The following is a 55677-nucleotide window of genomic DNA, read 5'->3' as shown; positions in this document are numbered from 1 at the left end:
TGATAAAATTTATGAATGGAATATTGATGGTTTTTCTGAACAAGAAATTATTAACAAAATGGGACATATGTCCATGGTTGGTATTGCTTATCAAAATAATCATGATTTTGATCAACCTGAAATTGTTGACTTGCTTGCTACTGGTTTTTCTGGTACTCTTCGTGGATGGTGGGATTCATATCTCACAGAAGATTCCAGGGACTCTATTAAACATGCTGTTAAAAAGAATGATGAAGGTTTGCCTATTTTTGATGATCTTATTGGTCGAGGTATTCCTGATGGTGTTAATACCTTGATTTATACTATTACCAAACATTTTGTTGGTGCTCCATCTAATGTTTCATCTCGAATTTCTGATTTGCTGAATAATTTGAGATGTCCTACTATGTCTGATTATAGATGGTATCAAGATGTTTTCCTTTCCAGAGTAATGCAGCGGAAAGACTGTTACAAACCTTATTGGAAAGAAAAGTTTATTGACGGTCTGCCCCCTATCTTTGCTCATAAGGTAAAACAAGAATTAATTGGTAAAAATGATTCTATTGATTATGATAATTTAACCTATGGTGATATATATATATATATATATATATATGAGATGAGTTCAAGTTACACCTAGTATAACTCTACAAGAGTTACACTTTTTTTAAGCCATAGATTTCCAAAAAATCTAACGGTCAAAAAGAAAACACAATTTTTTCATCTCATCATTAAATGCTTACCTAATTAATAACATCCTTATTAACTCTCTCCTAATTAATTACTTCTTTGTCTCTCTTTTTCTCTCTCTTTATTTCACTGTAATTCATTTTTCCTCTATCACTTTCCCCGTCCATTTCATAAAATGTTCAAGCAAAAATGTTAACACCAGGGCAAGTTAAGAACTATCACAAACTATGGCTTTGGAGGGGCACCAACACTCTCTGAACCAGTAATCTCCATTAGATCTATTTGCCCATTAAAACTAATCCAATTTACAAACTGAAACTCAGGAACTACAACACAATTACAATTAATTTTCTATTACTTTTCTAATTCAAAATTTGTTTTCAACTTTTCTCTTCCATTTTTTTCTTCTTTGAGTTTCAAGAGTTATGGGCGTCAAATATTACCTAGCGGAAAAAAGAAAAAAGAAGCTCTGGATGAAACTACATTGAGATAATAAAAAATAAAAAATAAAAAGTAGGGTGGCAGAGATAATAGATCCAATCTAAAAGTGGCGCAAGAGCATAGAGAGGAGGAACAAAGGCTTAGAAAGAAAAAGGAAAACAAAGAAAGATATGGTAGACGTGTACAAGGAAAGAGAGAGTAGTAGCAGGGCCGGCTGAAGCTATAGGCCACTTAGGCAACCGCCTAAGGCCCCACTTATATCAGGGGCCCCCAAATAATAATAATAATATATTATATAATATTATTTTTTCATCTAAGAAAAAAAAAAATTTACAACCGGCCTTCTCCTTCAAAGTTTGTTTCTCACAAAGGCCCATTTCTCGCCCAAAAAAAAAAAAAAAAAAAAAAAGATCTATATAGGCCATCACCAAATCTCATTACCGTTTCTCACATAGGCCTGTTTATCACAAAGAAGAAAGCTGAAGTGACAATGTGACGAAAGCTAATCCCATCAGATCAGACTCAGATCAGACCATCACCAAATCTTTAGCTTGCATAAGCAAAGATTACAAACGGCCAGAAAAAAAAATTACAAAAGCAGAAAGAAGAGGCAAATAAGAGAAGAAAGAAAAAAGAAAGAAGAAAAAAAAAAAAAACTCATTCTCTAACTCTCTTTATAGATTGATTCTAAAAAAAAAAAACACTCGGCTTACTCATCAACTGTCTGTGTTGGCAATAGACTTGTGTGTTCACTGAAGGTTCGTTTTTTGTTTTCTCTTCCTTTCTCTTTCGTCTTCTTCATCACTTCATAGTCTTCATGTTTGCTGCAATGCTGCTGGGTATCTTGGTTTTTTTTTTCATGGGTGTCTGGGTTTTTTTTTTTTTTTTTTTTCTCTTTGAAGAGGGTTTCTCGGTTTTTTCCATGGGTGACTGGATTTTTTTTTTCTTTTGAAGAGGGTTTCTCAGTTTTCTTTTCATGGGTGTCTGGGTTTTTTTTTTCTTTTGAAGAGGATTTGCTCACGGGTCTGGGTTTTTTTTTTTCTTTTGAAGAGGCGTGACTTGAGTGAGTGTTTGGGTTTTTTTCTTTCCTTTTGCTGAAGAGGTTTTTTTTCTTTTGAAGAGGCGTGACTTGAGGTTGAGTGTTTGGGTTTTTTCTTTTTTCTTTTGGCTGAAGAGTGAAGGCTGAACCTGATCTCCTCTTTAGATTCTTTTAGATTTCTCTAGAAGAGGCGTGACTTTTTCTTTTTGGTTGAAGCAGGGCCGGCTGAAGCATCTAGGCTTTTTCTTTTTCTTTTTGCTGAAGGCTGAAGCTTAGACTACTAGATTCTTTTAGATTTCTCTAGAACCTTTTGGCTTTTGAATGGTCAATAGAGCTATAAAGAGAAAATGCTTAAAGTTTAATAGTCTTTCATGTTTTGAATGGTCAATACTCTTAGTGTCTTACACGTTTTCTGTGTGTGTGTGTGTTTTTTATTTATTTATTTATTTATTTAAGAAATCAGATTTAGATGGTCAATAGACCCATAAAGAGGAAAAGAGTTAAATTCTAATAGTCTTACACATTTTGAATGGTCTAAATGTTCAATAGTCTTACATGTTATAATTTACCTTGTACTAATATTAATTTTAATTTTTTTTGTGCAGGTTTAAAGTGTAAAGTGATCATATTAAGTAAAACTGCAATTGTGCTTTTGATAAAACAGGTTTTATTGTTTTATACATTAAATTTATATTATTCTAGTTAAATTGTAATTTTTTTTATATTTATAGATTGTGTTTCATTTATTCATAAATATTTTTTAATTACAAATGTCTACTAGAAAATATTTATCTGGATATTGAAGGAAGTTCTACTGGTGGGTAGCATTAGGAAGTCGAGCGGGGAGCTTGTAGTCCTTTTGTACGAACTTCAATTCTTTCATAGTGAATTCAGGTTAGCCTTGAGGATCGGTGGGTCAAATCCTCCCCAGGTTTTTACCGTGTGGTTTCCTGGGTGATCATATCTTGTGTTATTTATTTTCCGCTGCATTATTATTCTTGATATGATTGTTAGATTGTTTTAACCTAGAATTGCTTAATTTGACTAAGTAACAACTTGGCTAATTAATCTAGGCTACGCAATTTGTGTGTTTAAGGGGTCTAAAACCTTTCAGAATTTATATAAGAACCCATGTTCACTATTTATCTTATATCTCAACATACATAATATCTATTTTCAAAACTCATGATACTTATTCACCTTACAAGCATATGATGATTATCTATAAGAAAAACACATGAGAATATCACATTATTCCACTATAGTGGTTGTTACCATATTTTATTTGAAACTCATGGATATTGCCTCTATTTAAAACTTGTGGTAAATATTATTCTCAAGAAATACTGGAGGTCATTATTTAAAAGTCCCAAAGAAAATATCATTTACAAAATAATTCATGGCAAAAGTTATAAGAAACTATTCAAATTATTATTTAAAGCCTATGGAAATTAATACCCAAAACCTATCATAAATATTTATTAAAGCTCATGAATACATTTCATTTTTACTAACAACTAAAACTCATGTGGAATAAAAATACATGACAATATATAGTAGATTTGTCCATTTTGTAGGGCTCACAATGAGATAGGATAAGGATAGGCCCAAGTGGAGAGAACCACCAAGTCATAGGTCCACCAAAGTACTTAGCCCTCATGGGCAAGCCCAAAATGAAGTCTCAGTCAAAACAGCCCATGTGTGCAAACTAAGCCAGCTAAAGAACTCCATTCAGTTCAGCCTTCTGCTGGAGGTCACCTTAAGAAGCAACTTAGCTCCCAAACTAGATTAGGAGCTAGTCACCTGTCCCAGTAGCTTCTTTACCACTGCCAATCATGATCTGAACAACACTAGAGGCTGGGCTGACACCTAAAAATTAATGGGCAATAAATACCCTTCTTCTCCAAGTTTTAACCAAGACCTCCAAGCTCATGAAATCCTCAACTAAATAGTTTATTTTATTAATAAAAATGTATGTAATTGATTCATGAACCAAACCCATAAATCCTAAAGGGGAAAATTTGGAAACATGTGGTTTGGACGACATAAAAGGATCTCCAGTACAACCCTCTGAACTGGGCTTAAACTTTGATACTTGGCTTGGGGTGTTGAATCCTACTTCCTAAGGTCCAAATCTCAGTCGTAGCACTAGGATTCCTCCTTGATACCTGCCTTAATTCTATTGGTTAAACTCAGCTTCAGAAATCTTGACATTTAATGCAAGATTACCTCAATTACTTACCATGTGTCATATTACCCAAAGAAGCAAAGTAGCCCCAAAAGCAAATCTCCCATTTATGGCCAAATCCTAGGATAATTAAGTCTGCTATTCTACCCCTGATCAATCCTACGTATTTGGACTTTTGTTAATTAATACCTCCCTAAACACCACTATAAAAGCGTAAGCACACTAGCCCAAAAAACAGACCAACTCTGAAATTTATGATTTTCTTGTCACTTTGCTTGTAGTTTAGTACTTTAGTTCTCCCCAAGCGCATAAATCATTCCCTTTAGCCCACACTCACTTAGCCTTAGACATTCCTTTTCTTTTTCTGCATATTCTAAGCCAATAAATGCTTCCTAATCAGTCATAAACAACCCTTTACCCATTAAAGACTTAGTTTCAGCATTAACTCCATCATACCACCACAAGCTTAAAAACTCACTCACTCAAAATAGCCTACACTATCCCATTCATACCCCACATATATATTTCATAAGAATCTTAGTTCAACATCTGCTGCACTGAGCTGGAATCTCTTTCTCTCCCTTCATTCCATCCTTTTTTTTTTCTCTCTTACTTGTAATTATGAAGCCTTTAATCATTGTTTATTGTTATTATGATAAAAGCCATAATATCTTGAATACTATGGAAGTGTTCCCTCATGTTGACTTGATAATAATAAAGAAACTATATGATTTTTTATCATCTAAACACGTTTATTAACTAATCAAACATTACCGCTGGAGGTTAGACATATTCATTGCTGGAGGTCTGACATATTCACTGCTGGACCATTTTTCCTCTTGTGTACTTGTTATAATGGGCCTACTTCTATATTAACCAACTATGGGGAAAATGCATAATTTTTACTATGCAAATACATTTATCAATTTTTCTGGCATCTACCTTTGGACGTTTCTCTTGTTTACTGCTAGACTATTATTTAAGCACTTATTGTGGCGGACCATCCTTTGTGCTAGCTTATCTTTGCAGAAGGTATTTTTGGGGCCTTATTATGATATTTGTTGGATGCAACTCGTACCTTGAACAAAATGGGTTTTTCACACTTCATCGATATCCTTTGGACCATATTCCAAGCCCAAAGTCGAGTCTCGGTCTTGACTTCCCAAATATCATGTGGGCAATGAATAAAAAATTGCCCCCAACAATGAGTAAGTTGGAATTTATTGATTAGCCTTTTGATTTGGAAGAGTATTTTAATTTTTGGAAGAATTATGATAAGGAAAAATTATGGCTTGCGTTTAATAAATTGAATAGTGAAGTAGAGGAATGGTGGGAAGACATTTAAATAAATAGAAATCGTCAAGGCAAGCATCTAATTCGCTCTCAGCAATGAATGAAAAATTTCTTAGCTGATTTATGGTTTCTGCGTAATTATTATGATATACTAGATTATACAAGTGTTAATTATAAATTTGTATATTCATATGAAAGAGAATATGTTCAAAACATGAAAGGCCAACCACAAAACCAAAATTATCACATCCAAGTTCATGCGTCAAGAAAAGAAAAGGGTTTGAGGGTTGACAAGATGCAGCCAATTTCTAAAGAAAATATAGAAGTTTATGAGGAAGTTCATGAAGATTTCATTATAGAAAAAGATCATGAAATTGAGATTGTGGAGGAGATTAAAGACGATCCTATTATAGAGAAAGATCTTGAAGTTGAGATGGTAGAGACCATCAAGTTGATTTCTCCACTCAAGTTTCTTTTATATTGGTGGAGACATCAAACCAAAGTTTATTGATTTTGTTGGGATTGAAAGATTTGATTCAATCATCAACTCTTATTCAATGAATTTTGTCAATTGCATAAAGATTGAAGAAAAAGAATTTCAAATTACTCAATTGGTGACTTTCAAGTTTGGCAAGAAAACAGAGAATATTAAGTGTTCAAAGTATTTATTCTCTTGGTGTAGAAGATTTCATATCTCAACTACTAACTTGGGGACGAGTTGTTTTCAAGTTGAGAGATTTGATGTAGGACAAAATCTACAATTTAATTTTTATAATTTCATTAATTTTGGTATTTTTATGTAATTATCATTATTTTAGGTTTAGGTTATTATTTCCTTTTTTTTTAGGTGTTTTTAATACTTTTAAAGTCAAATTTGGTTCCTATTATGGTTAGGTATTAATTAAGATTCGTTCTAGAATCTATTTTCTCGTCTATCATGTTTTGTAAAGCATTTAAATAGGCCTCCTGGTCTGTAAAAATTTTGGAACAATTCAGATTGAGAGGACTGATTTTTTTTTTTTTTTAAAGGGGGCAATGAGCCTATCATTTGACTTAATTCTAGATAAAAATAGTAACCTAACTACCTAAGTTATTGGTCCAGAGAGGAAAAATTAAGTTGTCTTTAATCTCCATGCAATAATTGGTAAAGGAATTGGAAAATAATTAAATACAATTTAACAAGGCTGATTGTTCAGCATGTAGCAACAAAAATGTTACTCCACCAAGGAGTTCGGAAAACAAAATATATGACTCAACTTTTAGATCAGAAAATAAATGGCATATTCAAGGTTAACCTTGCCACAGTCGTTGTGGAAGGCGCAGTTAGGGGGTACAGAGAGGAGGTCGCTAATTTCAATAATCAGCTCTATATATTTTCGTCTGTGCCTACAGAAGAATGAGTTTGGATTACTCCACGATTCAGTCATCATCGTCAGAGTCATCAAATGTAATCTTTTTGGCCTTTGGAGCATCTAGAGAAATTTCCTTGAAGTGAGCCCCATAAAGCTTGGACTCCTGCATTGCAACACGAAGTATTAAACTACTCTGATGGAAAAGACGCTTGAAATATCTTGCATGCACATGCACATGCACATGCACATGCACAGGCCAGGGCGTGTTGACATAGAACCAAAGAAAAAAATAGTGCGAACACTTAAGACTAGGGAGAAAAATCCAGCAACTATTTGAACATGAATGTGAACTGTGAACATGTTAGTACGAACACCTATTAATGGGGATAAAAATTATTAAAATGGGGAAGAATGAACACCTTCTTCTTTACATGAGTGCCAAATTTTAAAAGGGCCTCAGGCACAATTTGCCCAGCTTCTCTGAGGACATTTACCAGCTCGCCAGCAAGCCCCTGAAATAGTACCATTAACACTGGAGAAAATGAAAAAGAAAAAAATTGGCAAAACACATCCTTGGTCAGATGACCAAGATATTGAATAACACACACACACACAAATTACCTTGTTCTGCTGCATGAAGAATGTATGAGCAACACCCTTTTTACCAGCCCGTCCAGTCCGCCCAATTCTGTGGACATAGTCCTCTGTGGTCAGAGGAAAACTATAGTTGATCACCACTTCAACATCTGGAATATCCAATCCTCGAGCAGCTACGTCAGTAGCTATCTGTGTGTGTATGGTCACATGTAAATAGGACTTATAGGTTACTGGAAATTGTCCATGATCATTATAGATCAAGTCATGTAGAAATGAGGCCCTTTCAATCAATTCTCTCGTGTGCTCGAGTGTGTAAAAAAACTCAAAAATTGAGCAATAAGATAACTTACCATCAAAGGGCAGCTTCCTTTCTTGAATAATGACAATGCCTTTGTACGTTCATGTTGTGCTTTGTCACCATGTATTGAAACAACATTCCAACCCCTAGAAATTGCATGTTAACATCATCAGTGGCTTTCCATTTTAAGAGCCATAGCCAGAGTAGTCTGGCTTGGCTAAGGAGTCCAAATCAATGGATAGGGGCAGGAATACCTTTCTAACAGCATATTTTCAACACGTTTTGTTTCATATTTGTACAAGACAAAAACCAATACTCTATTCCTGGCAGAAGTACAAATGTGTTAGCAAGAAATGGCACAACAATGTGTTAAAAGAAATTATATAGTAATTCAACTATTTTCAAGGTTTTCCTGTGTGACACAGAGATACAGAATACATTCATCTAAGTCATTGATAGAATCCTCCAGGCTTCAGTTGTCTCGAGCACGAATTTACAAGCTTAACAGATGATTAAAAATAAAAGGGATTTCTTTTTTGCTTTGTGGGGGGGGGAGGGGGGGGGGGGTGTTTGTTGGAATGAATAGCAACAAATACCTCTGGGATTGGTGGTATTTTTCCAGCAGAGTGACTAAACGCTGATCACGTGAACGATCATCCAAAACCTAAAGAAAGATTGTCCGTATTTAATAGATACAATCATATTTCTATGCTAAGATATAACAACTGATTGTTACACAGGTCATTTATATAGTATTGAGAACTTCTATACCTCTACTATCTGCATTACATCATGGTTGGCAGCTAAATCCTCTGAACCTACAACAACCTGAAACAATGTTTATCGTTCTTTCAGAGATAGTGATTAGGAAACTGATCAAAGGAGGTAATGAACAAAGACCCATACCTTAACTGGATTAGGGTCCATGAACTCCTGAGCTAATTGATGAACTAAGGGAGGCCACGTGGCACTGAACATTACCATTTGGCGAGCTGTGCAAAATTAATAATTTTATATTTCTTATCAAGAAAGGCTGAAAAGTAATTCATCCAGGCTTAGGGGAGAGTCAAACAAAAGATGAAGAAAATTAAATCCAAAAACTTCAATTAGAGGATAATAAAATCTATAACAAGAAGGGCAAAACATAGACTTCTTCATATTACATTTATCATAGATACCCACTGGATGGAGGGGTGGAACTGACATATTCTTTTTTTGATAAGTATGGAACTGACATATTCTACCAAAACCCAATATTACTGAGTTAGATGTTTAAGTAAAAGACATGGTTAAAAACAGGAATCCTCAACCAAACTGATCTATTTACATGATTGTTTTATGTAAGTGGCATATTTCATTATTATAGATGGGTCGGATGGAGGGATGCAACTGACATATTCTACCAAAAACCCAATATAAATGAGAGTAAGATGTTTACCTGAAAGACATGGTTAAAAACAGGGCTACTCAACCAAACTCATCTATTGTTTGTTTCATGTCAATGGCAGTTCATGTAATTGAAGGTGTAAATATAAAAGGTTTTTTTAGGCAATAGAATTTAAACTCAATTAATATATATATATATATATATATTAGAATGATGACATGGAAACTTTTGGGATTTCAAAAGTTTATGCGGTAACATGAAAGGAGACAACAAAAAGTTATAAATTATATATTGATGATATGGTTCATGTTGTAAGTCATTTATATATTTATATACTTATATATGTTTTGATAAGTAAAAAAAATATATATATAAATCAGGAAAATGAGTCACCCAAGTATAAAAGAAGTATACTTGGGTAAACAATCAGTTTATATATATATATATATATATTGATTGTTAAGTTACACACATTTAGTGGATCTTGAACCCACGACCTTAGCCTCCATCCCACTATTATGGGAAGAGAAAGTAACAGCAGAGCTATAAACTACTTAAGTAGTTTATATATTACTATGGAATATTTTGGCTTTACTAACAGACAGCAGAGTCATTAGTTAGAGAGAAGGAAAAATCATCCATATAGCTTGAAGGTTAAAAATCAACTCAAACCCATTAAACAATGTCACCATCAATCCAGAAGATATCAGCAACACAACGGAAAATCCAATGGACAAAGAGCTCCATTCACACCGCTATATCCAAAGCATCAGATAGACTCAAATCATAATAGACCCAGTATCTGAACTGGGCTGCCTAGGGTCAGCTGTTGGTCCATTATTTCCACAGTTAAAAGCCCCATCAATATATTTTGAATAATTTGATAGTTACACAAGGAGAGGGAAGAATTTGAACCCTTGATGTCTCTATTGGAAACACCAAAAGGCAATAGTTGAGCTACAAGGCTCTTGGCTAAAAGCCCTATTAATATGACAATCCAAGCTCTGCCGCATTCCATAAATCTTATTCTAAGCATTGGTTATTGGCAGTTAATCAATAGCCCACTGAATCTCTCCAAAATTTGAAAATTAAATTCAGATCATGTCCCACCACTAAATGTGTTCCCTCATAAAACCTGTCTTTCTTCAAGATTCCTCCCCGTGACTTTAAATCCCTCTTTTTTGTTCAACAAAATCCTATCTTTTTCTAACCATACCTTACAGATTCTTAAGTACATATAAAATTCCAACCCCTAAGATCACTACTTTGCAAACCCTAAAGCCCAAAGCATAAGCAATTGCAGGCAAGGTTCCAAGTGTGTCCCACATCAGGAACTCAGGCGAACAATGACCCTTTATAATTTCCCATCAATTTACTACGTATGGGAAATTTGGAGGGAGACAATACATGGGGGAGGAAGAGGAGAAGGAATGAGTATCCCTTCAATTGGATGTTCTAATAAATATTAGGATTGGAGAGGGGAATAGATATGTTTGGTTGCATAGTCGGAATGAGAAGAAATAATAAATGTATAATAGATGATGTCAATTGACAATAGGAAGAAATAAAAGATAAGTTTTTTAGATAGAGTTAATTTTCATAAATTAAGAGTAAAGTGGAAGTAAAGATCAATTCAATTAACCTTATATCCTCTCCTTTCAAACTCCCTCAATTTTAGAAAATTAAAAACAGGGCTTTGAAGGGGTACCAATATCCTGACTTTGACTCTTTAATTCTTTGACACAATACATCAAACTTATAATGCATTACCAGACCTTGCACTGCCTTTCCAAATGACTCATGGATTACCAATATCAGGCATCAACACTCTCATTTGAACACTACAAACCATTAGCTGTAGTTACTGCATCAAGAGACTAGGAAGGCAGAAACTAGACTAGGAAATTCAAGTGGGAGCTATTGGAGGAAGATAACATATATCCATTATCCAATGCTCAGCACATCAACTATCAAAGATATTTTTTTATAGGAATGAACAAAACAGAGAGTAGATGAGCATTCAAGAATAAAGAGAACATATAAATAAACAAATAATTTCAACACAACATAAGAAGCATAACAAACAAAGAAACCATTGTTAATATTCTGCATACCAGAACAGGTCTGACCCAGAATAGAGCGAACTTCTTGCTCAAATCCCATATCCAGCATTCGATCGGCTTCATCAAGAACCTACAGAAAATTAATGTCCATTTTCATTTAGAGCACAAACTACATAGTGGGTCTTCTCAAAAAGCTATACTCAACAGGCAATTAATTGATAGTTGCAACTTGCAAGTGCAACAATGACATAGACGCACTAGTGATATCGATGTTCTTGGGGAGGGAGGGGGAGAGAGTGCTAAAAAGTATAAAAAATTACACCTACTAACTTTGGAGTTCTCTTAGTGTCTCTATTTGGTTTGTAACTTTTGAACTGAAACAATGCTAACCTACGAGTTTTACCCTAATGCAAATATGAACCATCTGTCCATTTTTAAGTATTAATGGAGGGTAAGAGTCATATCGCTATCACACGTATCCAAATGAAGATTACACAAAGAGCCCACCCAAAATGATGGGTTCTGGAAGGAAATGGCAGTGCTAGTGTGGGGGGATGCTAAAGTCGGTCATTTGTTTGAGAGGAAACATATAATGCACTAGAGGCAATACTTTAAAAAGTTCTCTCTCAAAAAATGGATATTGTGGACCTTATCTGCAAGATGTTCACTTTTAAACAACTAGGGTACAGGAGGACTCTCTTTTAGTCTAATTGGAGGGGGAAAAGTTGTTGTTTGCTCTCTGAGAGAGAGAAGGACCCTGTCCCATAAGATTTTCTATTTTTGCCAATCCGTTGCAGTCGTCATTTTAAAATGACTTCTCTTCTGCTAAAATGAATTTATAGGTTCAGTAAGAAAAGGAACAGCTACTGGAGATACATGATTATTTATGGCTGAGTTTTGGAGTCTCAAGCATACAGCCATTGAGAAAGCAATTCAACAAATGGATACTCATTTGGAAAGTGATGCACATTAAGATGACCACTTAGGAAGGACTGCTTAAGAATGGCTGAATAAGATTTTTAAGATACCATTATTGTCATGTGCACTTTACTGTCAGTGTGAGGCTGTCAGCTGACCTTCCCACATAGCTCTAAATCAAATTAACATTACCATAAAAGCTTGTCACTTTTTCATCCCTAACATCTGCCCTAGCCTCAATGATATTAATTTAAATAGCTCCATGAAGCAACATATAGATAATAGACAGGGATGCATCTTCAAGTTCAAGGAAATATCGGTTTTTTCTTTTGTCCAAGTTGGGTGTTGCAGGGGAAAGCTTTACTACCAGTCTACCATGGTCATCAGGAAGTCCCATGCCAACCAATGTTGCCATTTCAATGAAGTTCACTGAAAAAATACTAGCGGACAATATGTTTTGAGGAATTGGATTTCCGAAGAGACAGATGTGGGAAGAAGAAGTGCTATTTGAAATGGATCTTGTTGGCTCAAATTAGTTTATTAGACATGGTAAGTAACCAAGATTTGATTGTTAAACACAATAAGAAAAATTTTGATAAGTCAAGTTTTACAAAGAAAAAACTTACCACAAATGACACATCCTTAAGGCAGCACACTCCCATTTCAATCAGATCCTTTAAACGACCAGGTGTTCCAATGACAATATCCTGAGTGTACAGAAGAAATATGCCAGTGATCCAACCATAAGAAAATGTAGCACACCATATTGTCTTTCTAAATAAATGTATAAAGTAAACAATCAAAACATTGTTAGCGTGTGTCTATGTGCAACTAACAGGTCAGAGTAATTAATGCGTGACTTTTACAATTGGCATATAAATACAACCAGACTTAGGAACAGATTATCTTACAACACCAGACTTCAAAGAAGCTATCTGAGGTCCTTTTGAGGTTCCTCCATATAGACAAACTGATTCCACACTACAAGATTTCCCAGCATCACACAGAACATCTGAAATCTACAAACAAAAAATGAAGCCAATTATTGGTTGCGTTTTTAGACAACAAAACCTTCACAAAGTCAAATGAAAATATAGAAAAGATATTGCCGGAGAGAAGATAAGAAGATGAAAACCATAACAGAATCAGCAGTCATAATAGTAGATAGACATAAAAAGTGGAAATGCTATCATCACATAATCCACAAGTTTCTCCAATTGCCCTGTTTTATTCAAGCAAATATGTGCTGGCATTAGTTCATGTTTATGGTTCTAGAGTTCTTGTTTTTAGTGCATACCATCAGCTCTCTCTCTGAAAATACAAGTGCTTTGTTATTCATGTTGGTTTCTTACAACCAATGATGAGAACATTTTCTTCCTCTTCTTTTCCCCCAGAATCTTCATTCAGATAAGTAAATGTGCGTTCCTTATTATTCAAATTGTTATTTTTCCTGCTGTAATAATAATAATAAAATTATTGTATTTATTATTTTGGATAAATAATAAAACTCCTTGACATTCCCAGAGTACCAGATTAATTCACTCCTCACTTTCTTACCAAAAAAAGGAAAAAGTGCTATATATCAAAGAGTTCTGAAGGAAATCTAAAGTGGCTTGATAACAAATTGTCACCTGTTATTCAAGTTTTTTTTTTTTTTTTTTTTTAGTGGCTTGATAACAAATTGTCACCTGTTATTCAAGTTTTTTTTTTTTTTTTTTTTCATGCATTTTAGTGATGATAATATTTATTTTAGAAGCAAATCATTTTAATAAGGGAAAATAACAAAATACAGAATGGACTAAATAGGTTAGCAATTACCCAATAACCTCATTCAGGCAATGTTCTATTTTTTCAAACATGTTACTTAAAATTTTAGTATAGGGATTGGAAAATGATCCCATTCCCAAAGTATTTTAGACCCAAGCATCACCACATGGAATTCTTAATTAATATGCCAATAACATGGTCTTCCAAAGCTGATTCACACTCAATCATGACAAGGAACTATGCCATCTCAGAAATAGTTACATCAACGAAAATATTCAACACATAATAAAGAATTCACATCACTCAATACAAATTGTCATTGACAACATACTTGTTGAGCTAGCTCCCTAGTTGGTGAAAGCACAAGGCAAAGCGGATTACGCCCCGTCGACATCTTTCCTTTTCCTTTGTTCAACACATGCATAATTGCCGGCACCCCAAATGCCAGTGTCTTACCTAACACACACACACCAAAAAAGAAATCCACAAAATGAATATATTCAACAAACCCTCTGTATAACTACTACTACTACTATTCATCCTCTGAAACTGAAAGTGAAAGTAAAGAAAAGTAAGGTAGGGTACCTGAGCCGGTGGCGGCAATGCCGATAAAGTCACGAGCGTCCAATAAGAAAGGCCAGGCACGGGACTGAATGGAAGAGGGGCTCTGGAAGTTGTTGCAGCACTCCAAAACCTCTTGGGGCAGACCCGACTCCGCGAAGGACTTCAAAGGAGCATACTTACCCAATTTCACATTTTGCCCACTCACCACAACCAGACCATCTTTCACAGCTTCATCCTCTTCTTTTCCTTGGTGGGTTTTGCTTTCCTTCTCATCCTCTTTCGGTTTCTTCTTCTCTTTGGGCTCGATTTCTTCGTGCTTTCGCTTGGGATTATTAGCTTCAGGTTCTTCGGCTTTGTCCTTGTTCCTTGGCTTATTCTTATTCTTCTTCTTCTTCTTTATCTTATTTTCTGGGTTTTGTGGGGGTTCTGAATCGCCAGGAAGAACGCCGGTGGTGGTGGAGTCCTCGAGTTTCCGACCCATCTTTGACTTTGTAGCTGAACGGCAGAGCAAAAGCCAAAGCCAAAGGTTTTTAGTTTTTACTACTAGGGGTTAGGGTTTTGGACTCTATAGACTACTTTCTTTGGTTGTAGTTACTAGTTAGGGAGGGAGGAGCGAGAGACAAACAAAATCCAATGATAAATTAGTTTATTTGGGAAAAAGTTTTTCTACGCAACTTTTTTTAGAGTATTTGATATTAATTTTGAAAATTTAATAGATCGATTTCATATTCTTTGTGCTTGCAAAACTTAAAGAGTTAAAAAATCAATAATTATGTTCACAATAAAATATTTAAATTTCATGTTTTTATAATTTAAAATTAAGCATAAAAAATAATTTTATTAATTAAATAGTAAATAACATCTAACTTGAACGAAATTTGATATACATGTTAAAAACATGTAATTTAACAGTTAGATTTTCAAAATTTATATTCAATAAAAAAAAATTTACATATATAAGAAGTTTTATCAATTAATTTCTTGTTTGGATATAGGAAAGAAAGGAAATAATAATAATATATATTTCTTCTATTTGATTTAGAAAGGAAATGGAAAGGAGAATCACAAAATCCTCAAGAGTTCCTATTCTACCAAATAGAGTTCCTTAAATCATAAATATTCTTTTATGATACAAGTGTTTAAGATTATGTTATGTCAACATTGTATTGACAAAATTGCATTTGGTTGGGTGATGGACAAGTGAGAAGATAGAAGATTTTAGTTTTCTCGTGGTGTTGGGTTGGATAGGTGGAAAAATGAGGAGATTGAAAACTTTTTTATTTGATTAAGAATAAAAATAATATAATAGGTTATATAAATTTACTCTCATACTTTTATTTGATAAAAAAAAGTAACACAAAAAATGTCTAAAAGGTGGGGTAGGCTTACAGATATAACAATTAATAATAATAAATGATTATTTAATTGAAATAGAAGGCAGAATATATATATGATTTTTTTGATGAGTTAATGCAAATGCTCTGAGACTTTTAACGTGAAGGAATTTTGCAAAGAAAAACGATTCGTACAGTACAGAAATTGCAACCAACCCCCATTAATTAATTAATACTATCAATATCAATATTGGGGTTCGTACAGTACAGAAATTGCAAATTGGACAGACAGAGGAACTGAGGAATGTTTCTTTCTTTTTTTTGGAAAATAATATGTATCAAGTAAATATTCATCAAAAAACATATATACAAGTATAACAACACTTGAAGATGATTTCTTATTATTTTCTAGACTAGAAGAATGATTCATCTTCTAAGAGTCCAAGTTTACCGTTTCGTTTGCGTAAGAAATTTATCAAAATATTGGGAACGAAAAGCAGCAAGCAAATGACGAAGCAGCAGCAAGCTCTGAGGAATGTGTTGGACAAATTTCCCCATTCAAATATACATATAATCCTCCAATGCCTCAGTTCGACTACTACTACTACTGCTAGTACATGCCATGCACGACAGGCTCATGCCCACATCCTCAAAACTGGCCTATCCAACCATGCTAATCTCACCACCAAGCTCCTCTCTCTCTACGCCAACAACCATTGCTTCCATGAGGCCAGCCTCATCCTTGACTCCGTCTCCGACCCCAACGTCTTTACCTTCTCTACTCTCATCCATGCCTATTCAAAACTCAGTCGCTTTGCTGATGCGCTCCGACTTTTTTCTCGTATGATATCCCATGCCCGCCTTCTGCCTGATGCTCATGTTTTCCCTAGTGTCTTCAAGGCTTGTGCTGGACTACGGGCCTTCAAACTCGGCCAACAGGTTCATAGCTTTGCATCCGTATCTGGGTTTGCTTTCGATTCTCTTGTCCAATCCTCTTTGCTTCATCTCTATCTCAAATGTGACCGTCTTAGAGATGCCCACAATTTGTTTGATAAAATTGCCCAACGGGATGTTGTTACATGGAGTGCTTTGATTGCTAGTTATTCAAGACGTGGATGTATACATGAGGTGGAACAGCTCTTTTATGAGATGAGGTCTATGGGCGTGGAACCCAACTTAGTGTCTTGGAATGGTATGATTGCCGGTTTTAACCATAGTGGGTCATATAATGAGGCGGTTTTCATGTTCCAAAAAATGCATTTTGAAGGCTTCCACCCTGACGGGTCTAGTATTTCTAGTGTTCTGCCAGCTATAGGAAACCTAGAGGATTTAGTTTTGGGGATCCAAATTCATGATTATGTGATCAAGCAGGGTTTCAATTCGGACAAGTGTGTGGTCACCGCACTTATTGATATGTATGGCAAGTGTGCCTGCACCTTAGAAATGTCGCAAGTTTTTCATGAAATAAATGAAATGGACGTAGGTGCTTGCAATGCATTCATTACAGGTCTCTCGCGAAATGGTCAAGTTAACGATGCACTGGAGGTATTCCGGCAATTCAAAGGCCAAGGGATGGAATTGAATGTTATTTCTTGGACATCAATGATCGGCAGTTGTTCTCAAAATGGGAAAGACATGGAAGCTTTAGAACTTTTCAGAGAGATGCAAGTTGTGGGAGTGAAGCCAAACTCCGTGACAATTCCTTGCTTGCTTCCAGCTTGTGGCAATATTGCAGCACTAATGCATGGGAAGGCAGCCCATTGCTTCTCTCTTAGAAGGGGATTCTCTAATGATGTGTATGTAGGTAGTGCATTAATTGACATGTATGCAAACTGTGGAAAAATCCAATTGTCTCGGCTTTGTTTTGAGAAAATGCCCACAAAAAATTTGGTGTGCTGGAATGCAATTATGGGTGGATATGCAATGCACGGAAAGGCTAAGGAAACTATGGAAACATTTAACTTGATGCAGACTAATGGACAGAAGCCTGATTTTATCAGCTTCACTTGTGTATTATCTGCATGCAGCCAGAATGGCCTTACTGAAGAAGGGTGGTATTACTTTAATAGCATCTCACAAGAGCATGATATGGAAGCTAGGATGGAGCATTATGCTTGCATGGTAACACTTCTTGGTCGGGTAGGAAAACTTGAAGAGGCTTATTCTATGATTAAGACTATGCCTTTTGAACCTGACGCTTGTGTTTGGGGAGCTTTGCTTAGTTCTTGTAGAGTTCACAGTAATGTGACTTTAGGTGAGATTGCTGCGAGAGAACTCTTTAAGTTAGAACCAAGTAATCCAGGGAATTACATACTTCTATCAAACATTTATGCTTCCGAGGGCAAGTGGATTGAAGTGGATAAAGTGAGGAATATGATGAAGAGTTTAGGTTTGCGGAAGAATCCTGGCTGCAGTTGGATTGAGTTAAAGAACAAGGTACACATGCTACTTGCAGGAGACAAGTCACATCCTCAAATAGACCAAATTATTGAAAAGTTGGATAAATTGAGCATGGAGATGAAAAAATTAGGTTACTCTCCTAATACTGACTTTGTTCTCCAAGATGTGGAGGAACAGGACAAGGAGCAGATTTTATGTGGACACAGTGAGAAGTTAGCAGTAGTTTTTGGGCTTTTGAACACTAGTCTGGGTTCTCCTCTTCGGGTCATTAAGAATCTCAGAATATGTGGTGACTGCCATGCTGTTATAAAATTTATCTCCAACTTTGAAGGGAGGGAGATTTCTGTAAGGGACACAAATCGGTTTCATCATTTCAAAGATGGAGTTTGTTCTTGTGGGGATTATTGGTAGATTGATGAAACGGTTAATTGGGGAAAGCCATCTTTACTATTCAAAATAATATTAATATGTATCATATTCAAAACATTGTCATTCTATTGCTTCAGTCCACAAATTTGTATTGACACTAAATTAGTGTCAAAATAGCATTTCTCCTCTGCTGTACACCATTCATTCATTCTTTCATTCATGTTCTTGAACTCTATTTTCCATTCTATTCTAGTTTAACCTTGCAAAAATCAGAATGTAACATGAGTAAATAAGGGAGCATAGGACAATGTAAAGAAACAATTTTAGCATCAGATAAAAGAATGCAACATTTAATAGCTGTCTGAATTTTAACTTTCTGCAACACCATTCTAAGAATATATGACACAAGGCCATTCCTTATTACTTCCTCTCTTTTTTTTGTTGGTAAATAGCTATAATGGGGGTGAGGGAATTTGAACTCTAGATGTCTCTATTGAAACACCGCGAGATGGCAACCGATTGAGCTACAACTTAAATACTCTTTTGGTGCTTTTGGAGGGAATAATTCTGCTTTCAAATGCACTCATTTCCAACTTCAATGTATAGATCCTATTCAACTAACAAAACTACATTAAAGTAAAATAAGTGTGCACTTCATGAACATATATACATGTTCTTATTGTAATAGACTAATAGTAAGCGGGTTCATTGGGTTTATCTAGGGATATTGGCTTATATAGAAAGTGTGGACTAACATCTTGCTGGTCACTTGATTTGGTTGAATTTCAAGTTGGTGAGATTGCAAAAATATTTTTTTTAATATGCTGATTTTCCTAGGCAAGTTTTTAAGTGAAAACAAACAAATACATTCTTTATTTTTAATATATTTTTTCCTTGGCTGTTTTCTTAGCATGTATCATGAGTAAGGAGTTGGTTGATATGATTATCATAATATGTTCTAGCTAGATGCTTATATCGCAAGTTCGCATACGGTTCCTTAGCTGTTTTCTTAGCATGTATCGTTAGTAAGAAGTCCTAGTACTAGAATTTTAAAAAGTTCTAACATTAGGTGGAATAGGATTTTTTTTTTTTTTTGGCAATTATGTTTTATTTTTTTTTTTTTTTTTTTTGCCAATTATGTTTTCAAAAAAGGATTCAGTCTTTTTCCTTAGACTTTCCAGTTTGTTTGCAGAAAGCATGCACGTCTATGTATGGCCAATTCTATTACAACAATTGGAACACCGATCTTGACATGAAAATCTTTGGTCAGATGCTTAAGTCCACGGTCAATAAGAACATCGCCATCACATGAAGAACAAGTATTGTATGTGTAAAAAGGTTTTGAAGCCAAAAGTCTACAGATGATGAAAGCCATATTTTATGAGCGCCTGAGATGACAAAGAGACGCTGGCCATTGTGTTTCTCTAGTTAGATTGAAAGAACCCTAGTGGAGAAGTGGAATAATTAGCAAATTCTTTTGATGTATACATTTTCTAACAGAAGAAAGTTATTTTGCTAAGATACATATCTTTTTCTCTATCACACAGTTAAAAGTATTTTTTATTTTATATAGTTTAATGTTTAAAAAGGAGATATTTGTTTATACACGTGGAAAACTTTAGCAAGTTGTGATTCTACATAACCGGGTCTCTCTTTTTATTGTTTTTAGAGTCAACCTAGATTCTTCTACTTCTTTTTTTTCACATACCCGGAAATAGAATTGGATGCCAAAGTTATTTTTGATTCTTTAAATTCTAAAAATTCTAAATCAATTGGTAACAATCTATTATTATTTGGAAATATAATTAATAAACTAATTGAATCAAGAAAAGCCACGTTCTCTTTCTCACATACTCTCTTTCCTCACCACTTCCTTTCTCTCCCTAAACTCAAACCACTTTACCTACTAGAATATTGATCTTTGAATTTTATTCACAATCACAATGAAACAAACAATGAATACACTAAGCCATGTTGACAAGCAGCAACCCCAGAATCACATCTCACTTGCTCCCCCTGAAGTACATGTAGATTTTCTGCACAAACCAAAGAACAAACAGGAGACGAACTGTGTCATAGAAAGAGAAAAGGAAGAAGAGACTATAAAATTCAGCAATGTGCATAATAAGTACCCTGCATGCCTGTTCCCAAGAATACAATCTAAACATTGATAATTAAGTTGCATATATGCAGACAACCTTCAATGATTTCTTGAAGCACTCTTAAATGCTAATAATATTTTCTTCAGGGACTATAAAATGGTACTTGTTTCAGATAAAGTAGAGATCCGGGGAATATAACATGGTACTTATTCAGATAAGTAGAGTTTCAGGACTACTCAACCAATGAATTGTATAATCTTGGTACATTTCATAGTACAAAGTGTCCAATCTGACTATAGAAATCAAACCCAAGACCTCTTGAGATCCATAAGATCTTGGTTTTGAAACTTCTAGCAAGTATATTGAGGTCATCCCCAAGGGATTTTTTCCCTGTAATTACTGTGCGTGTGTGTGTGTGATACAAAGGGAATACATACACCTAAGAAAATGGTCAAGTGTTCAAAGAGTTATGGACAGCCTCTTTAGCAATTAATAAATAAAATCATTAATGATTTAAATATTACAACCTCATAATCAGTCTATTATTGGGAAAGGCATATGCATAAACTGGTGTGTCCAATCAGACAAATCAGTAAGAACATCCTTCACCTAGGAATATCCATACTTTCCATCACAGTCTCAATCAAATCTACCATCAATAACAAACCAAAACTTAGGAAACCCTTCTGCTTCATTTTCCTATTTTGACAAAGACATTGCAAGGAAGAACATCAGAAGCATTTCAGTGATGCTGCACCAATGCTGCTAGACATTAAACTCTCTCAACAACAACAACAACAAAATCACCATAATCCAGGTCCCAAGGAATGATTTTCATCACAACAATGTTTATTTTCATATTTAAGGTTCAATTGAGCAATGTCTCCAATTAAACCTCTCTCCAAGGCCACAATTATGCCAACTTCCAACAGCAACTTACAATATTCAACAAGCCTTAAAAGGAACTCTCTTCAAAATGTCAAAGTCCACAGAAGAAATTCTTATCATGAAGCATCTCTCATTCTGAAGTGTTTCTATTCTATCACAATTTTTATCTATTCATATCAACTAAATCCATACTACAAATGAAATATCATAAGCAGGATAAAAAATAAAAATAAAAAAAAATAAATAAAAAGGGGGCAGAGGGGGATCAACATATACCCTTAATGCATGTCTATTGCAATTCAGAGTTACATGAATCAACAATTTAAATCAGTTGATTTACATTCACATATGTAAGGCACCACGTTTTCTACTTTTATTGATGCTGTCCACAACAAGTACAGCAGCAAAGGTGGTAAAGAAACTAAAATAGAGCAAAGTGCAAACAGAAAAAAGAAAAGAGAACAACATATGCCACGACAAGTGAAGAAATTAATTAGGATTGTATCTGAACCCAGAGAGAGAAAGGGTATACACAACACTCTCACAGAAGGAAGGGATGAGATATATAAATTCTTAATTAAATAAATTAGGGGCCACCACAATCACTTTTATTACTTTAAAAAGAGAATGCATATAATCTGAATCTGACCTGAAGTACCCATAAGCTTAGAAGTGACTCCAAGCAAAACAAGCCAAAGCCAACTAAGTAGAATATCTGCAGTGAAAATAAACGTTAGAGAAACCAAATGCTCAGTCAAATAACATACAAGAGAGAACAAGTTAATGTTCTGCTGTTAATCACATCTTATGTCCAAATGAAGTGAATGTAAGCACGGACCTCTGACTATGTTCCTAATAGCATTTTTGGTCTTCATTGTTCAAGGCCATAAGAGGGCAAATTTGCTTTTCAGAGAGAAGGCATCAAAAAGCAAGCATTATAGAAGCCTATAACTCTAACCATATTTTTTACTGGTAAGGTACACAAGCACTAATCGGGTCTTGAATCAGACACCTTACCCTCCATCCCATAATTGTGCAAAGAGTAAGTGTCATTTGAGTTAGAGCTCATGGGCCTCTTACCATGTGTTGTAACTAAAAGTACCAGAGGCCGTTTCAGTTTGTTAGAGAAATGAGATATTTCGATAACGTTTAGTATAGTCATACCTTTCCCTCCTATTTTTGTTTTATGCCATCCTTATGATTAATTTCATTTTGAGCCTTCCACATTTCCATGTGCCAAATATAATTTACTTTAAATTTTAATTAATTTTGTTTCTTTATTCAAGAGATACGTAGTATATATTTTTATTGGACTTATTTGGTTAAAGTTTGACATATTCAATGGAACACGGGCTTAAAATTTTAAACACTCTTAATAAATTATTTGGGTTTAACTTATTCAAATTTTACAGTTTCAACTTTGATCTCTCTCTCTCTCTCAATTTTAATATCTCTTCCTCTCGGATCTACAGTTTCATTCTTCAAACAAAAATGAAATTTCAGTTTAGTATGCATTTATAATATAATTCATTGTTTTAACATTTTGATTCCCTTTCAAGATCTTTTCAAAGGGAATACAAAAAATACAATCATCTCCCTCACGTTTTCTAAAATTAACCATGCCATAGGATTCTGTCCATAAATAAATAAATTGAAAATCCATATCATTTTTTGACAAAAGATTAGCATCATGCTTTATGGTACAAGGAACCCATAACCCACTAGACAGAGTTGAGTTGGCATAGAAGAATTCATGCAGTCAATCCCATTCTATTGGGAATAGGACTGAGTTGAGTTGAGTATTTTTACTTATTTTTAAGTTGAGCTGGATATTGGCATTATGGTTCATTTTGAGGGGGAGGGGAAAGAATGTGGTACATATAGGGGACATAGAGAACAAATTTGAGTGTCTCAAAATTACAGAAAAAGTTTACAGGACTCTCATAATAGCAATACTTTCAACACATATGGGGAATCTAAATAATATTTAGAAATAAGGGCAAGGCCATGTACTTTCGATAAAATCTAAGGCAGGCTGAAGTATTGTATCCTTTTTCAAACTACATAACACTTAAATATGGAACTCGACAAAAGAGAAAACTTCTACTCCTACCATCATATTTCTGAACAAGAGAAAAATGAATACACAAACATTTCATTGACCATTGTCCTACTAAACCATAAGAACATCTTCATGACTGAAATTTTAGTGGCAAAAAGTAAAAGCCAAAATGACATGAATACGTTAAAAAACTTACCCCAATCAATGCATGGTCAGAGAAGACATCAATTGCTGCAAGGATTCCCCTGAATCACAAAAACAAGAATGAAAAAATTATATTAGTAGGTTCTGATGCATAGGCCAGAAACAACTGAAACGTGATCATAACAATTGTTGCAAGACCCTATGCTCATCAACAAGCCTAAATTGATTTAGAAAGATACTATGGAAGTTACAAAAAAGTTGAACATTGTACTCTACATGCTACAATTTCTTAATGATTGACATTAGTTCACTGCTTTATATAAATCAATAATCTGTGAAAGAACCTTCAACAAAATAATCCAATTCCTTACACAGAAAGATGATCAAGGCCCTTAAAATCCCATAGCAGAATCCAGTTCCCATACTATTTACCTTACCTAATGGTCAGTGTAAAGGATCTTATTCTCAGCAAGAACAAGTTATTTAATGATTTACATTTTTTTTTTTCTGAGAGATTATTGACTACAAATTCACATATGTCTACCGGTCACTAAACATGTGTGAGACAACAACTAAAGTGCTTGAACTATTTTCTTTTTTACTCAATGCTCTTTCAAAACATACAACATAACAAATATATTTGTAAGCTTTAGTAATGGCAATCAACCACTTCAAACTTTAATTCTAATAGCTCAAGATACTAGTACTTACGTCAATGACTTCCCATGAAAGACGATTGGGGGTGCAATAGCAGCAAAAATACAAAAACCGATATGAAGCTGCATTGTGCCAGATTAATCAATAGACAGAAAAATAAGCCACCTATTCATGAGAAGCATAGCTAAGACAGAATTATATATCACATACCAGATAGAACAAGAAAAACCAGCTGAAATTCAAGGCACTGTCTGTCCTGTAATTGGAAACAAAGCAATTTTCAACACCCATCAGCACACATAATATGACATTTTTTTATGCTATCACTACAGAAACTCTTTCAAATACAAAAATAAATGAATATCTTTCCTCTAATAGGTTAATGTAAGAGCTTTCTCTCACCAGTTAAACAATAAATGTAACATTGATGCCACCCAAACAAGCAGGTGCCACTAGCTATACAACATACATGCATGTACAAAGGCACACGTGCACAAAAACACTGAAGCCTTGTTTGGATTCCTTTTTTTCATCGCTCAATTTCTGTCACTCATTACTCATCACTCACTACTCATCACTTAAAATACCCTCCCTGTTTGGCACCATCACTCAATATTTTTCACACTATTTGTGGGCTCCATACCTGTCAATTGGTGCTGTTTTTTTTTTTTTTTTTTTTTTTTTTTTTTTTCAGTACCCAAACTCACCGAACCCAGAAATAAATAAATAAATAATAAATAATAAATAAAATAAAAACCCAAACTCACCGAACCCAGTGGAAGAAGAAGAGAAGAAAAAAAGGAAACCCAGAAACCCAAACCTAGTGAAAGAAGAAGGAAAAAAAAAAAAAACCCAGAAACCGCACGCAGTGAAGGAAGAAGAAGCCACCTAGTGTGAAAGGAAAAAGAAAAAAAAAAAGAAGATGAAGAAACGCACGCACCGAACCCAGCAAAGAAAAAAAAGAGAGAGAGAGAGATGGTTAAAAGTTGCGGCTGAGTTGACAGTGGGTCCCTCCATGTAATATTATTTACGGAAATGCCATTGAAAACAGAGTTATAGAAACTGAAAACAGCTAAAATGTGTTTTCAGTTTCCATAACTCATCACTCAAAAATCAAAGAATTGAGTGATGGAAACAAGGACTGAAAACTAAGCCAAACAAAAAAAAAAAATTGTGGGACCCACACGATTTGGATGATGAAAACAGAAAACTGAGTGATATCACTCAAAACTCATCCCATCCAAACAACACCTGAGATGCACACAGGAACACACCCAAAAAAGAATAAAGGGGGAGGAGTTGGGGGGCTAAGGTCACTGAAATCCTTCTCTTTCTCTTCAACTTAAGATAGCCTACAAGAAAACCTTCTCTTTCTCTACATTACGAAATACTAACCTCATAGCACGATAGAGAGGCCGATACCACAGCACATACGAAAGTGGGCATCCAAGTAGAGCATAGATTGTTGCAAGGAAAAAAATTTTGACACCTGCACAAAGTGGAGCTTATGAGAAGATCCAAATTACATTGAAACCAATGCCTATTATATCTTGAATGCAGAAACAACATTGAAAAAGAGAAGCTCACCCCCGCCTTTGATCCAGCATGCAATCACGGCGATTAAATTAAAAACAAGACAAAGAACTATACCTGCACAAACAGTACTACAAGAGTATCAGATATTGCAGAAGGATTTTACAGTGAGACTTTTTAAATCAAGATTACAGCAAGCAAAACAAAACTGAAAACCTAACATGGATAATTCTCATCTAAAATAAAATTTAGACCTTTTTTTTCCTTCTTAAATTTCAGTAGCCAATTCTCCAAGGGACCAAGTGAAGACGCCTAAATTAAAGAAACTATACTCCACAAAGAGCTCCATATCATTATATTTATCGAGATTAAAAAAAAATCCTGAGCAGAACCAACTTACACAAGTAATATAATGTAAAATGTTTTACATATATGATCTCTCATACCTAACCAACTTGCAAAAGCCAAATATTGCAGCCTTTGTGCATGGACTGGTATTTCGTTGGCTATATCATGATGAATTATGGGGAAAAATGGAGGCCAATTTCGATTATCATTGGGAACACCAGCTGATATAAAATTTAAAAAAAAAAAAAAAAAAGAGTTTAGAAAACAGCAAAACAAGTTCACAAAAATACATTAAGTTGTAGGTTGTGACCTCATAGTTTACCTTGAGCAACAGCATCTTCTCTCCGCTTTATTTCCTGTGGAAGGCAGTTAAAGAGTACAATGAAAAACAGAATCAAAGGCAAAGAATATATTCTATTTAAGAGTAAGAATAACCAATACAATCATTTCCAGTAGGCATCACATATTGTAACTAATTCATTGTTATGTAAAGAAACAAAATCCCCATTTCTAGGAATTAACAGAAGTGGTTTTCAATGTAGAAAAATAAATAATAAAAATTCAATTCTAGACAAGTACTCAATCATGGAATTGCAATGCAAACCTTTTCCCTCCTTTTGAGATCTGCTTCCCAAGATGCAAGCTCTTTCTCTTTGGTCTTAGAATCCTACAAAAACCATACCATCAAGAACATAACTCAGCTCTCTCAAAAATATCAAAGAACAGAAAAGGAATAGAAAAGGAAATAGCAACTTCACTACATTCATTGTATCCAATGGTATATCCACTGTTGCATCATGTTTCTGCCCAAAGCCTAGGGTTTCAGACCCCAAAGGTGGAATGTGTGGCTTTGATCTGGGACCAGCAGCTCCATTCTTCAAAGGTTCCCAATCGTTAATCAATGACACAATGAATAAATGACAAATAAAGAAATGTTCAACATTCAAATATGCGTGTGCACGTGCTAGTATTGCATGGAGACGGTAGATCATCTTTACTTATATTTTATGGTTGCATATGATTTGCGGAACTTTGTTTTTTAGATCCTTTAAATCTCACTAATAAACATGATTGATCTTATGTTTGGCTGAACAAATTGTGCGGGTAAGCACACTTAAGATATTTGGAACATGATTCCATTATGTTTGAAGTTGACCATTTAGGGGGAATGCAATCGGCATACATTTAACAATGCAAAGAGTAGGGGGAATAAGTTGTTAGCAAATTTTGCTAGCTCCTTATTTGATTGGTCTTGCACATTGGGTTTTACAAATAGTGATACTATTGCAACGTTTTTTGAGTTGTTGTACATAATTCTCTCTCTGTAATGCTTTAGGCTCCTTCATGTCTATTATACATGAAGTAGTCTTTTTTAAATAAAATCATTCTTTCCTATAAAAAAAAGTTATAAAGTTTTATTTAAATATAAATTTTTAAATAATAATAATAATAAGCAGCTCAAGCAATACAATGCATTGCATTCCATTGCAATCTCCAGATTCATGAAGGCAAAAAAGTACAACATGTCAAAATAACTACAAGATCACCACAATACTAATAATCATCAAATCCATCAAAAGATCATTGATATCCTATGATTTCAATCCAAACTTTAAACTTTCATGACAAGTAGAAACCTGTGGGATTGTATGAAGCTTTTGTTTGGCTCAGATATAGGGGAATTCAGGTTCAAAAAAGACTTACTTTATCAATAAATTGAAATTAGAACCTATCAGAACTCTGCCCACCCCCCTCAATTCCTATTACTGAAGCCCAAGTGGATTATGGTTCACATACACAAAATCAAAGCAATAGATTTTGCTCATTTTCTCTTTTTTGGGGGTGGGGAGGGGGAGTGTTATCACCTACGCTATTAATTTAGTTCTTGTACAAATCCTAGCGACCGTGTATTTTAACATGACTAATGGGACTAGCGGGGGTTCATTGGTTGATCCCCAAGCAAGTTGTTGACATTCTATTTGAGTGGCAGGTCTAATTTGATCGACGTAAAAGTTCCTGAGGTTGGAATATAGCGCCGATACCACAAATATGGCAGGAGAGCAACAATCAAAGTATAAAGTAGTGAAGCTCTCCCTTATGAATTGCAATGATGAAATCATCTTGTTTGAGCGGTCTTGCACCCGACCCTTGGCCCAAAAAGATTAACTTCTGGTCGTAATTTCATTTCACATGCAAGTCTTCACTCATTCTTGGTCACCAAAAAAGAACCTCTAGTAGTAATTTGTAATTCATGCAACTCCTTAGGGGAACTTTCCTTACACACAATGTGTCCTCTATTTTCTTATTAATTTGGTTTGGATGCCCTTGGGGAATTTATTAATAGACCATTTTAAGAAAATTTTAATATCACTTTTATGAGAAATATAAAAGTTTGTTACTTTTTTCTTTTTTCCATAATAAATTTCTAAAAATACTTCACAACATTTCCCTTATTAATTATAAAAAAAATTAAAAAATTAAAAAACTTAATAATTGCATTTGTCAATACTTTCCAAATTTTCATTATTATTTTTTTTTTTTTGGTGGAAAGGGAAAGGGAAATTTTTCATGAAAATTCTTGACTCATTATATTAGCGCAATTAAAAAAAGCCGTAAAAAATATTTTCCAAATTTTAAAGAATTCAAATTGAATAATGCTAGAGATACAAATTATTTTACAGCTGATGTGGTGAGTGATTATTGGTAAATAAAAAAGTAATATTAAAATTCTTGAAATTAAGCATTAAAAACAGTGAAAACCATGTCAGAAATTACAAACTTCTTTAAATGAGTTTCCTTTTCAGTCAAATTTTAAAAAAATTATTTTTCCAATTTAAAGTTAAACCGACAGTTTCAGTTTCAGTTTCAGATCCAGAAGTAACCCAAATGGAGTATTTAAATAAATACCAAATAAATCAAACAATACCGTGCTAAACTAATCTGAGTGATCAAACAACAAGGTCTAAAAATAGTATACAATTATTAAGAGATAAAAAAACAACGAGGGCAGATCTGAGAAAAAAGTGAAAAATATTTGAAAGTTAAGAGATATAAGAGAGAGAAAATAATTACCGCGAAAGGATTAACCACTTCTTCCTCGTCAAACGGATTCGGGTCGTGGTGCCGATTCATCTTCAGATCCCTAATTTTTGCAGAGAAATGCTCCGAAATTTCAGATTTTTTTGATTTTACACAGTCACTGAGAGAGAGAGACAGACAGACGGTGTGAGACTCGGTGTAGTGGGTGTGAAAAATAAAATTTTTTGCTTCTCTGCTACGCGGGATAAGTTTTAGAATTTTTTTTGCATTTGCCCTCCGAGTTTTCTATATTTACGTCCATTGCCCTTACTTTGCTTGTTTTCAAATTACAATTGCATGTTTCTCTCTGACGTGGCAAATTATTACTTGCTACACAAGGTTTTAGCATAGCATGAGATGAGTTTAAAATTCTTCATTTAAATTCAAAATATGATCTAAATTAAATTCATTACAATTACAGTTAGGTGATTGAATCTAATTTGAAAACACTTAATTTATTACACCTACAATATATAAGTATTTTACACGTCATAAGTTCCAAATTTCCAATTAGTTTATCTCGTAAAATTGATACCCTAAATTTGAAATAGTGTTGACTTAACTTTTATTGTAACTAACCTCTAAGCACAATGGAGAGAGATAGAGGGAGATAAAGGTTCCAACTTAATAATTATATCAATCACAATCTTCTTTATTTTCATGAATCTACTATTATGTCGTTTAAAAATAAATTTATTAAATTTTATGGTAATTAAATAATGTGACAATTTGTATATGGTTAAATGTTTAAAAATTCATTGTTAAAAAATAATGTAATAGTTCATATGTTTTCTTTCACGAATATGCCCCTTACCTGACTTTTGGTTGGTTCATAATTATCCATCAAATGGCAGATGAGTTTTTGAAAAAGGATTGCGTTGTGAATTTTTACCATATTTTATTTCTAATTGGGATCCGACTGTCCTTCCTTCCACTATGTGATCATGAATGTGGTTTAATGCTTAACTCACTAAGTTTTGTACTACTAGCTTCTCATAATTGCCAAAAATCTTGTAGTTGAATTGGCGTATCCCGATGCACAAAGTGCTTAGGGATCCAGGGAGAAAAAGATTCGAACTGCAGAATTAACAGCATGATGTAATTATCTCTAAAAAAAAAAAACTTCGCATAATTATGACTCCACAAGTAAATTCTATTCAAGATTCTGCTATTTCATATTGTTGAATGAATAGGAAAAAATGTAATAAATAAAACCTTAATGGAATTGAATTGAATATATAGGTGTGGAGACAATTTTTGCTTCAAAGGCCAAGGGCTAAACCATATTGTAACCTTAGGCAATTTTGTTATCTCACGATCCTTCCTCAGGCAACATAGAAAAGATTTACTTCCTCTTCATGCCATATAAGGGATGACCAATGGTGATAGACCAAATTAGTGGTACTCTATCACCACTAGTCATCCCTTATATGGCATGAAGAGTAAGCAAATCTTTTCTATGTGAGACAACAAAATTGCCTAAGGTTACAACATAGTCTAGCCATTGACCTTGGAAGCAAAAATTATCCCCACAATAAGCCTAAATAAAAATAGCCCGAAAAATGTCATTTTGGCTTCACGATTTGATTGAATAACTACAATGGAGGGGGAGATTCCAACTTATGAAATAAATAAAAATAAAAAGCTACTGCAGTGCAGTGATTGGTGAAAGCTAGCTTAAGGGCTAAGTTGCTTCAAGATCGCTGAGGCATAAGGAGATGGTGACAGACAGGGCTTTTATTTTTAGAGTTTTTCACACCCAGAACTTTTATGCTAAAACTTCGACCTGACAAATCATGAGTATAGCTAATTATAACATTATTTAGTGTCATCATCTTTTCTCTTTTTACAGTCTGTGGCGTAATTAAAATTGTGTTTATAGATTTTCTCTTTTTTTACTTGGTCTTATTTCATGGCCCTGCCCTATCATTAACCCCTGTTTTTTAAGAATAGAAGACTCATTAGCCTTTTTCTTGTTCCAACCACTAATTGTGAGTCTGTGACCTTTATTACAAATTCTCATACTTTCAAATGACGTAGTTGAGGTAAACTTACAAAATTTTAAAAATTGATAATTAATAATTAATAATATAAATTATAATTTATACTCATAAAGTTTGAGATAGTTTTAATATTATCTCTTAAATTTTCAAAGTTTTAATCCACACCTATAACATTAAATAGCTTTTGGATTAAAGTCTTTTTGTCTATGTCTTGTGCTGAAATAATTCGTTTAGTGTCACTTCAAGATGACATAGTTTCTTTATTCAAAATTACATCATTTGCACATTATGATGTTTCTAATGAAGAAATCAAAAGTTCAAATTTCCACTTCCCTATTATAACTATTGAATTTATAATTATAAGAAAATAAAAACAAAAGCCTACAACATTTGTGTTTTAAACTTTGTGAGATATTTTCTATAACAAATACACAAAATATGTAAGATGTTGAAGAGCTATAGCTATATCTGGTTGAGTAGTAACTAGTAAGGTTATGGAAGGAAGATCAGAAGATGTTGAATTTCCAAAGGACGACATGTCACCACCGGCCATCCCCATATTTGGTATCACCGAGGATTGACGAGATCAAGACATTTTTTTATAAAAGATGATGTCAACAAAAATCTCCATTTGTTTTCTATTTTTGTTTCCCATTTATGCTACATATTTGTAACTATTTTATTCCTTTAGTTTTACAAAAGTTGGGTTCATTTTCCTTCCCCTATGGCTATTATCATAAGGAAAAAATAAGTATTCAAAATTTGATATTTTGGATTCTATTTTTTTTTTCTTATATTTATGCTTCAACTTTTTAACTATAGTTAGAATTCTCTTAGCTTTGCAAAATACATATTTTTTGGATTTCCTTCTCTATTTTTTAAAGCCTTTCCTTTATAAAAAAAAAAAAAAAAACTTTTCAGCAATCAGCACACTAAAAAAATGGTTTTTTTTTTTTATATAAAAAAAAATTAATGATTATAATAGGGATGAGAGTGAGAGTGGCTATATAATAGAAGGAGAGGGTATGAAACAAGGCACGGAATGTAGGCAAAACTGATCAATAAATAATAAAAGAAGTGATAATCTTTTGCTGTGAATCCCTTGTCAACTCTAGTTCTTCAACCCATACTCTACAAATTAATTGTCTTTGGGTTTACATAGAGAAATTTGACCCTACAGTTTCTTTATTCAAAATTACATCATTTGCACATTATGATGTTTCTAATGAAGATATCAAAAGTTCAAATTTCCACATCTCTATTATAACTATTGAATTTATAATTATAAGAAAATAAAAATAAAAGCCTACAACATTTGTGTTTTAAACTTTGTGAGATATTTTCTATAAATTACAAATATACAAAATATGTAAGATGTTGAAGAGCTATAGCTATATCTGGTTGAGTAGTAACTAGTAAGGTTATGGAAGGAAGATCAGAAGATGTTGAATTTCCAAAGGACGACATGTCACCACCGGCCATCCCCGTATTTTGTATCACCGAGGATTGACGAGATCAAGACATTTTTTTATAAAAGATGATGTCAACAAAAATCTCCATTTGTTTTCTATTTTTGTTTCCCATTTATGCTACATATTTGTAACTATTTTATTCCTTTAGTTTTACAAAAGTTGGGTTCATTTTCCTTCCCCTATGGCTATTATCATAAGGAAAAAAATAAGTATTCAAAATTTGATATTTTGGATTCTATTTTTTTTTTCTTATATTTATGCTTCAACTTTTTAACTATAGTTAGAATTCTCTTAGCTTTGCAAAAGACATATTTTTTGGATTTCCTTCTCTATTTTTTAAAGCCTTTCCTTTATAAAAAAAAAAATTAATTTTTTTTTTCAGCAATCAGCACACTAAAAAAAATGGTTTTTTTTTTATATAAAAAAAATTAATGATTTTAGTTAATATAAACCTGTATATAAAGAAATCTTAAAGTGGAAACTTAATTACAGTATTACTTCAAAGTTAGGCTTAATAATAAGATTGGAAGAAAAAGATTTATCCATTATATAGTTTATATAATTTGGACTTTTATAAAATCAGTGAATATGCAATTTCGCCTTTTTCATGTATTGCTACTATGTAGTGCATGTCATAAAAATAAAATGTGATAAGAGCTATAAAAAAAAAAATTTAGGGATTGAATGGTTAATCATTTTCTCAAAAAATGAAAAGAAAAGAAAAGAATGAATAATTGAAAAAGGGTCCCGATAATTAGTGCTCTAAAGACATTTGTTGATAGACCATTGTAGGAAAATTTTTGAAACCACTTTTATAAAAAATATATAAAATTTATAAAGAAAAAGTAAGTCAATTTTTTTCTTTTTTCATAAAATATTTTTAAAAATAGTTCCTAAATCAATACTTTTAATTAAGATATCCATTAAGTTTTTCCATTAAAAAAAACCAAAAATTGGAGGGGATAACAACTAACGAGTACCATGAAGAGGAAGATTATCGTGTTGCGTGAAACCCACAAGAGCAGAGTATGAGAATGAGAGAAGACCTTTGCACCATTTGTTCATGGACTTGAATGATTTCCATTATTATCATATTAGTCATGTTAGAGAAAGCATATGGAAAAATCATACTTAATATACTGCCAGGGATGGACTCAGAATTTCAAACTGGGGCGGAGATAAGGAAAAAAAAAAAAAAAAAAGGTGTAAATACACATATATATAGTATTAAAAAACTATCAACTAAAACAAATACACAAAAATCATTATTTCTTAATATATTAAGATACAATCATCTACTAATAAAAACAAAAGACATGAAACACTAATGTTTATTAATACAATCATCTATGAAAAAGGAATTCGACACTCTTTTAAATCTTCAAAATCATCTATGATTGAATCCAAACTAAATGTCAAAGCTATATTCTTTTCAATGTATAAATTTAGTATTTTTCACTTCTTTTCAATTTATAAATTTATCTAATTTAGCATTATGAGTTAATAACAAGCGTAAGTGAATCACTGATATTTTCTTAAATTTGTGTGACAATTTACTATATTATATGATTTATTTTTGTCTTTTGTTTTTGTATCTCTACTTTTATTTATCTCTTTGTCTTGGTCTTGTCTCCATATTTCTGACACTCACCCAGTCCCACTACCAACACTATGAATTTATTATGGACTACCACCAAAAGCTTTTCCTAACTTTACCATTTTTTTTTCTATTACTTGTCCCTGTTATTGCCCAACTACAAGTCAACAAACAATCAAACACTACACCGATATATTCTCTCTCTCTCTCTTATGTATAGAATATAAGAGAGAGAGTCAAAAAGCCAAAAAGCCAAAAAAAAAAAAAAAAACACCACAGGCATATATTCAATTCACAATCACCAATATCAGTTCATCACTATCAGTAAAAACACAAACACCACAAGTCCACAAGCACAGGTTGTTAGATTCTNGTCACAAAGCCAAAAAGCCAAAAAAAAAAAAAAAAAAAAAACACCACAGGCATATATTCAATTCACAATCACCAATATCAGTTCATCACTATCAGTAAAAACACAAACACCACAAGTCCACAAGCACAGGTTGTTAGATTCTAAGATTCACAAACAATCAAACATTATATTAGGCTTTGAAGGATACATTAAATACTTGTGCTGGAGCAATGAAGCTGGGCTGGGCAGATCAAGCAACCGGTGGGAAGATAGGACTCATGTCAGCGTGGCAGCATTGGTGAGTGGCCGTTTGGGTCTGCAACAGCTGACAAGGACTAAAATGAGTTTGCGAGATGGGTCTTGTGTGATGGCAGCATGGGCAGCAAGATGGGTCTTGCTCGCGTGTGGTTTAGTGTCAAAATAGCATTTCTCCTCTGCTGTGCACCATTCATTCATTCTTTCATTTATGATCTTGCACTCTATTTTCCATTCTATTCTACTTTAACCTTGCAAAAATCAGAATGTAACATGAGTAAATAAGGGAGCATAGGACAATGTAAAGAAACAATTTTAGCATCAGATAAAAGACTGCAACATATAATAGCTGTCTGAATTTTAACTTTCTGCAACACCATTTAAGAAGAAATGACACAAGGCACATTCCTTTTTACTTTTTTTTTTGTTTGTAAATAGTTATAATGGGGGTGAGGGTATTTGAACTCTAGATATCTCTATTGAAATATCATGAGATGCCAACCAATTGAGGTACAACTTAAATACTTTTTTGGTGCTTTTGGAGGGAATAATTCTGCTTTCAAATGCACTCATTTCCAACTTCAATGTATAGATCCTATTCAACTAACAAAATTACATAAAAAGTAAAATAAGTGTGCACTTCATGGACATTTATACATGTTCTTATTGTAATAGTAAGCGGGTTCATTGGGTTTATCTAGGGATATTGGCTTATATAGAAAGTGTGGACTAACATCTTGCTGTCACTTGATTTGGTTGAATTTCAAGTTGGTGACACTGCAATTTTTTTTTTTTTTTTAATATGTTGATTTTCCTAGACAATTTTTTAGTGAAAACAAACAAATACATTCTTTATTTTTAATATATTTTTTCCTTAGTTGTTTTCTTAGCATGTATCATGAGTAAGGAGTTGGTTGATATGATAATCATAATATACATGAGATGCCAACCAATTGAGGTACAACTTAAATACTTTTTTGGTGCTTTTGGAGGGAATAATTCTGCTTTCAAATGCACTCATTTCCAACTTCAATGTATAGATCCTATTCAACTAACAAAATTACATAAAAAGTAAAATAAGTGTGCACTTCATGGACATTTATACATGTTCTTATTGTAATAGTAAGCGGGTTCATTGGGTTTATCTAGGGATATTGGCTTATATAGAAAGTGTGGACTAACATCTTGCTGTCACTTGATTTGGTTGAATTTCAAGTTGGTGACACTGCAATTTTTTTTTTTTTTTTTTAATATGTTGATTTTCCTAGACAATTTTTTAGTGAAAACAAACAAATACATTCTTTATTTTTAATATATTTTTTCCTTAGTTGTTTTCTTAGCATGTATCATGAGTAAGGAGTTGGTTGATATGATAATCATAATATGTTCTAGATGCTTATATCGCAAGTTCGCTTTCGGTTCCTTAGCTGCTTTCTTAGCTTGTATCATGAGTAAGAAGTCCTAGTACTAGAATTTTAAAATGTTCTAACATTAGGTGGAAGGGGATTTTTTTTTTTTTTTTTTGGCAATTATGTTTTCAAAAAAGGATTCAGTCTTTTTTCTTAAACTTTCCAGTTTGTTTGCAGAAAGCATGCATGTCTTTGTATGGCCAATTCTATTACAACAATTGGAACAACGATCTTGACATGAAAATCTTTGGTCGATGCTGAAGTCCACGGGCAATAAGAACATCGCCATCACATGAAGAGCAAGTATTGTCTGCGTAAAAAGGTTTTGAAGCCAACATGATGAAAGCCATATTTAGTGCTCGTTTGGCTGGCACATTTCTGAATCACGTTTGACATCTGCGTTTTTTCAGCCATTTTTTTATTTCTTTTTTTTACGCGTTTCCAGCTAAATTTTACTGTAGCAGTACTGTAGAGGTTACTATTTAATAAACAGTAACCGCAATAGTTGACTTTTCAGCACAAATTTCACTATTCATGAACCTACAAATTTCACTTTTCAGTAATTTTTTCATTTAAAAATTATTTGCTATAGTTTTTTTCAGTTTTCAATTTTCAATTTTCAGCTGTATCCAAACGGACCCTTAATGAGCGCCGAAGAAGACAAAGAGACATTGGCCATTGTGTCTCTTGTTAGATTGAAAGAACCCTAGTTGAGAAGAGGAATAGTTAGCAAATTCTTTTGATGTATACATTTTCTAACATAAGAAAGTTTTTTTGCTAAGATATATATCTTTCTCTCTATCACACAGTTGGAAGTATTTTTTGTGAAGAATATATTTGGGGCGGTTTTGACATGTACTTAGCCTCCGTACTTTGAAACTAAGGATTTTTTTTTTTTTTTGGTTGCGGCAAGGAAGAAGTAGTTTTCGGCCCATTTGGTCTTATCCAAGGGAAATTTAAAGGCTTGTCACTCTCAAAAAATAAAAATAAAAATAAAAATGAAAAAGTGCCTTGTCTCTATTTTGTGTGTGTGTATATATATATATATATATCACTGATTCACTGTCAAACATAATACATTCACAAGAGGATCAACTATCTTCAAGGGGATTATTCCTCAATGATTCTAACAATTATGATTACTAATTATATATATACATATATAATCGTTACTAACATCACTTCTATTTATATATATGCACACGCACACAACGGTGGAGCTAGGAAATTTATCCAGGGGGCCAACTAATTATAACAAAATTCTTGAAAAAATAAAATTCATCAAAACAAATACTTAGTTCCATATATTAACTTTAAAAAATCACACTTTAAAAGCTAAATATTTGAAATTTATAAACTAGTTATATAATTAATTTAAAATATATGTAAACTAAAGAATAATATATTATATATTAGGTGTTAGTATATGAATAGCGAATAAGTTGATTCTAAAAACTAAAGAATAATTCTTCTCAGAAATAAAAAAGAATAATACATAAAGTTATAAACAAACACATACAGCCATACATTTGTTTTAGCCAAAGTTTAGAGTCAGTTTAAACTTTAAAGTTACAAGACAACAGTAAAACTACTAAAAGAGCGCATGGTATCGCCAAAAAAAAATAAAAGAGAGAGAAAAAAAAGAAGAAGAAAGAGCAGAGAGAAAGGGGAAGAAACCGGTGGCTATTGACTTGGACTGGAGCATGAACTAAGCGGACCACGTTGGCGAGGCGACTCCATTGACGGCGTGGTGGCATGAGATTTTCACACAATAAACTAATCTGTTCTATTTTATCTGTACTTTTTCCACTGTTGATTTGGATTTTTTTTTTTTTTTTTTGAGAAACTATTGATTTGGATTTTATACTATTGGGGCTTTGCAAGTATTTAAAGAGGCCACACCCATAGCTGATTAATGGGCCAAGGCAATATTTTGTTTTTTGGGTTTTTCTTTTCCAATTTAATGTTTTGGGTTTTTTGTTCCATTCTTTTTACAAGTTTAAATATTTGAGGATCAAATATAAATGTTTAAGGACTAAACTCTACTCTATCTATTTGCTAATAACAAAAATTTCTAAATTTTTTATTTTGGAAGGTCAAATTCTAAAATTTGGGGGGCTGAGAATAAGTTGTAAGTGATTTTTGTTGGTTCTTGACAAATCTAATGGGTATTTCAAAAAGTCAGGGTGGGCCATGGCCGCCCTCACTCCCCTTGACTCTGCCAGTATGTATGTATATATATAACAAAAATCAAACAAATAAATAAATTGCAATTATAAATATGATACATTGAAAAACCAATAATATAAGGTTAATTCACGATAAAAAAAATGATGTTAATAGTGAGTTAGAATGAAAATCAATAACAACTTTTCATTTATACATATAAGTTTTATTGTGAAATTATAATAGCAGTATCAATACTGTTTTTTTTTTTTTGGGGAACATTCACAGCCCCCACTCACCCCAAAAAAAAAAAAAAAAAAAAACTCCTCTATGCTTTTGTACAATAGTTTTAGTAAATAAATAATCAGCAAAACGCTCAAAATGTAAGAAAGGCTACGTAATTACGACGTGGGCATGATTACATTTATATATAAAGAAGGAGAAGAAAAGAGTATATTTATAAGATTATATCTATATCTATAATCTATATAAAAAAAGAAGAAGAGATTTTTGGTGGTTTGTTTTGCATATAGATGGTTGTTTTGTAGAGCCTTTTGGTTTGTCAATAGCACTAACAAAAAAAAAAAGGAGAGTTTTGGTGGTTTGCTTGCATATAGTTGGTGGTTTTGTAGAGTCTTTTGGTTTTGCTGCTTGGTTAATACCACAGACAAAAGTGTGTGATGCAATAGGCTATGTGGTCACTTTTTTGCCCTTACGTGCATTTATAAGTTAAAGAAAGTTAGGGTTTTTTTTTTTTTTTGCTCTTTTTGTTTGGTCCTTCTATTACGGTTTTACCCCTAGAGATATGGATGGGCTAAAAAATTGTAAGGATCTTACCGGGTGTTTGGTAAGATACTTTAAATAATGGTTTTCAGTGTCTAAACAATATTATATGTATGAGAGATGCTACGTCTATAACAATTTTACAATATTTTTACAACAAATTACAGGTGGTTAGTTGTTATTGGTTTAAATTTAAAACTAACAGTAAAATTACTTTTTTGCCCCAACAATAACAACCAGTAACAATCTACCACTTAGAATTTGTTGTAAAAATATTATAGACATATCATTTTTCTATATGTATTTTCACATATTTTTCAAAAATACAAACAACATTACCAAATGCCCCCTAATCTTTTTGTTCTCAAAGTATATTAGTTAACTACTCCAATGAACACTCCTAGAAAGTTTTGGCATCTAGCAGAAGTTTGGAGAATGCTTTTAGAATGCTCTCTTGTCACTCATTAAAGTAGGGAGAGGATGGATATGGGAGTAGAAAATATGGGTTGAAACTTGAAAACGTTTACTTCATTTTAATCAAAATTGATATATTTGTTATGTTTGTTTTTGTTATTTTTTCTTTATGGAATTTTATAGCCTTTTTTACTCTGAAGGAAACTTTTTGGAGTTTATTACTTATTAAAAAAAATAACTTTTAGTAATTCCTCAAATGATAATGCCTAATATTAAAGTCAATCGTGATAGAATCGTAATGTTGCTTATGTAAGCCTCTTTGATTTTCCAAACCTTCTATCTCTTTATTTATTTATTTTTACATAAACAAGTGAGAAGGAGTTCAAATTGAAGTTTTCCACGTGAAAAGGACCGATCAACCGTATTAAATTCCAAGGCTTTTTTTTTTCTTTCTTCGGATAGGAGTTACTAACTCCTAACCTTTCTTTGTTATCAAAATGTCTCCTGTGCGAGGTGCGGGTTCAGAACTAGTTTCGTATAAATATGTAATAGTAAGCAAAAGTGAATAATATCTTTATTATTAAAAACGACCTACTGAAAAATTGTATTTACTACGTATTACTTTTTGTTAGAGAATACGTGTCTGTTTTCTTTGTCAAACTGCTCAAAAAAAAAAAAACAAAAACAAAAAAACAAACAAACAAACAATGGTAACAAATGAGTTGGTGCACTTGTTGTAGTACTGGTACTTACTGAGAAGCTGCGAGCGCTGGGCAAAATTGCTGCTTCTAAATTAATTGGTTGTGTGGGTAGCATTATTACTTTATTAGCAACACATACGTCCAATTAATGGAAAACAAATTTATAATTTTTATAACCGCATTTTTTTTTGGGTTAAAATGATATCCCTTCCCTAGCTGGCTAGCTAGCACCGGCAGAGTTACCTAATTACAAACAAATTTAATATAATAGTCTAAAATGTTCTAATTCAATAATTATATATGCACATACGCACTTTACAGATATCTTAATTTACGTGAATAAAGACGATGTAATTAGAATTTTAAAAGATATTATTTCTTCATCTAAACAAATGATATATACATCTTTAGGTGTATAAATTTTTGTGATAATATATAGTTATATATCTATTTATGATCTTACATCTTTTATTAATCTATGTATATATATATATATTGACCAATTATTTAATTTTTCTTTTCCAATGGATCGATTTTCTTTTCTGATGGAGATGTCTATAATATACAGATCTTGTTCATTTATTGATGAAAAGCTCCATGATTTTACCTTTGTCATTTGATAGGTCTCTTCCTTTTCTTTCTTACTATAGTATTTTCAATCCCTTTCCTTCCTCATCGCTCATTAGTTCGAAACTTAAGCTTAAACTATAAAAATACTTCTTTGGGATTGGGAAGCCCTAAAAATCAACCGAATGACTAGCAATTTTTCTAATGCAAATTGTATTTCAAATTGGGAACTTAATATTTATATTCATCTGCGTATGCATCTTGCCTTTTGGTTTTGGGGGATATTATAAAATAAGGGTTTTTCAAGTTAAGTATGTTAGTGTGGCAATTAACTTAATTGGTAAAGTCTCCATAAGTTGAAATTATTCTATTAAATCTGTAAAATAAAATAAAATAAAAAGTGTGTTATTCCATGCTACTAAAGTTCTAAGAGTACAGCCAAACCACATCACTTGCAGTATGATTATTCAATAATATGTAATGTCTAAAGCACAATTAACCAAAGAATAAAGTTATGGATATGGTAATTTTACAACAATTTCACAATAAAACTTATTAGAAGATAAGTTGTTAATAGTTCGCAAAAAGTGATGTAATTGATGACTTAGATGAGAATTGATAACAACTTATTGTCTAAGTTTTGTTGTAAAAAATATAGTGCCCATAGCAATACTCAGCAGCCAAAATTTCTTAGGAATTGTTGCACCGCTTGCATTAGGTCTTCTACCTAAGCATATTACCATCTTTTTTGCAATCATATCACAGTCCTAATAATATGAAGATTGAAAGAAAAGTTTGGAAAGAACCATCTGTAAAATAATTTTGTTCTAATCACTTATTTAAATGTTATGATTAATTTAGTCCATAATTGAGATTCGAGATATAACTAATGGGAACAGAAGAAGAAGAAGAAGAGACTGGATGAATGGACATGGAACAAGTGAGAGGATGTAGACTGGATTATTTATTTATTTATTTATATTATTAGATTTTTTTTGAAGAGTATATTATTAGATTATTAAGTAAATGACATGCAATTTGTAACTTTTGGTTCCCCAAATGGTTCACTCCTAAATCCCTAATTATTTAAACCCATTTAATTTCTGCCTCATCAGCTGCTGAAACAGCGTGCTTCTTTACCATTTTTATTTTTTTATTTTTATTAACCATGAAAGATATATAGGACAAGAAATATTAATTGTATAAATAATGCTTAATGCATAGTCAATTACGTACACATATGCAAGTGCACATATGCATGGTCAAAGTCGTTGAAGTGCAAAGACAAATGCAGTCATGAACACAATTATATATATCAAAATTATGTGAAATGTCACATTCTTAACATTTTTACAATAATTTTCCAACAAATTCTAAGTGGACAGTTTTTATTGATTCTAATATGAGTCCACCATTACAATTACCTTTATATTCACTAGCAACATTCAATTATAACTTATCAAAGTGGGTTGTGTTTTAAAATTTGTATCACGTGTGGTGCTTGTGTGGTGAAGTTGGCAATTTAGTGGCGCTTATGTCGTGCAGTTAAACATGTGGCACATGTATGTGTGACTCGTGTGATAAAAAGCAAATGATGATATTTTATTTTGTTAAAATTAGATTAGATGTATTAGATGATAATCTATAGAAGTTATTCTTTTTTATACAAAAATAACTATATAAACTTTTTTTTTTGAAGGTTTATGAATAATTTGAAAAGTCATTATGTTTAGAAGTGTGTCAATTCAAATGAAGAGTTATAGCCGTTGGAAAAATATATGAAAATTTCTCAAAGTAATTAGCAAAATTATATAATGCAATTCAAAAGATATATCCGTATAGTATATTAAAACCAAAATTGAAAGAATCAGGAACTTATTGAGTCGAGGCATGAAATCAAATCACTTATCCTTGAGTAGTGATTTTGCCCCCGGCCACTAGGAAAACATTTTGTTGAAAATGGCTTAGGTGATTGCTCTCCTAAATATAACTACAACACAGTTTTCTTTTGTGCACTCACAAATAGAGTTTCAAACTTGTCTTATTGGTTGTCCAAATAAATTTACAATAGTATATTTTTAGGTATAGGAATGAGGACCCGCTTACGAAATTCCTTGTAACTAGCCCCATTTTAAAAATGAAGACAAAATGATACAAAGGAAAGAGCATGACATGCATTGCCGCATCCTCAAGCCCTTTAAAGGATCTATTTAAGTTTGGAAGCATATTTTGGAAAGAATGGAACAATAAAGCTAGGGACACAAGAAAATTTCACAACATTTTCAAATTAGTCTATCACCTCACACATTCTATAATTAATTTTTTTTTATTGGCCCATATGTGAGGTGACATGCTAATTTGGGAATGTTGTGATTTTTTTCCCCTTAAAATGGTATAAAACTCTTTAGAAAAGAAAATAAATGTTTATCTTGAAAATGAAAATTAAGGATTGAAAATGAGATGAATTTGTTATATTGGCATTTGGTAATGTTGTTCTAGTAACGTTGTTTGTATTTTTTGAAAATACATATGGGTGAAAAAATATATAAAAATACGTGTAATGTTATTTAAATACTGAAAATCATTATTTAAAATACCTTACCAAATAAGACCTCCTATGTTTAAAATACCTTACCAAAGACCCTCTTAATTTCCAGAAATGTGTTAGCTCTCTGAAACCGTACGATAGATTGAACAGTGGGAAACGTAAGGGAAATTCAGCTACCCATGCATGATGCACCCACCACGCACGTGAGATCGAGAGTAGATTGAAGATTGGGAAAAGGTGACGGAACTTCACCTACCAGCGTAGTCGCCAAACGCATGCATTATTTAAGATCCAATAGATTTGTTTTCGTTATAACTAGAGCCTAGCTGATCGATCTAATTTCTTCTATGTATTTGGGCAATGATGAGTTTTGGGTAAGCTTAAAAATTTATAAAAAGTCCAACAATAACTCTTCATTATCTATAAATTCAGGGTCTGAATCATTATCAAATACACAATTTCGTAAGAAATCTTTTTTTATTTTTTATATAACTTTAGAAATGCTATTTACAGTAGTTAATTTTGTTCTATCCTGAAGGTAAATTATTTTAAACCTGCCAAAAAATTCATTTTTGTGGGAGAAAATATTACATTATCATTAAAGATATTGTTTAATAACATCTCAAATTCACATTATCTTTCTGATAATTAAACCTACTCATTTTAATTTTAGTTTTAGAAAAAAAAAAAAAAAAAAAAAAAAAAAAAAAAAAAAAAAAAAAAAAAAATTTTTTTTTTATTTTTGGAGAAGCTACTCATTTTAGTTAACAATTCATTGGTTTACGGTGTAGAACCATGGTGTTATCGACGGTGTGGTTTTGGAGGAAAAGTTTAATTTCAAATATATAGCGTACTTTACCGTGCAATGCTCTCCATCCTTTGGTAGAATCAATATTTGATTTCAGATAAAACATATATTTTGTTTTTGAGAAAAAAAGGGGCTGGGCTTACATGCATGTGTAATCGTCACCCCCACACCTTATGATACATTGTCACTTATGCTGTGTTTGGAAGTTTGAAAGAAGAGCAGAAGAGAATGATTATTCTCTACCTTACATAATAATAGAAATGTTGTTTTCTCAAGAACTACCATCAAGTCGTAGCGTGGAAGGATGGTCGACTGGCCACATTGAGGACAATTTTATTGTGATCCTTGTAGTCTAGTTTGGTTAATGTAAGTCAATCAATGAAAATGGTGATGTTGACTTGAGGTACAATAACGATGAAGGAGTGGGCCAGATGCAATGAAACAAACTTGTGTGAGTTAAAACAACTGTTGAGATGATTGGGATCTCAAGAGCTCTTTCATCGTCACAATTATTTTATACAATGAGTAAAAGGTTTAAAATAGGAGAGCTAAAGAAGAAGATAAAAAGTGTTGAAGATTTATATTATAAGCTATGTACAATAAGTTACCGAGGATAAAAGCAAGGGAGGGTTAAAGAACATAAAATTGCTTAACTAACTAGGGAATCTCTATTCTCTCCTATCTTGTCATCCGCTATAAATGTGAGGGGAAGACTCTCTTTATAGTAAGTGATCTTCCCTCAAATGTGTGGGGAAGACTCGGCTATCTTTTACGAGTTTGGGTCTCTCCTTGGTTCTTTCATCGGCTCGACATCCTTGGTCAATTTTGCTCGAGGGGATCAGATCTTATCGGCTTCCATCAAAAGACAGGGGGTTACTCCTTGGGGTGGACCCTTCGTCCCTTTGCCAGGTCCAACCTCTCTCTCCTAAAGGTTGTGGGCTGACCCTGATCCCTTGGATAATCTTGCTCTTTTTATGGGCTTGTGGCCCACGGCCTGTGGAATACAGCCGAAGGACCACTCTCCTACAAAACCTATTCATTTTCTCAAGAGTTTTGTATAATTAATTATATAATGAATAGTTTTTTAATAGAATTATGAAGCCATAATTCTTATATGGTTTTTTTTTTTTTAAATATTAATGTGACGATATTTTGTTAGAGGTTAGAAATAGGATGTTTTATAGTGAATCCTTAGAAAATTTAATGTTGTTAGTAAAAGTAAGTACATAATTAGCTAGGTTTGGTGGATGAAAGAAAAGTAAAAATTATTGCATGATTCTTGTTGATGCTCATTTTTGGGAAGCCTAGTAGAAGGAAGAAGCCCAGCAACATGGGCAAAAAAGAGTTAGTAAGAGCATTCACACCAGTGTATCTAAAATCATGTAAAATAGAAAAAAAAGCTGATTTTACACATTTTGGCTCAAAATTACATTGCATCAGTTCCTCTAAAAATGTCTAAAATCGTTTATATCTATACACGAGCTACAGTAACCGTGTAAATTTACACGGTTACTGTAACTCGTGTATAGATTAGTTTATTAATTTTTTTCGCTCCTTTTTTCTCTCTCTCTTCTCCGGGCTCAACAAACTCACCACTTCTCATTTTCTTCTTTTTCCTCCGATACACAGAAACACACTCACACACAAACACATCCACACACAGCTCCGATCAACACAGATTCACTTGCTCAAAAAATTTTTTTTTTTTTTTTTCGAGATACACAAACACACCCACACACAAGCAAACCCACACAGACAAACAAGAAAGATACTGATCGGAGCTTGACTGGAACGATCGGAGCTCGTTGATGGAGCGGAGTGTAGATCGGAGATGTGGCGTTGGTGGATCGGAGCGGATCGGGTCGGATCGGCGCGAAGCGGAGTGGAGCATCGGAGCGAGCGAAGCGGAGTGGAGCGTCGGAGCGGATCGGCGCGAAGCGGAGTGGAGCGTCGGAGCAGATCGGCGCGAAGCGGAGTGGAGCGTCGGAGCGAAGCTCCGTGGAGTGGAGCGGATCGGCGTGAAGCGGAGTGGAGTGTCGGAGCAAGCGAAGCTGATGTGAATGGAGCGTCGGAGTGGAGTGGAGCGTCGGAGCGAAGCGGAGGGGATCGGCGTTTTGTGATTTGGGAGGAAGGCCAGAGAGATGGAGAGAGGGAGAGTGAGACAGTGAGAGAGTGAGAATCAGAAAATGGGTTTAGAGAGAGAGAGAGAGAGAGAGAGAGAGAGGGCGCGTATTTAAGAGGGAGTTGGTTGGTGAGAAATAATAAAAAAATAGAGTGTAATGTATATTTTATTGGAATAACTTGTAAAATAAATGAATTGATGTAGGTGTTTTGTAAAAGTGAATGTGTAAAATAGAAAAAGTAGGTTTTTAGTGTAAAAATAGATGTGTAAAATACACATGCTGATGTGAATGCTCTAAGTGGATAGAAAAACCATTAAACCCAAGTGACAGAAATAATGGATTATAGGCCCATAAAATAAACAAATGGGCCTTAAGGAAGCAAACAGGCCTAAAGAAGCCCAGAGAGAGAGAAGTAGCAAACTCATGAGCAGTATGTGATGTAGAAAAATGAGAATGAGCCACAGTAAGACCGAAGTAATGTAAGTAAAAAAAGTAAGGGGCTGATGGAAAGTCCATGAGCCCCAAGGATGAAGGAAAAGGTAATTAGGTCAGGGAAGCACAAAGGAGTTAGTAAAAGCCCATAAGAACGTAAAATTAGAAAAAAGGCTGAGGATGCCCAAGGAAAGCAAATGGGCCAAGGATGCCCAAGAGGAAATAAATGGGACACATGAGCCCGTAAGCAATGTAATAAAAAAACCTAATGATCATGCTGAGTCATTAAAAGAGGAATAAGCAGTAGGCCCAAAGAGGCCTAACAAACTTGGGGCAAATAACATCACAGCAAGAATAGCAGAGTGATACGGCATGAAATGATAGCAAGATTGCAGAAAAGAGTAAAAGAGTAAGCTGAAGGAAGAAAAGCCCACAATCAAGTAAAGCCTAACCTCTAAAGGGAGCAGGCCATAAAGAATGGAAAGTCAGAAAAATAGTTTATGCCATAAGAAGTCAAGGATGAGCGGCAGAATGTGTAGACGAACTTCTAGACCATGGCAAACACATGAGCAGTTGGCATGTTTTGGACATACACAGAAGTGGAGCATGCGCAAGGCCCAGACACCACCAGCCTGTAGCCAGCCAATACAGGAAGTGGTGGGTCATGGGTCAGAGGTAAGAAGGCATGGTCTGACAGTGGGGAGATAGGAAAACTTATTCTGGGGTTCCTGATCAGGTTCTTTTGGGGGAAATATCATGCTGGGATGACATACTGCCCAAAAGAAATAAGAATGAGTTGGAACCGCTGGGTGCATGCTATGAGGGATAGGGAGAGAAAGAGCACCCACACCGTAGCAGGTAGGAGTGCCAAGACAAACAAACAAACAAAATAGTCTTCTTTGTCTGGTGATGAGGAGTGGCACTGCCAGCATAGGTAAATGCTGGTGGCTGGGCGACTGACAAACCAATGGTGGTTAGCAAGGACATCCAGACCAGACAAAGATAGTTAAAGGCTAAAATAGTAAAAATCAATCATGGCAGACATTATATAAAGGACCCTTGTCGTGCATAACAAGGAGATCACGATCACGGTAAGAGTAACCTCCACGAGAGAATCACAACATAGAAGCAAGCATTGAGAAAAGAAGAGAGAAAGAGAAAAAGAGTTAGAAATAACGAAAGAAAATAGAAAGCATAAAATGGTAGGCATGCACCAATAGGTTGATCTCTTTTCCCTCTAAAGCTCTGCTCTCTATCAAAGACAAATGATTCTTTTAGGCACAGGCCATTCAGGCTCGTTTCCTCAAAGCGATTAATTTCTTTTCCAAGGAGATTATTTGCATTGAGGAAATGGTTCCCTTCTTTGTTTTAGTCCTGTAACATAACTTAGCACAGCAGACTAATATTTTCCTCTTTTATTCAATAAATTCATTACTATTTCTTTCCTACTTATTTCTGCCATTTTATGTACGGGGCGCTTTCTGTTGCTATCCTTTATTTATTTTGTCTAAATAGCGAACGTATTTCTTTTACTATCTTTATTACATCTGTCTACCATAACCTTCTCATAGCAGCTATGCCTGTTATGAGCATGTGACTGAAGTTTTGACAAACAGAGCATAGTTTGTGCACAAGCCAAACCAAAGTAGGTTATAATTGGACCGGTCCCAACTCACTTATTTAGAACACTTAGGCTTAGTACAGCAGGAGGCAGCCCAGCCTAACATTACAAAACGGCCCACCACAATTCTCATCACATTTGAGAGAGTATTTTCATTTACTTATTAGATTTTAAAAAAATAAGTTAAAGTATGACTTCACAAAGATAAAATAAAGTTTTAATAAAATTATACATGAATCAAACAAATAGGAAAAATAGAAAAACCTATGACGCGCACTGACTACTAAGGTTGTTGAAAAAGCAATTCTAAAAAAAAGGGTGGTTTAGAAAGCTTGTAATCCATATCAATTTGCATATGCACATGATGATGCAGGTTTAATTAAGGAAAAAAAAAAAAAGGCTTCAGGATTACTTGACTCTTGTATCCCAAACCATGGTATATTCGAAAAAGGTCTTCGGCCATGGGCCAACCTGGTGTATGTAGTCAAACGAGTCGTCTCAAAAGCATCCTCCTTTCACTTTTTTTAATAGATGAAACTGGGCCACCCACAGGCCACAACCAGTGTAATACTGCTCCGAAACCATACATTCCAAAACTGCAAATGAAATATGAATACAACTGCATAATCTGTTGAACACTATCTCTACTAAATTTACTGTATCACATAAACTCCATGTGTTTACGTTTATCAGACCCAAAGAAAATTTCTGCTTAGTGAAGGCTGTTTTATATCCTAGCAATTTATTTTGTTATTTTTTATTTTTATGTGTGTGCGCATACGCGTGTTGCTATTATGACAAGTGTTTTTCACAAAAAAGATTAGTCGTGAGTTCTAATCCAAAAATTAGCCTCTTCAAAAAATGGGGATTAAGGCTTTCTATCCTAATATCTTTTAAATCTTGCAAAAGTAGAAATTTTGTGCACTAGATGTGGGTTACTAGGTGTGGTCCTCACTCCTCAGCATGTCTCGCAATACTGTCAGCTGTGAGATTATAAGTTAAAAGTATACGTATACACTATTCAGTACACTCTTCATCTCTCACACACAACAACAGTATAAGATTGAATTGGAAAGATAGGCTCCATATCTCTCCTCCATTCCACACCCTCCAACCCTAATCTTCAACTAGCCATCCTATTATTGCCACGTGGAACTGCAAATATCCAAAATGCAATTAATCACCACCAAGCTTCTCCATGGCATTTTTTATTTCAATTTTTAATCGCAAATACCAAAACCTTGTCAGCATATTCCATCATTTAAAAATAAAATAAAAAGATAAACAAATATTTTAAGTAGAACTTTCAATTTCTGGGGAAGGAAAATTGGAATAGACCATTTTAGCTACTATCCAATAATTTATTCCACCCATGTCCCTTCTCATGAGTCATGCCACCTTAAAATTACCTCCAAATTTGTCCAAAACCAGGGGTAGTCACATAAACCCACAAACAAAAAGACACATCAGCCTCCCATCACCAAGCCAACATTTTCTTTCCCATCCTCCAAATCCAAAACTGCCTTCTGCTTTCATCAAAACCTTTTACCCTCTTATTTGTGTTCCAAATTCTTCGTATAAATTCAAGAGGACAAGAAGCCAAGCTTATTTCATGTCTACTATTACTTCTACTACTACTACTCAAAACACCAACTAAATAGAGTTACCAAAAGCCAATTCAATCATAGCTCTTGCTCTCTCAGAGCACTTTGTGATTTCCTTTTCTGAGTAGAGAGACGGAGAGAATGGCAATTTGCACAGTCTACACCACCCCATCTCTCAATTCCACATGTTCAATCTCCACCACATCAAAAACCCAATTGGGATTTCACCAAAAACAGGTAGTTTTCTATTCTAGTGGCAAGAAAACTAGCAAGAGAGGCAGCAACACAACCAGCCCATATGTGATAACATGTACAACATCAGCAGGTGATTCAAAGACAGTTGTGATAGGTCTGGCAGCAGACTCGGGATGTGGGAAAAGTACCTTCATGAGGAGGCTGACCAGTGTGTTTGGTGGGGCTGCAGAGCCACCAAAGGGGGGTAACCCAGACTCCAACACACTCATCAGTGACACTACCACGGTGATATGCTTGGATGACTATCACTCACTGGATAGGACTGGAAGGAAACAGAAGGGTGTCACTGCACTTGACCCTAGAGCCAACAACTTTGATCTCATGTATGAACAAGTTAAGGCTCTCAAGGATGGGATTCCTGTTGATAAGCCTATTTACAATCATGTTTCTGGTCTCTTGGATCCTCCTGAGCTCATCAAGCCCCCTAAGATTCTTGTCATTGAAGGTTTGCACCCAATGTAAGTAACAGTAATAGTATTCTCTCTCTCTATTGATAAATTACTTGTGATATGGTCTCTTGCTATTATACCATATTATTTAAGTTATTATGAAATAATAAATTTAATCATTTAATTTAACATTGTTGCACACACTCACATCTGGTCTCTCGAAGGAAAGGAGAATTGTTCTTGCATCGATCTCATAGAAAAAGAAGAATATTCCATGAAACAAATTTTGTTCTTAATTTCCTTGGAATTTATGTAAATAAGTGGTTAGTTTATATTTTAAATGATTTTTATTTAAGGATAATGCTATGGTATTATTTTTCTTTTTTTTTATTTATCAAAAAAAAATTATTTTTGTTCTTTTTTAACAAATAAATATTTGTTTTTAAACTTATTACCATACTGACTATTTATGAAATTTCCAAAGGACAAAAGAGAAGAAGTGAAGTCTTTACATTTGTCAACATATCTCCTCAGATAAATTACTTATGTAGCATGTACGTGTCTACTTCATATATCTAAAGAAAAATGGTGTCCATAAAATAGCGTTATCATGTTCATGTGTCCTTTTTTCTCTGTTTGTTGTTGTTTTTTTTTTTTTCCGCCATAAGAAAGAAGGTAAGATTTAAACCAAATTATTTTTGGGGGAAAAAAGGAGAATCAGACAATATCACTTAACCATAAACTTCTTGACAATGTTATCATTGTCTTTAAGATGGATTGCAAAATACTTAAATACATTCAATGTTTCTGATTGTTACGAGGGAATTTAGGTTGTCCCCAAGGGAAAAAAAGTATATATATATATATGTGTGTGTGTGTATATATCATTTATTATTATTTTTTTAAAGAAATCTATTTTTATAGGATATGATTATATGCCATACTCTATAAAAAAAATGCCATACTGTGATAGTTGTTTTTTTAATGGTTATTGAATATTGATACATAGGTTAGAGATATAGAGCATTAGTTTATCCCAATTTATTGTATGGCTGAGGAATACTATCTGTTTTGTCATCTTCTTCTTGGTGGGCCTTGCACCATATTTAAGTTCGCGGAACCCTTTTTTTCTTTAAAAAAAAAGAAAGAAAAGAAAAGATAAGTGAATAAAGCTCACCAAAAGCTCACGAATAGCTACAGTTATTTCGTTTTACTTCAAAAGAGGCACTATAATCTCTTATAAGATGATTAAATTTTAATCCTAATTCCTAAAAAAGAGTTCGATAATGATGCTTAAATTATTTGGGAGAATTTTAGTTTTGGTTGGACCTAGGAGGCTAGGACTTACTTTGAAGAGCCCATTATGGCATGCCCTTCACAAAATGCTTTTATTAACAATCTTTTATATATATATCTATATCTATATCTATATCTATATATATATATATATATATAAAGAAAGCAATTTTAATGTAATTATTAAATATATATGTTTATGGTGCCAAAACGGGAAAGTGGTCGCATGAATAATCAGTGAAGTTGTCCTAAGTCCTAACTATTGTATTTGTAGGTTCGATTCACGAGTGAGGGACCTGTTGGACTTCAGTATCTACTTGGACATCAGCAATGAGGTTAAGTTTGCATGGAAAATTCAGGTAACAGTACTGTAACACCTCAATTATTCATTTATATATTAATTATTATAAATAAAAACTCAATTCATCTTGATCTCTATTTATGTGACAAAAATTTCAGAGGGACATGGCTGAGCGTGGACACAGTCTTGAAAGCATCAAAGCTAGTATTGAAGCCAGGAAGCCTGATTTTGACGCATATATCGGTAAGATTTTATTATTAAAAAAAAAAAATGCTTACAAACAAGTAATTAGTAACGTAATTGATGTTACTTCAACAACATAATAATTTTTTTTTAATTAGTTATGTTTATGTATGAATTTGTAAGATTTATGTAATAAAAAATTTGTGGTAGATCTATAATATGAAGAGTACGTATATGGTCATAATAAATTGGTTGGTTAAATTTTAAAAAATAAAATAAAATGCAGATCCACAAAAGCAATATGCAGATGCAGTGATAGAAGTGTTGCCAACCCAATTGATTCCGGATGATAACGAGGGGAAGATATTGAGAGTGAGGTTGATAATGAAAGAAGGGGTTGAGTTTTTCAACCCAGTTTACCTGTTCGATGAAGGCTCTACTATCTCATGGATACCATGCGGAAGAAAGCTTACATGCTCATACCCTGGCATCAAGTTTTTCTATGGCCCTGACACTTATTTCGGCCACGAGGTATAACCATACTCTAATTAATTAGGGATTTTTTTTTTTTTTTTTGCAATTATGTTTTCAAAAAAGGATTCAGTCTTTTTTCTTAAACTTTCCAGTTTGTTTGCAGAAAGCATGCATGTCTTTGTATGGCCAATTCTATTACAACAATTGGAACAACGATCTTGACACGAAAATCTTTGGTCAGATGCTGAAGTCCACGGGCAATAAGAACATCGCCATCACATGAAGAGCAAGTATTGTCTGCGTAAAAAGGTTTTGAAGCCAACATGATGAAAGCCATATTTAGTGCTCGTTTGGCTGGCACGTTTCTAAATCACGCTTGACGTCTGCGTTTTTTCAGCCTTTTTTTTTTTTCCACGCGTTTCTAGCTAAATTTTACTGTAGCAGTACTGTAGAGGTTACTATTTAATGAACAGTAGCCGCAATAATTGACTTTTCAGCACAAATTTTACTATTCATGAACCCACAAATTTCACTTTTCAGCAATTTTTTCTTTTAAAAATTATTTGTTACAGTGTTTTTTAGTTTTCAATTTTTAGCTATATCCAAACGGACCCTTAATAAGCGCCGAAGAAGACAAAGAGACATTGGCCATTGTGTCTCTTGTTAGATTGAAAGAACCCTAATGGAGAAGTGGAATAGTTAGCAAATTCTTTTGATGTATACATTTTCTAACATAAGAAAGTTATTTTGCTAAGATATATATCTTTCTCTCTATCACACAGTTGGAAGTATTTTTTGAGAAGAATATATTTGGGGCGGTTTTGACATGTACTTAGCCTCCGTACTTTGAAACTAAGGATTTTTTCTTTTTTTGGTTGCGGCAAGGAAGAAGTAGTTTTCGGCCCATTTGGTCTTATCCAAGGGAAATTTAAAGGCTTGTCACTCTCAAAAAATAAAAATAAAAATAAAAATGAAAAAGTGCCTTGTCTCTATTTTGTGTGTGTATATATATATATATATATATCACTGATTCACTGTCAAACATAATACATTGACAAGAGGATCAACTATCTTCAAGGGGATTATTCCTCAATGATTCTAACAATTATGATAACTAATTATATATACACATATATAATCGTTACATCACTTTTATTTATATATATGCACACGCACACAACGGTGGAGCTAGGAAATTTATCCAGGGGGCCAACTAATTATAACAAAATTCTTGAAAATAAAAATTCATCAAAACAAATACTTAGTTCCATATATTAACTTTAAAAAATCACACTTTAAAAGCTAAATATTTGAAATTTATAAACTAGTTATATAATTAATTTAAAATATATGTAAACTAAAGAATAATATATTATATATTAGGTGTTAGTATATGAATAGCGAATATGTTGATTCTAAAAACTAAAGAATAATTCTTCTCAGAAATAAAAAAGAATAATAAATAAAGTTATAAACAAACACATACAGCCATACATTTGTTTTAGCCAAAGTTTAGAGTCAGTTTAAACTTTAAAGTTACAAGACAACAGTAAAACTACTAAAAGAGCGCCTGGTATCGCCAAAAAAAAAAAAAAAGAGAGAGAAAAAAAAAAAGAAGAAAGAGCAGAGAGAAAGGGGAAGAAACCGGTGGCTATTGACTTGGACTGGAGCATGAACTAAGCGGACCACGTTGGCGAGGCGACTCGATTGACGGCGTGGTGGCATGAGATTTTCACACAATAAACTAATCTGTTCTATTTTATCTGTACTTTTTCCACTGTTGATTTGGATTTTTTTTTTTTGGGGAGAAACTATTGATTTGGATTTTATACTATTGGGGCTTTGTAAGTATTTAAAGAGGCCACACCCATAGCTGATTAATGGGCCAAGGCAATATTTTGTTTTTTGGGTTTTTCTTTTCCAATTTAATGTTTTGGGTTTTCTGTTCCATTCTTTTTACAAGTTTAAATATTTGAGGATCATATATAAATGTTTAAGGACTAAACTCTACTCTATCTATTTGCTAATAACAAAAATTTCTAAATTTTTTATTTTGGGAGGTCAAATTCTAAAATTTGGGGGGCTGAGAATAAGTTGTAAGTGATTTTGTTGGTTCTTGACAAATCTAATGGGTCTTTCAAAAAGTCAGGGGGGGCCATGGCCGCCCTCACTCCCCTTGGCTCCACCAGTATGTATGTATATATATATATATATAACAAAAATCAAACAAATAAATAAATTGCAATTATAAATATGATTCATTGAAAAACTAGTAATATAAGGTTAATTCACGATAAAAAAAAATGATGTTAATAGTGAGTTAGAATGAAAATCAATAACAACTTTTCATTTATATGTATAAGTTTTATTGTGAAATTATAATAGCAGTATCAATACTGTTTTTTTTTTTGGGGGGGGGGGGGGGGGGGTGGG

At 33.5% G+C, this 55677-nt stretch overlaps 4 protein-coding genes across 4 annotated transcripts; 2 read left to right on the top strand and 2 right to left on the bottom strand.

Annotated features, from left to right (window-relative positions):
• Window positions 1-6771: 6771 nt before the first annotated feature.
• LOC112017087 (DEAD-box ATP-dependent RNA helicase 5) lies at window positions 6772-15185 on the bottom strand. The gene is made up of 13 exons (XM_024049550.2): window positions 14598-15185; window positions 14344-14468; window positions 13157-13264; window positions 12872-12952; window positions 11379-11457; window positions 8784-8869; window positions 8649-8705; window positions 8474-8541; window positions 8132-8200; window positions 7930-8023; window positions 7604-7768; window positions 7402-7494; window positions 6772-7145 (listed from the first exon to the last, which is right to left on the bottom strand). Exons 1-13 carry the CDS (start codon window positions 15055-15057, stop codon window positions 7050-7052), a joined length of 1581 nt encoding a protein of 526 aa, XP_023905318.1. The 5' UTR covers window positions 15058-15185; the 3' UTR covers window positions 6772-7049.
• A 1026-nt stretch (window positions 15186-16211) lies between these two features.
• Window positions 16212-18881, top strand: LOC112037381 (pentatricopeptide repeat-containing protein At1g20230). The gene has a single exon (XM_024070192.2). It carries the CDS (start codon window positions 16418-16420, stop codon window positions 18719-18721), a length of 2304 nt encoding a protein of 767 aa, XP_023925960.2. The 5' UTR covers window positions 16212-16417; the 3' UTR covers window positions 18722-18881.
• A 1559-nt stretch (window positions 18882-20440) lies between these two features.
• On the bottom strand, window positions 20441-29681 carry LOC112037333 (secretory carrier-associated membrane protein 4-like). Its single transcript, XM_024070144.2, has 12 exons — window positions 29486-29681; window positions 27175-27288; window positions 27018-27080; window positions 26736-26769; window positions 26512-26634; window positions 26120-26182; window positions 25928-26021; window positions 24743-24788; window positions 24587-24654; window positions 23928-23976; window positions 22319-22384; window positions 20441-20715 (listed from the first exon to the last, which is right to left on the bottom strand). Exons 1-12 carry the CDS (start codon window positions 29543-29545, stop codon window positions 20683-20685), a joined length of 813 nt encoding a protein of 270 aa, XP_023925912.2. The 5' UTR covers window positions 29546-29681; the 3' UTR covers window positions 20441-20682.
• A 20497-nt stretch (window positions 29682-50178) lies between these two features.
• LOC112037356 (phosphoribulokinase, chloroplastic) lies at window positions 50179-53301 on the top strand (the record flags this gene model as incomplete). Its single annotated transcript, XM_024070167.2, is given in 4 exon segments — window positions 50179-51059; window positions 52561-52645; window positions 52746-52830; window positions 53057-53301. Coding segments are annotated over 4 exon segments (987 nt in total), but the record flags the coding sequence as incomplete, so codon positions are not given.
• Between the last annotated feature and the right edge of the window lie 2376 nt (window positions 53302-55677).

The sequence above is a fragment of the Quercus suber genome, unplaced genomic scaffold (genome assembly GCF_002906115.3).
Source record: "Quercus suber isolate HL8 unplaced genomic scaffold, Cork oak 2.0 scaffold_3A:, whole genome shotgun sequence".
NCBI lineage: Eukaryota > Viridiplantae > Streptophyta > Magnoliopsida > Fagales > Fagaceae > Quercus > Quercus suber.
The sequence above is the reverse complement of the archived record's forward strand: the minus strand, read 5'-3'. Positions and strand labels throughout refer to the sequence as shown.

Excerpts from the sequence above, each read along its gene's own strand:
- LOC112017087 (XM_024049550.2), bottom strand. The coding sequence starts at position 15,057 with ATGGGTCGGAAACTCGAGGACTCCACCACCACCGGCGTTCTTCCTGGC. Across the intron at positions 8,870-11,378 it reads TCTGGGTCAGACCTGTTCTG|CTCGCCAAATGGTAATGTTC; the intron begins GTATGCAGAATA and ends AATTTTGCACAG. Across the intron at positions 8,201-8,473 it reads AAATACCACCAATCCCAGAG|GAATAGAGTATTGGTTTTTG; the intron begins GTATTTGTTGCT and ends TACTTCTGCCAG.
- LOC112037381 (XM_024070192.2), top strand. The coding sequence starts at position 16,418 with ATGACGAAGCAGCAGCAAGCTCTGAGGAATGTGTTGGACAAATTTCCC.
- LOC112037333 (XM_024070144.2), bottom strand. The coding sequence starts at position 29,545 with ATGAATCGGCACCACGACCCGAATCCGTTTGACGAGGAAGAAGTGGTT. Across the intron at positions 27,289-29,485 it reads AAGTGGTTAATCCTTTCGCG|AATGGAGCTGCTGGTCCCAG; the intron begins GTAATTATTTTC and ends GAACCTTTGAAG. Across the intron at positions 24,789-25,927 it reads CCTCTCTATCGTGCTATGAG|GACAGACAGTGCCTTGAATT; the intron begins GTTAGTATTTCG and ends TTCCAATTACAG.